The sequence below is a fragment of the Sciurus carolinensis genome, chromosome 3 (genome assembly GCF_902686445.1).
Source record: "Sciurus carolinensis chromosome 3, mSciCar1.2, whole genome shotgun sequence".
Classification (NCBI taxonomy): Eukaryota; Metazoa; Chordata; class Mammalia; order Rodentia; family Sciuridae; genus Sciurus; species Sciurus carolinensis.
The window spans coordinates 155,662,098-155,734,186 of record NC_062215.1 but is presented as its reverse complement, the minus strand read 5'-3'; positions in this window follow the sequence as shown (position 1 = coordinate 155,734,186).

Below are 72,089 nucleotides of genomic sequence, written 5' to 3'. Positions count from 1 at the left end.
ACTATTGCTTTGTAGTAGAGTTGAAGTTCTGGTATTGAGATACCCCCTGTTTTATTCTTCCTGCTAAGGATTGCTTTAGCTATTCTGGGTTTCTTATTCTTCCAGATGAATTTCACGATTGCTTGCTCTATTTCTGTAAGGTACATCATTGGGATTTCAATTGGAATTACATTGAATCTGTATAGCACTTGTGGTAGAATGGCCATTTTGACAATATTAATTTTGTGTATCCAAGAACATGGAAGATCTTTCCATCTTCCAAGGTTTTCTTTAATTTCTTTCTTTAGTGTTCTGTAGATCTCATTTTACAGGTGTTTCATTTCTTTTGTTAGATTGATTCTCAAGTATTTTATTTTTCTCAAGGCTATTGTGAATGGGGTAGTTTTCCTAACTTCTCTTTCTGAGGATTCATCACTTAGGTATAATGCATTAGATTTATGAGCATTGATCTTATATCCTGCTACTTTTCTGAATTCACTTACGAGATCTAAAAGTTTTCTGGTGGAATGTCCTGGTTCCTCTAAATATATAATCATGTCATCAGCAAGTAGGGATAGTTTGAGTTCTTCTTTTCCTATTCATATCCCTTTAATTTCTGGTCTGTCTAATTGCTCTGACTAGAGTTTCAAGGACAGTGTTGAATAGAAGTGGTGAAAGAGGCATCCCTGCCTTGTTCCAGTTTTTAGGGGGAATGCTTTCAGTTTTTCACCATTTAGAATGATATTGGCCATGGGCTTAGCGTAGATGGCCTTTACAACGTTAAGGAATGTTCCCACTATCCCTATTTTTTCTAGTGTTTTGAGCATGAAGGGTGCTGTATTTTATCAAATGCTTTTTCTGCATCAATCAAAATAATCTTGTGATTCTTGACTTTAAGTTTGTTGGTATGGTGAATTACATTTATTGATTTCTGGATGTTGAACCAACCTTGCATCCCTGGGACAAAACCCACTTGATCGTGGTGTGCTATCTTTTTAATATATTTTTGTATGCGATTTGCTAAAATTTTGTTGAGAATTTTTGCGTCAATGTTCATTAAGTATATTGGTCTGAAATTTTCTTTCCTCCATGTGTCTCTGTCTGGTTTAGGTATCAGGGTGATATTGACTTCATAGAATGAGTTTGGAAGGGTTCCCTCCTCTTCTATTTCACGGAATAGTTTGAGGAGTATTGGAATGAGCTCTTCTTTAAAGGTTTTGTAGAACTCGGCTGAGAACCCATCTGGTCCCGGACTTTTCTTTGTTGGTAGGATTTGATGACTCCCTCTATTTCATTACTTGAAATTGATCTAATTAAATTGTGTATGTCCTCTTGGTTCAGTTTAGGTAATTCATGTGTCTCTATAAACCTGTTGATTTGACATGACTTTTCTAATGTTTCACCACTTACTTGTGTGACAGAACTGGGACTGCGTATGGGCACTGGTCTCCTCTCTTGGTGTAGTTTTCCATACATTGCAGAAACTCCAGCATGGATCCTGACATTTTGGGTATTGCTAGTGGAGTAAAGAAAACCCAGAGGGGCCACTCGAGAGAGAGGTTAGTGCATGTAGTGCCATGTTCTATACAATTTTTTTTTTTATTAATCTCTGCAGTGGATTATTGTCAGGAAATTTTTCCTCTTTCACTCACTCCAGAAGAGCATCAGATACAGACTACTACCATAGAGTAACATAAGTGATGTCATTCTGAAAAATGCATTTTAAATACCAAATGTGTACATTCCATAAAGATCCTGTGGCTATCATGAGAATGTGCTCTACAGACTACCAACTACTGGTGGTGTCTTCCATCAAAGGCCCAGCTGCTGCAGTCTGAAAAGTAGCACTGTCAGGTAGGAGGGTTACCACCTACCTAACACTCTATCTGAAGCCCCTCCTGTGAAGGAAAAGTGAACCATCTTCTGGTTAAAGGGAGGAAGCTAGACTATCATGAGGGAAATTCAAGGTGCTCAAGAGAACGTCCTTGATCCTGACGTGTGCAATAACCTGATGGACTGACCTGAAACTGACCTGAAGTTAACTTTTTGGTAGTTAGCATCATTAGTGTTGTGGTTTGCTCCCCTTCTATGTATTTTTCCAGGGAAAAAAAGAAACTTACCATGAGCAGCAGAAAAGAAATTATGTCAGGTTCAGCTGTCAATCAAGGTGTCCATCAACCCCAAATTCACCCATGGGAGAAGAGGGAGAACCAGCACAGCCCAATAAAAGTGAGCTCCACTGTGTAGACAGAGCCTTGAGCAACTCTGCAAATGGGCCCCCTCTGCTCTTGCAGCGTGTACGTTCCCTTGTAATAAGCCTTTTCTTTGCTTACCAACCTCTCACAACTTGCTCAATTCTTTGTTCAGGACTCCAAGAACCTGGACCTCAGATACCCTGGGAACCCCTGAAAATGTGCTGGTAACATCATTATGTTCTGTGAAAACAATTTCCAGTGGATGGCCAAGGAAGTGGGGAGACTGAGCCGAACCCCTTTGTGGAGACACAGGACTCCTGTGGTGTCTGGATTTGGCACAAGAACTCCCAAATGGTCTTGCTGACCCTTCTTTACGTGGCAGTGTAGGGGGCTCCGTGCTAATGTGGAGTGCTTCCGCCCATCCTTGCCTCCCCATTTCCTTCACTTGGAGTCAGACTTTCTTTGGTGTGTTGGTTTTCCTAGTCTTTTGGTTTTGATGTTTATTTTTATGTTTTGTTTTACTGTCTTCTCATCTATCCCCCAGAAATTTTTTTTGAATAAAATATTTGCATGTTTAACTCTCCAGGCCAGAGAACTTTAAGAATCCTCTCTGGGGTTGCAAGAAAAAGACCATTTAATTCCTTTGCTCTACTCCACCATCTTTGTTCTTCCTCTTCTTTTTAATTTTTGCTTATTTTGACAAGATAGTACATTCTACTCCACTGGTCATTCCAATAGCCATTCTGTCCACACCTAACATCTTTCTGAGGCATACATCACTAGAGGTCAAGTTTACTGCAACACAGATATATTTTCCTTTTGGGGCTTTGGTCAGCTTCACAGCTTTGGCCTCTAAAATGGTATTAGAAGACTGTTCATTGAAGGTAAAGAAAATATTTTTAGGGTATTCCAAACCAGTAGCTGTCTTCAGTCATCATTTAGAGGAAGAAACTACATTTGTTAAAAAAAAAAAAAAAAAGATCTGCCTTGTTTCCTAGAGGTTTTGGATTTGAAATTATAATAAAAATTCTGGATGTCATACAACATGAGCAGGGTACAGTTCAAGGAACCATAAAACATTAACATGCACTGTTTAAGGAGCCATAAAACAGTAACATCATTCATGTACATGAATACAAAGTTCTATTATTCACCAAATCATCAGAATCTGAGAATAGGAAGGAAGTGAGTTACAATTAGTGTCAGCTCAGTGATGTCCTGGAGATGGCAGCTGGAGTGGTCATCAGGGAAAGAAAAGCACTGGAGTCCAATGAAAATTAGAGGAAAGGTCACGGCAGGTTGTACATCAGAACACAGCAGGAACATGATGATATTCACATCTAATACCTGAAGTTATTACCTAGAAAAAGAAAATAAAAGGCTTGCCTCTGAGATTGAGGGAGGTGCGTAATGTTCATAGCTTACTAACAAAACCTGGAGAAATAACATTGCGTAATTTCAATGTTCCACTATGTACTGAAAGCATTAATGGCATAGGTTCCTGTGTATTTCCATTCATCTCAGATGCTCTATAACTTAAAAATCATTATGCTTACAAGATAATATTTGAATCTGATTTAAAGGAAGAAATTTATCAGGAAGGACATACTTCTCTTCAGTCCTCAATTCCAAATTCTATCCAAGTTTTCAGCGAAGAGGACAGTCTCACCTTTTCTTAGGCCCCTGCATTCTCCACGTGCTAGGCTTGACTTCTCATTCATGTAAAGGTTAATTGGGGTCCAGCTATAAGGGTTAAGGGGAGAACAATAACAAGGCAAGCACATAGGATGGCAAAGAGCAAGAAGCGGCTCCCATGGGAAAGCCAGTCCAGTTTATTATCTATTCCAAGGTCATATCAAGTTATACTAGGTTACGTAGTACAGTTAGCTTTGTGCATGTGCAGCTCACATAACTTGCTTGCATCTCAGGTTCCACTAGTACCAAAGGTTATTATGATAAGATAATGTCTCCAGGTCTCAAGGACAGAGGAGTTACAGAGCATTTCTAAGCCATTCAAACAGAGTGCTGATTGTGTCCTGAGGAGTTTGCTCCACTCGAAGGACTTTTGCTCCCCTGTACAATGACTGACCTGAAATTCCCACATATTCACTCAGTGATCAGGTTCAATTTATGGGAGGTCTAGCTACCCCAGTTTTCTCTGCATAACATTCCTCTTAGAAATAGTAGCATGTGTGTGTGTGTGTGTGTGTGTGTGTGTGTGTGTGTGTTATTTAAATGTAAAAGCTAGTTGGAGGAAAGACATAAATAGTAAACAAAATATAATACATTAATAAAACCTATTTTGAAATAATTTCTGTCAACAGGATATTATTTTTTCATTTATTTAAAAATTTTTCATTTATAGATGGACACAATGCCTTTATGTGGTGCTGAGGATCAAACCTAGTACCTCCCACATTTTAGGCAAGTGCTCTGCCACTGAGCCACAACTGCAGTGCAGCTGGATATTATTTAAATTCTTGACTTGTATTTATTTAGTTATTTTCCATGCTAATCCTATAAGGTATCATGGTTATTTCCATTTTAAAGAAATGAAAATTCCTATAAACATTGATGTGGCTGTGTCATTGTATTATGCTGATTTTAAGACCTTTGGGTATAGGCCAAGGAGTGGGATAGCTGGGTCAAAGGGTGGTTCCAGTTCAAGTTTCCTAAGGAATCTCTAAGGAATCTCTAATCTGCTTTCCATGTTTGTGCCATTTTGCATTCCCACCAGCAATGTATAAACGTACCTTTTTCCCACATCCTTGCCAATGTCCTGTCCTTCAAGCATAAAATTCCATGAAAACATTTTTTTTTCACCTTTTGCTTCCTCTCTTTATCCCCCCCCCCCCATCTCTTTCTTAATAGATCCTGCCCGTTACCTCTGTGACACTCTGGACCATCACTCTGTCTACAATCACCTGTGATCCAGAGAGTGTGCCCTTGTGCTGTTCCTCTTGCTCCCCAGCAGCGTCTGACACCATGCCATCCTCTCCGCTCTTGACCCTGCATCTGGAGTTTGCATCCTAAACTGTCTTGTCCTGGGCTTTTTTCTTTTCTTCTGATGTCAGTTTTTTTTCTGTTTGCCTAGCCATCCTCTCACTGCTGATGTTTTTGATAGTTTCCCCTTTGCTCTGGGCATTTCTCTCCATAATTTTATTTTTTCTGTCCCTGCGCAAATCTACAAATCAACAACCTCCCCAAATCTACATCTACATACGATGTGACTAAATTGGTTACAAAGCAACTAAATGAGAATCTTTGAGTCAGACTTGAGCATCATACAGCTTAAAAATTACTCAAATGATTGCCAGGTATTGACATGACTGAGTAAACTGGCAAAGTTTATATTTTGAAATTTTAAGACAATTTTACTATTAAGAGAAAAAGTCAATATACAACTTATCCTGTAACTATCTATCATAATTGGCATTAAAGTTTATGGAGAAAATCCTTGTGTGGGAGGGGATGGCTCCTGTTTTTAATAGTCCTTCCCAGTTACAAGTCATAACATGCATCGTTTTAATTCACTAAGTGATTTATCTCACCATTCAGTGAAGTGTCCCTTTTGTATACTGTGATCCCAGAATGGGAGAAATTGTCTCTATGCTTGATTTCCACAGACAGCGTATTGGAACTACATAGGAATGCCACTTGAAGATAAGGAGTGTTGGGTGGGTATGGTTTGCAATGCCCAATAGATATAAAGAGAATTTTAGGTATAAATCTCATAAAATATCCTTCAACTCACACCATCATCATGTTTTATTCTTTTCTAAAGGTTTGACCCTATTTCTTTTGGGGGCTTCACTCAAGGAACATTCTTTCCATTTTATTTGACTGGACCATTTAGCTCTGAGATGTCTTCTTGTCTACAAGCCTAACCTTGCATATGGAAAGTCCTGCCATCCAGGCTTCCACCTTTAATAGAACAATAACAAAACCAAAAGAGACCTGGAGATTTTTGTACTCTCTACTAGTGTCTTAGGAATCATATTTTCCTCATCCATCAACACAGATGGCGAGATGTGCTTTAGATTAAGGACTCACAATCAAGCTTGGTTTATGATTCCAATTTTTCTCTGATTTACATGTCTTATGTATGAATGTAGAACACATTAACATTGTTTATGTAAGGTGAAGGAGCATGGATTCTTATGTGTTAATATATTTTTTATGCATTTTCTGAATCTTATCATAAATAGTTGTTAATTATATAACCAGGAAAAAACATAAGGGTGAAAAACTTTCCAGCCCTACTCTGTCACCTGATTTTTAGCTCTATTTCTAAATTTTTGTGAGATACTTCCATTGGTCTAACCATAATTGGTAAATATTCTTGACTTCTCAGATCAGCTCCCATTCCCTGTACTTCATTATTGTCTCCTTTCAGTTTTAACTTCTCGCTTCTATCTTTCGTCCACCCATATATCCATTTTCCTGTTCATTTCCACTTACTGAACTTTGTTATAATAGACACTGGGCTTGGTGTTGTGCAGTCTATAAAATCCTAATATATTCCTTTCTGAAAGTATCTATGTACATCAAGAAACAGAAAGGAATGGTAACATAATAAAACGGAACTTTGGGTTAACAAATATGATTAAAACCATAACATTTTAACTGTAACAATACTGGAAAGCAACTTTGAGTTCTTATTTGTTAGAGTTTTGAAAGGTTCAGAAGTTTTCTGAAATATTTCACAAATAACATTGTTAATGGAAGTTGGTTATTTTTTTAAAGTATGTGTTCTATGAAAGATAAATGAAATAAAATTAATACAAGATTAAATATGTTTATAGTTCTAGAAGCATACAATGATATTTAGTCAGTCTATATTTTGCATTTGGTGTTTAACATTTTATTTCCATATTACTCTACATCAATATGCTCCAATGTAACTTAAACTTACAGAAAATGTATAAATGTCATCACAATAACATCCCGTAAGTTCCATATTGACTAAACACTTAAGCTCTGTAACTAGTCCTGTTCAAATCCCAACTTCTCTACTTCCTAGATGTAGAAACTTGGCAAAGTTCCTTAATTTTTCTCTAAGATAGGAATAATAATTCTTAGCTCACAAGTTGATTGATTGAAAGGATTAAATGAGTTTAAAATACTACAGTGCTTGGAAAACAAACTAATGCATAATAAAAGCTAAGTGAGTTTTACCCATTAATAGTGATGATACTACTTTTACTGTTCTGCTATCTTTGGGTCTCTCATTGCATCTGGTTGCACCCTATTTTCCTGTCACCTGATTGCATACTCTCAAGCCACCTGCTTTCCTCAATCTGAGACTTTCCCATTGCTATATTTCTTCTGCCTTTGCTATTGGAAATCCCTAGAGTAGTCTTTTAAGATCAGTTGATTTCTTGAATGGAAGCAAAATGGAAAGTGTATGAGTTAAAAGAGATATGGCTTCCAATTCTGGTTCTGCTGATTACCAGTTTTGTGTCCTTGCAAAAGTCAGGTATCTTGTCTTGTGACTTAGTTTCCTCACATATGAAATAGTGTGGTAGTTTGGATTGTTGTGTGTGGCGTGTAGATATTCAACACACGAGAGCTATGAACTATTTTTGATCAGACCTTTAGATGCCATGTTTAGTCTTGTAGAACAGACTTTTTCCTTGTGCCATTCTGCATTTAGGTTCATCCTACTTGGTATTCACATATTTAGCTTCTATAATGTGCTTGTCTGCTTGAAATAAAATCTAAATTATAGTTGAAAACTCCCTGACTTCCATCTGTTCCAAATCCAAAAGACCTGTGTGTCAAATGTGTAAGATGGTCTTTCTATTCACAATAGTTAGATTGTGGAACCATCCTAGATGCTCTTCAATAGATGAATGGATAAAGAAACTGTCATATATATACACAATGGAATATTACTCATCCTTAAAGAAGAATAAAATTATGGCATTTGTAGGTAAATGGATGGCATTGGAGTATATCATACTGAATGAAATAAACCAATCCCAAAAAAACAAAAGTCAAATGATTTCTCTGATAAGTGAATGATTATACATAATGGGTGGGGCAAGAATGGAGGAAGGATGGATTGTATAGAGGAAAATGAGGAGTGGGGAGGGGGTGGGGGAAAGGAAAAATGATAGAATGAGACAAACATCATTACCCTATGTACATGTATGATTATGCAAATGGTGTGACTCTACTTCATGTACAACCAGAGACATGAAAGTTGTACCCCATTTATACACAATGAATCAAAATTAAAAAATAAAATAAAAAAGGGGGAAAACCTGTGAAGTCACAATAAAATTCTACAAACAAGTAGGGTCCGTTTTCTCTTTATCAAGTCTCATGAACACTTCTTTCAAAATAAATATTTTCACCAAAGGTCTTAACATCAAAGATTTTGATTCAGCTCATCAAGGATGGCAGCTAAATCTGAGCTTTTGAACAAAGTCAGACATTTGGATAAGATTTAATTACAAGCTCTTTGAAATGAACAAGCCTGCTGCTACCTGGGAACGCATTCCTGGTAGGGATCTATATTTGAAAGAATCAGTTGCTCTGCCTCAGATTTAGTTCGAACATGTGAGACTAAAATTATTCTGGTATTTATTAAAATAATAAAAATTCCTAAAGATATATACATTTTAGAATGGAATTTAAAAATACCGTCCAGAGACATTTTTTTAAAGAAACATAACAAAAGAGAAAAAAAGAATCTATAATGTCATGTGAAAAAACACAAAACAAAAGACTGAATAAGGAACCAGTGGGAAAGCTGTGGTGTAAATTGTGTGGGACTTTCCATATTCCCTAAAGGGTAGAAAAAATTTCAGTTACTGGAAAGTTTTCCTGCTGGTGATAGTAAGAAGAGCCAGCATCAGTTCTCAAGTAGACGTCAATAGAGCCTGGTAATCAGTCTTCACAACATATCTATATGTAGTTTACCCCAATTATTTTTTGATAGTTTATATATATTTTTGTTGTTGATGATGATGCTATTTTTTCCCCAATTTATATTCCCTTCCTAGATAAAACAACAACAACAAACAAACAAACAAACAAAAAACATAGGATTAAGGAAATTTATACATATTTTTTCTAAAAATTCAGATCCAGCAAACAAATCTAGTAAGTAGAATGACTAATAGACTGAACCATTTTCCCATGCCTGTAGGGACCTGTGCTCTCTTCTCCACTAAAGACAAGGTGGGATGCCTGTTCTCTGGGGTTGGGGAGGTTCAGATTTCCAAAAACTATCAACCTGCACTTCCATAATCCAGCCCAGAGAAAAATGCAGCCCTTTCAGTATCCAGATGCTGAGGGGTTTCTATTGTAGACCCTTCTGAAAGTCTACTGACAGATGGGGCTTGTTCAATCCAATTAGCAAATTGGTTAGCTGTTAGATGGAGTGCTTCAACATAAATAAGGATATAATGCTTTTTTGTGCAAATAAAATATAATTTATTTTTCATTCTTTCACTTTTAAAATTCTATTCAAATAATTTTCTTACTGGATATTTTTATTCAACACTAACCATAAGTGAAACAAAACATGTGCCAATAATTATTTGTTAAAGTAATTTGATTTTTTTACCCCAAATGGAAGGAAGACCTCCTCCTAATGGGTTTTGTTCTGGCTGGTTCTCATATAAGGTATTTTTTTGTCTTAGTGGTCTCTGTTGATTCATGGTTCAGCAACTAATGGAAATTATTTATCTCACTCATAGATAGAACCAATCATAACACACTTGCCTTCCCCTGTAGAAGACACTTTAAAATATTTAATTAAACATTAACATCTAAATGTTAATTTAGAAAAAAAATTTCTTGTTTGATCAACTTATATACAAAAATAGAAGCATAAAGATACAAAAGGGAAAAGAGGAAATATTCCATCATACAAAATTGTGGAACACATTTCCATCACCTCACCCACCAAAATTTCTCTCTCTCTCTGTCTCTATGTCTCTCTCTCTCTGTCTTTCCTGTTCCTTGTTCCTTTCCTTCCCTTCCTACTTCCCATTTCCCTTCACTCTTTGTTCATTTACAGTCAGTCTCTAAGTACAATATCTTAAAGACACAATCAGAGTAAAACCAGTCTTGTACGAGCCTTACTTAGTTTTCTCAAATGGAAAAACCCAATAAAAACAAATTTTCAATCTTGAAAGACCAGAACACTCCAAAGTTACTTTGCATACTCTTAGACCTGAATGCTTTATATGTGAATATAGTAAAGAGAAAATTAAACTCACTTTGCCTTGACCATATCTCTTATTCAGAAATCTTCTTAGAAGTTCTTAAAACCCATTGATAAGGAAAGAATTCACAAAAGAATGCTTTCTTCTCTTTTTTTTTTTTTTTTTTTGTTTGTTGTTTTGGGGGGTCAGGGGCATTGACCACTGAGCCACATCCCCAGCCCTATTTTGTATTTTATTTAGAGACAGGGTCTCACTGGGTTGCTTAGCACCTTACCATTGCTGAGGCTGGCTTTGAACTCTTGATCCTCCTGCCTCAGCCTCCTGAGCTGCTGGGATTACAGGTTGTTTTCTTCTGTTCTTATCAAATCTCTCCCCACCTTATCACTGAGGGGTAAGGATGAAGATGAGGCCAAGGTCATGAGGTCATCCGTTGCTATGCCTGTGTGCCTATTGCAGGTGGGGCAGATTGGGCTGAGGTTCTCTAAGGCCTACCTGCTCTTCTGGATCATCATTATGATTTTGAAATGTGTGCCTTGCTACCAGGTCCTGAAGAAACTTTAAAACCCTGATTGGAAATGACATGATTTCTGATATTCATTTATTGCCTGAAAAGAAATATTTTATTGATTCTATTTTGTTTCTAAGTCAAGTATAAAAATTAGAACATAAAATGGTGCAGAGAGGAAGCCATTGGTCATTTTTCGTTTCCAGGGTTGCTTCATGCGCAATAACTGCAAAAGCTCTGACCTGCTAATCATGTTGTTTCCAGGCCTCTTCTCCAGCTTTAGGTCTGCCCTCCTCTTTCTCTAACTAACTGACCTCTCAGGTCAATAACAGCTGCCTTTGCCTGTGGCCCATTGATTTTCTAGAAGTGGGTGCTCGCCTGTCCTTTTAACCTCTTAGTGATTTTCTGCAAGTTCTTAAACTAGTGGTCCACTCATTTAAGAGACAGTTTATTTTTACTTTCACAGTTATAATATCTGTCTTCCTGATTAGTGGAAAAAGAAGCCTTCTTGGAAATAAAAAGGATTCCATGCAGCAAATACTGCATTAACCAGTGTGAGTATTTTGCCCCGGTGCAAAAGATCACTTGTCAGGCAGAAGACTTTCCTTAGGAAGTTTCCAGCAATATCTCAAAAGGATAATGGAAGTAACAGGTTAATATCATACAGTTCATTAAATTATTAGCATAAGCATACAGTCAAAAATCTCAGAGAAACTAGAAAAAAAGATAAACCTCCTCCTACTTTGTTCTTCCTCATACATAATATAAATTTCAAAATTTTACACTTTCTCTTCCCATCAAAACTGACAATCCACAGTAGGCTGTGGCTTTCGACTCTTTGTCTTGAGGATCCAGAGCCTCATTTCATTTGGAGGTGTTAGTCAATCAAGCATTATGTTAAATTAGTAGAACATGAAGCTGAGGTTTGTTGCAGAAGCATCTGGACTTTGAGAGCAACGGTGTGCCAGGCCCATCTTTGTGTGCTTGCATCCAACTGTAATGAGCCTATGTATGTCAAGTTGGTGGAGACCCTTTGTGCTGAGCACCAAATCAGCCTACTCAAGGACGATGACAACAAGAAACTAGGAGAATGGGTGGGCCTTTGTAAAATTGACCAAGAGGGCAAACCCCATAAAGTCATTGGTTGTTGTGTAGTGGTTAAGGACTATGGCAAAGAATCTCAGGCTGAGGATGTCATCGAAGAGTACTTCAAATGCAAGAAATGAGCAAATAAAGTTTCCATTCCCATTCAAAAAAAAAAAAAAAAAAAAGCTGACAATCCTTTTTAGATTATCTAGTCTAGAAATGTCTTATTCCATTTGGGCTGCTATAACGTAACACCACAGATGAGGTGGCTTGTAAGCAACAGACATTTATTTCTCACAGTTATGGAGGCTGGGAAGTCCAAGATAGAAGTGCCAGCAGATTTGGTGTCTGGTGAGGACCTGCTTTCTGATTCATAGACAGTCATTTCTTTCTTGTGGCCTCACATAACAGAGAAGAAGGGGTTCTCTGTGGTTCTTCTACGAGGGCACTAATCATATTTGTGAGGGCTCCACTCTCATGACCTCTCAAAGGCTCCACATCTGAATATCATCATTTCACATATGAGTTTTAGAGGGACACAAGTCTATAGCCAGAGATTATAAATTCTGCATTGAAAGACCTCAGAAGACAAAGAATTGACCATTGACAAAGAATTCTTTTGTGTCATAGGAGATGGAAATGGGGAGAAGGTTCTTGGCAGAAGTCTATGGCACACGTGTGACAACTGTGCCACGGGTGAGGAGCATTTTCTCACAGCTTTTGCTACCTGGAGGCCACTCAGACACCCCCTTACTAGTCTCCATGCTCAGAGGCTCCTCTCTCCCCTCCCCATCTCCAGACCGTCCCCAGGGTTAGTTATCCTCATTGAATCCTTCTTACTGATATCTGTCTATACCTGCTACACATCATCAGAAGGTTTTACTCCATCTCTGCCTGCAGGCTTCTGTCTTTCCTTTGATCTTGGACTTGTTGGTTGACCTACAAGCTAAGTTTTTGGATGGGTTTAAGACAAACCACAGACTTGCAGGTCACTTGGAATTTTGTTTTTGCTTTTGGAAGGTGAGGAACAATGTTCTTTGTTGCTCCCTATATTCCTAAATGGAAACTGGAAGTCAGGAACTGACTTTTTTATTGTAAAACAAAACTGTTTCTTGGAAAATCACTACATGCTCAGGCTACATTTTCCCTTTTTATATAGTGCTGGGCTTGACTTGCTTACACTTTATTGAGGATTTGTTGTCAGTATTCATGAAGGATATTGGCTTACATTTTGCTTTCCTAATAACATCCTTTGTAGGTTAGGTCACAAATTTATGTTTTTCTTACAAAATGAATACAAGATATCCTTCCTCTTCTAAATTCTGATGGTGTTGTATCTTGGTTATTATTTATATATTAAAAATTTTATAGAGCACATCAGCAAAATAATCTCCTGAAATTTTCTTTGTGGGAAATATGTTTCTTTCTAGATAGAAGACTTGTTCTGTCAATTTTGGTAAGCTCTCTCATAACTCTGGTTTTCCATATATTTAAATCTTACATTTATTTCAGATATTTTTTGTATTTTTTTCACTAAATTGTTCCTGCTGTCTGAAAAATTAATCTTAAACAAGACTGTTCAGTATTGAAAGAATGTTGAAAATAGAAAAAAATCATATGCCAATCATCACTGTTATGATGTGATATTGTTCGATTTCCTTATATGTGTGGGTTTGTGTGAATGTATATTTGCTTTATAACCTTCCATTGGCTTGTCAGGCAATCAAGGCTCTCAGATGAAGTAGAGAGATCTGGAATCTCCAGATTCTTCTTTCCTTCATCAAAGTTGTATGTTTAGCCCAAGATAAGAGATGAAGTGTCTTATTGAAGTCTGTGGTGTTATCCCACAGGATGAGAAGGAATATTTAAGTTATAGAAAATTTCCGCTGTTACCCCAGCTAGTGATGTGATTTATGTGACATTCTCTAGGGGGCCATGGCTGGAGATTCGAAGATTACTTCATAGAAGCAACCACTTAGCCATTTACTATGCACATTCTATACATAAGGACTCTTCCTCCTAACAATAACATCAGTTTATTCACCCTACGTTCAATTAACAAAGATGTTAAGTCAAATCCTATGCCCTTAAAATATTTTTCTTCTGGGGAGTTTCTACCAGGATAGAGAATGAATGCATTGTAGGCTAGCTGCTTTACCACCTTAACAGAGCATTACAAATATACTGATTTAATCATGAAAAATGTATTACTTATATCCCTGTACACCCAGAGTACAAGCAAGAGGAATCAGAATTTGATACCACTCAACTGGTTACAACTTTTGTGATCTTTGCTTTTAAACTTTCCAGACAAAAGCTAAGAAGATGTTACATTTATGTAATTACTTGCAACTTAGGACTGCCCATCCTGGTGGATCGTGAGTGGAAAGTACAGTAATGCCCTTCCAACATGGCAGGCCCAGTTTTCTGATTTATCTTCTCTTTAAAGTTTTAAACCAACAGTAAGATGAAGATTGACTTGGTGACTCAGAAGCAGCATGCATTCACACTGAGTAAAATGTTCAATGATACTAAAAAGGTATTCTCTAAATGAAACCATTCAAGAGGTTGAAAGTTAGATTAGGATTTTTTAAAAGATCTTGAGCACAATATTGAATATTCCAATTTGCTTCCATCTTAATTTGTGCTTTAACACAATAGATACTAATAAGGAATCCATCAGTACCTATTTGAAGAAGCAAATGATCTGAAACAGCATCAGTTACCATTGAAATGGAAATTTGAAGATTTACACAGTATGAAAATTGTGAATATGTGCAGAAAAGAGTAACTAACCAGAATACATCAACGTTACATGGCAGTGTATAGGGGAACTCTCTGTACTTTTATCACAACTTGTCAGAAACCTAAAGAATTGTACAAAGAGAAATTATTCAGAGGGGAAAAAAAGGAAAAAAAAAAATAAGCAAAACAGATGGCTGAATCAATTTAGCACCTATTAGGACTGGCTCAGGCTGTTACTTTCCATTTACTCATTATTAAAATCTTATGTTAGTATAGTTCATATATTATGTTTAACAAAGTGATATTGATACATTTTTATTAACTAAAGCCCGTATGTTATTCATATTTCCTTAGTTTAAACTTGTCCTTTTCACCTTACAGGATTCCATATTTCAGTTAGCCTTTGTGTCTCATTGGCCTCCTCTGGGCCATGACAATTTCTCAAACTGTTTCTGTTTTTGATGACCTTGATAGTTTTGAAGAGTACTTGTCAGGTTTTCTGTAGAAAGTCTCTCAACTGGGGATTGTCTGATGATTTTTTCCCAATTAGACTGGTCTTAAGGTTTTTGGAAGGATCACAGAGATAAAGTGCCACTGTCATCTTATCTTATCAAAGGAATGTACCGTCAACATGACCTAACGGTTCATGTTCGTCTTGAGGTGCGTTCGTGGCTGAGGTTCACAGGCACAGGACTCTCACAGCAATGTCGCTCTTTCTTGCCTACTCCATTCTTCACTGTCCCTTATCAGGGAGGAAACTCCTACCTGCAGCTCAGGTTTTAGTATTTACCTGAATTATCTGGCAGCATTCTGTATTGGTGTATCTCTGTTTTTCATTTTTGTTTGTTTACTTATTCAATCTCTTGTTTATATCATTATGGACTCGAGGGTATTCATATTATACTTTTAATTATAATCAAATACTATTTATTTATTTTGTTGCTTGAGTTGTTCCTGCCTTGGCCATTAGAAACTCTTTCAGTTGGCTAAGTGTCTTTGGCATATCACCAGTAGTGTGTGTGTGTGTACGCACGTGTGCGTGTATGTACGTGCATCTGGCTAAGAGATGCTTCAGGTTAATCTTGTATATTCCTTACCCTACCCCACAGTCATCTATTTCTACAAGGAGGACTAGTTAATTTGATTAGAGCATACTATTACAAACCAAGATCTGGATGATAGGTGTGTGCTCATTTTTATTGGTTTGCTGTTACAGTCCTCTTCAACTGAAAGAAAAAGTAAATGTGTCTTTATACATTCTCTAGAGATTCTGAGATTACTTCATATAAGTTATCACTTAGCCAGGGCACAGAGGACCATAGAGATAAACACACAGCTACATGTAGACACAAATGTGTATGGGTTCATACTGCCTCCAGCTCTAATCCTTTGCAACGTGATCATTCTAGGTTTCTCCCCTGTATGTCTGTGTCTTCCCACTCCAATAATGAGAAATCTGGCTCCAACCAATCAACATTCTTTTACCTAACTGTTAAGTTGTACAGTGGGGAGCATTATCAGAATTATTAACTTGCACCCAATCCACTAGAGTATGGTGATTATGCATACTACCTTTTGCTTTTGAAGTAGAACTATATTAACTTGAGTAACTTTGAAAATGAATGGAATCTATGAGCTAAAGGTAGTATACACGAACTGTTATCCTAGTGGATAACAGCAAAAGGGAGAAGACCCTCTCTGCCTGGCCTGCACAGATGGGGACAGAAATGTTCTTGTCTTCTGTGCGCCAACTACTCCCTCTTCCCCTTTACCACATTGGGTGGAAACCACTGTCCTCATTCATCTTTGTGGGCTGATGAGATGGAGAGCATGTCTTTGTCTAAGGCCTTTGATAAATATGATGTTTGTATTTCATTAACTATTAAAGATAGTCAAAGGACTGTCTTTGGGATGGAAGAATGAACTGGATTGAAAACTATCAAAGGGATGCAGGGAAACTTTGAGAATCTTTAACTTAGAGAAGTAAATTTAAACTCAGTTTAAATTCTTTTCACTGTCATATTAATTTTCAAAGAGTTACACATTTTAATGTGAAGCTTATTTGACATTGAGAGGTAAATATTTGGCTTTGTTGTTGAGATAGTCATATTTCTGAAATAGACTTAAACTTTAAAAATGACTTGGAGAACTGAAAATGTTTGCCCACTCCTTTCATTTCTTTAGCTATAAAACTGAACTAAGAGTACCATTTTTTGAATATGTGGGTCTTTTAAATTCATAGTAGCCCATAATCTTTACATGTTCATCTTTCTATGATTTGCTTTACTTGAAATGTCTCTTCTTCATCTGGTCAGACACAATATCCTCAAATCACATCATTTTTTTTTCCTCTTTGAAGGTTGCATTTTTTTAAAAGAACAAATATTTTCAGTTCTTTAAAAATATGTAAAATTCTATGTGACATGGTGTTTTAGTTAGCTTTTTGTCACAGTGACCAAAATACTGACAAGAATAATTTAGAGGAGGAAAAGTTTATTTTTGTTCATGGTTTCAGAGGTTTAGTCCATGGTTGGCTGACTATATAGTTCTAGTCCCAACATGAGGCAGAGCATCATGGTGGAAGGGCATGGTAGAGGAAACCAGCTTGGGACTTGGCAACCAGGAAGGGGAGAGGGGGAGAGGGGGAGAGGGGAGAGGGGGAGAGAGAGAGAGAGAGAGAGAGAGAGAGAAAGAAGAAGAAGAAGAAGAAGAAGAAGAAGAAGAAGAAGAAGAAGAAGAAGAAGAAGAGGAGGAGGAAGAGGAGGAGGAGGAGGAAGAGGAGGAGGAGAAAGGAAAGAGAAGAGAAGAGAAAAGGAGAGGAGAAGAGAAGAGAGAGTGGTTCACCAGAGACAAAATATAAACCCCAAAGTCATGTTCCGAGTGACCTACTTCCTCCAGCCACACCCCATGTGTTTACATTTATGACCTAGTTAATCCATATCAGTGGATTAATCCACTGATTAGGAGACCACTCTCATAATCTAATCTTTTCACTTCTGAACATTTTTACAGTCTCTCACAGGAACTTTTGGGAAATACCTCATATGTAAACCATAACACATAGGATCCAAATAAAGTGGCAAAAGGAATTAGATTTTCCATAATACTCTATTGTACCATAGACATTGGATGGATTCCATACTAACTATAGGGGTAACTATTGAGAGAAGGAGGGGTAAAGGTACTACATTGAACCTGTATCCCAGCATGTGGTAACTAGAGACAGGTTATCATGGATATTGATCTAATAGAAGTAAACCTTAGGAAAAGTGACTCAGGAGAGAAAGACATATGTGTTTTGTATTTTATTACTGGTAAATGTAAGATGAAGACCAGTTGGTTTCCGAATCAAAAGTCTTTGAGAAAAAAATGTTTGTGAACTTATTTATTAGCAAACATTGATCATCTCTTTTTATATTCAGAAATTACTTATAAATCCGACTAGGGAATGACAGTCTTGCTAAAAATTGTGTTGCTCCTAATATGGTGGTAGCTGATGTGTCTAGGGTGAGAATAATTTCTGTACTTTGCAGTCATTACTATCAGTTAGCAACAATGACAAGAGGAAAAGTGTGAGGGATGATATTTGGAGAGTGAAGGTGAATAAGACAAATGTTGAGAAGTCATGTGGAGGAATAAAAATGTTTACACATTTTTTAGACAGTGATATGCTCTCCAGAAATACAAGAACCAATTAACCAGTAAGACTAGAATGTAAAGAGCTTAATACCAAGACTAACGCTTTCACAGTATTCTGAATCATGAATTTCTTGTAACCCTGTATAGATTTTTATCATTTGTTACTGAACTGCCAAATGCTATAAGCAAGTGAATTATAAAAATGAATCACACCAAAACACCTGTGAACATTTCTTTGAAAAACATGTTAATGCATCCTTTGTGAATTGGATTTCTAAATGTGTAAGCAAAAGATAAGGTCTCAATGCCTAGTCTTTTCAGAGAAAACAGTAAAAATAAATTGACTGGGGCTATCTCAGAGAAAATAATCAGATTTAAAAAAAAGAATTTAGGTGATTTACTTTTTAAATGTATTTTAATGGACAATTAATAATTATATACATTAATGGGGTGCAAATGTGTTGTTTTGATATATGCTTACAATGTGGAATGATTAAACCAGGTTAATTAACAAATCTATCACCTCAGATGCCTATCATTTTATAATTACTCCTTGTTTCTTTCCTTCCTTCTTTATTTCTCTTCATCTCTCCCCCACTCCACCTCCATCTCTTTCAGCTGTGCTGGGACCAAACCCAGGGCCTTGTACCTGCTAGGCAAATGCTCTACCTCTACTCCTACCATGAAGTTACACACCAGCCTTTATAATTACTTGTTTTTTCAATTTTCTATTGGTTCATAATAGTTATACATAACATTAGGATTCATTTTGACATAATTATAAATGCATGGCATATAACTTGCTTCAATTCAGTCCCCGATACTTATCCTAATCTCTTCTGACCCTGTCCCCTTTCCTCTACTCTATGGATCTTTCTATTTATTTGTATTTTTATAGATCAGAGACTCATGGATATACATAATGGTTGAGATTCACCACAGTATATTCATATGTGTACACTGGAAAGTTAGTTCAGATTCATTCCACTGTTTTTTTTCTTATCTCATCCCTCTTCCCTCCCCTATAATCTCCTTCTTCTACTCCCCTTATGTTTTATTTATTTTGATGGAATTCCTGTTTCCCTTCCATCCCAGTTTCTTTTATCTGCTCCCCCTTCCACATGCTTATTTTAGACTAGCTTATGCATATCAGAGAAAATATTCAACCTTTGACTTTCTGAGTCTGACTTACTTCACTTGTCATGACTGTCTCCAGGTACATCCATTTAGCAGCAAATGCCATAATTTCATTCTTTTTCATGACTGGGTAATACGCCATTGTGTATATATACCATATTTTCTTTATCCATCCACCTGATTATGAGCACCTAGGTTGGTTCCATTGTTTGCTATGTGAATTGTGCTGCTATAAACACTGTGGCTGTGTCCCAACTATAGTACGCTGATTTTAGAATTTTTGGAAATATACCAAGGAGTGGGATAGCTGTGTCAAATAGTGGTTCCATTCCTAGTGTTTTGCGGAATCTCCATCCTGCCTTCCAGAGTGGTTGCACTCATTTACAATAGTGTATGAGTGCACCTTTTCCCCACATCCTCACCAAAACTTACTAATATTATATTCTTCATAATTGCCATCCTGAGTGGAGGGAGATGAAATCTCAATGTGGTTTTGATTTCCATTTCTCTAACTGCTAGAGATATTGAACATTTTTTCATATATTTGTTGACAATTTGTATTTCTTCTTTTGAGAAGTGTCTGTTTAGTTCCTTTGCCCATTTATTGATTTGTGTGTGTGTGTGTGTGTGTGTGTGTGTGTATGTGTGTGTGTGTTAAGTTTTTTGAGCTCTTCATATATACCAGATATTAATGCCCTATCTGTGGAGTTGGTAATAAAGAATTTCTATAATTCTATAGACTCTTTCTTCACACTTTTGTTTTCTTTGCTGTGACAAAGTTTTTTTTAGTTTGATACCATCCTGTTTATTGAGATTTAATTTTACTTTTTGCACTTTTTCCAGTTTTCTCAGTACCATTTGTTAAACAGGCTATCTTTTTCCTAACATGTTTTGGCACTTTTGTCTAGTATGAGATAACTGCATTTTTGTGGGTTTGTCTCTGTGTCTTCTATTCTATTCCATTGGTCTTCATGCCTGTTTTGGTGCCAATACTAGGCTGTTTTTGTTACTATAGCTCTGCAGTATAATTTGAAGTCCAGTATTATAATGCCTCTTGCTTTGCTTTTCTCACCAAGGATTGCTTTGATTCTTCTGTAGACCTGTTTTTGAGACATTAATTCACTAGTATATTAATACATTTATGAGGAGATTTTTCATGACCCAGTCACCTCTTAAAGGAATCATATAATCCCATGTCTTAGTAGTTCACAATGGGATTAAATTTCAGCATGGGTTTTGAAGGGGACATTTAAATTTTAACAGATATAAATACATACATACACTGAGACAGATATATGAATATATGTACCCTTTTGGAAAGTTATCTTTCACATTCGTATGTGTATGTATGTATTTTGTATGTGTATGTGGTATATAAACATATATATAAATATATATATATACACACACATTAATGTTCATGATTTATCTCCTCATTTTTTAAAAAAAAACTTGATAGGACTTTTGTACTATTAGAAGAAAAGAAAAGGAGAGGGGGAAAAAAGGAAAGGGTAAAGAAAAAGACAAAGTAGGATATAATAAGAAGTTGGAGAAGGAAAAAGAAGATTAACAGAAAAAAAAAAAAACGTGTGAATCACGGTGCTTAATCATCATATGCGTTTTATTTGGTCTACCTCATGATCCTGAGAGAGGTAACAAGCACAAAAGGGGGCTGAGTGGGATTTCTAAAGCATCAAAACACCAGTTCTAGACACGCCTGCGTGTGGCCTTGTATCACAGTGAAAAGACGCTGGGAAGGGTAATCGTCCCTGTCAGTCAGGCACAGGGTTTCACAGGGGCATCCAGCTTGACTCTAGTAAGCCGCCACCATCAATCTCTCCTGCGTGGTAGCACAAGTGGCTTGCTTCACGCAAAGCCCTGGTCACCTGCTCTTACCATGAGTGATTCACTGCTTGGTTCAATGAGGTTTCTTTGAGTTTTCCTCTTCCCGTCCAGACACTCTTTGAAGCACTTGGCACAGATCAGTGAGAAGCACCACCAAAATAAAAGCTCTCCCTCAGGGAGCTTGCATTCCACTCGGGGATGGAGGTGAATTAAAGGGAAAAAATTGAAAATAACTAGCATGACTATGTCAACTATATGATATCTTTCTGATGCTAAAGATAAAGAAGTCCTGAATTTGATAACTAATGTAATTTATTTTTTTCATGATTTCACTCTGATTAGGGCAGGAAGAACTACTTTTTATAAACAAATAATGAGCAAAGTACCCAATGCAGAGGAAGTGATCAAAAATTTAATGTTAGATTAGATCAGGGTACTCATGTGTAGGATGTATTCTCCGATATCATTATGTTTGCAACCATAACAATTTTGATAAATAACTTCCTGATTATTAATGTGTTTGTATTTAAATATTAACATGTCTTCAAATGCTAAAGTATATTGCTATACAGATGTTGATAGCTTTATATACTTATCAAATATTGTGATTCTGCATGTCTTATTTTAAATTATTATGTCAATATTTTAAACTATTAAATTAGTATTTAATTGATTTTCATTCCTGAAGAATATTTCCTTGGCTTCTACAATTCCATGCTTTTTATAGGGTAGGGCAAGGAAGAGAAAATGCATTGCTCCTTTTCAAGGAATGTCATAACCAAACTTTTCTTCTCATTTTTATCTGGTAAGGAAATCTTTAAAAACTTCCTTAATTTGACAAGAGAGGACTGTGCTTTGAGCAGTTATACACACCCAGTAAGGGACTTGGGTAAATGGAACCAGCATCCACAAAAGCAGAGCTGCTAAGGGATCAGATACTATATTGAAAACTAGGAAGTCTGGCTTTGCTCTGGCTAACCACTAACTGCAATGTCCATGTTTAGCCACTTGGATGTCCCACCATTCGTTTATAACAAGATCTTCTTAGCCCCACAATTAAATGACCACATTTAAGAACCAAGTGGAGAACAAGGAATAACATAATGTGACCAGATGGAATAAGGTTATGTTTAATATCTATAATAAGCCAAATTCTATACTTCTTAGTAATAAAAACAACTTTCAGAGCCGAACGTGGTGGTACACGCCTGTCATTTCAACTAGTTGGAGGCTGAGGCAGGAGGATTGTATGTTTGAGGCCAGTCTGGGCGATTTAATGACCTTCTGTCTCTAAATAAAAAATGAAAGGGCTGAGAATGTAGCTCACGTGGTAGAGCGCCCAGGTTCAGTATCCAGTACTGCAAACCAGGACAAACTGAAAAAAACAAAAACAAAAACAGACAGAACACATGGATGTGCTGCTTTGTGTTTGAATTCAGTTTCCACCTTAGTACCTTGAGTCACTGAGTTTTATTTACTTGCCTGGCTCCCTATTTTATGCTCACCAGTGTATTCATACATTGTTCAATATTCTTCCTTTGTAAGCAAAGGCCTTGTTTTAAATTCCTGCATGAGATGCAGTCTAAGAAAATGTCTCTAGGCATGAATGTGTGTGCTGTTTTTGACTAAAAGTCAAAGCTGTACAGCCCATTATGTTTCTCTTATTTGTAGTAACTATCAGAAAGCTAGGATTTAATCTCACCACTAGATACTTTAACTCTCCTCAGCCCACCTGCATTTGATTCATTTATTTCATCTCTGGTCTACTGTGGCCTTAAATATCTTTTTTTTTTTTTTTTTTTTCACATTGTACTACTGTATTTACTTCACTTTCTAAGTCATCTCTAGTCCTTTCCTATGAGATATCATATAAATCCCTTGCGGGAAAATGCTGGAAAGAGTTGGAAAAACTTCTCACAGAAAATTCACTTTTTTCTTTTCCCTACATGATATAAAAAAAAATGCAGCTTTCTGAGGAGGGAAAAATTGAAAGAGCCTCTAACGTTGTATATTATGAGGTGTCACTCTTGCCAAAATAGAGAAATTTCAATGGGAAATTCTGAAGTCCTTTTGATTACTAAGGTTGGAGAGGGTTTACCGATTACCAATAAGATTGAATTAAACAATTTTCACATAATTGGTACCTCCCCTGTAACCCCCAGGCATTTGCCAGAACACTTCATTTAAGTCGAGGCTCACTGTGTCCAAGTCCTTCCTGTACCACAGAGAGTTCAAAAGAACATGAGAGCAGACACAGTGCGTGTGACATGTCTTCCCTTCTTCCTTTCAACAGTCTTCCTTAACCATACCCTCCAACAATCTCTTCTTTATCGTGCAGACTTTTATTACATTCAAGACTGCTTAATTTCAATTTAAGAGAAAACATGAGATGGAATGTTTTATACCCAATCTATGAAATATATGGCTATCTTTTCGTCAGTATTTCATTGAAATAAGTTTTCAAAATGAGACATTTGGAAATCAAATTAGCTCTTAAAACAGAGTTGCTTGCCTTTATCTCATTTTATAATTGTTCTTGTCAAAATTTACAGTTAATTGACCCTATGTACACTGTTAGGAAGACCTGTTGTTTATTTATTTTTTGTTTTGTTAAACAAATCCAAACCAATTTCTTTCCATGCTTATTATAAGATATACAATTGAAAAAAATGCTGCTTATTCTTCAAGAGTTTAAAAGTCTTTCTCCAGGGCTGAAGATGCAGTTCAGTGTCAACACTTGCCTAGCAAGTGTGAGGCCCTCTGTTCAATTCCCAGTACTGAGAGGGAAAAAAAAAGTCTTTCTGAAACTGAACTTCCTACAACTGTAATGTCATGTCCTCTTAGGATATTCTACTATCAGTGCAACAAAAGAATCCTGAATGACTAATCTGCTTTGTGCTAGCATATATCTTCCTTTAAGTTTGTTTAGTTTTTATATTTTCCCAATTATCAATCTAATAATATATTTCATTTTTCTTGGGTTTGTTTTTCAGCTTTTAATAGGTCTTCCATTTATCCTGATTTGATTTGTTTACCATGTTGTCTTGAAATCAGAACGTGCTAATGTTTTGTCTGTGTGGGTGCTCATAAGGATCTGGTAAATATTCCAGACATTCTGGTCGTTCCAAAATTCTCATGACTTTTTGAGGAATACACACAAGCATTTGCATATCACTTAGGTGGTTCAACCTCAGTAGAGGGTTCTATAGATACCAGCTTAACATTCTAACTCTCTCACTATATAATTTGTATTTTATCAGAAGTATGTCCACTACATATATAACATTTCAGAAGCAATTTGGAAAGATAGTTTTGAAATGTCCTATATAATAGTTGGTTCATTTTGCTAAGTTTCCATTTAATAGAAAGAACTGTGGAATATAGATTTACTAAGAACACGTTACTTCAGTCATATTTGTTTGAATGACATTATGATTCTTTTCACTTCTATGTTTTGTTAGTCAACTTATTTCACTTAATTGCCTATCAATTAAGGTACCAGATTTTCTTACTAATACTTAATTGCTACCTGGGAGATAAACAATTTCCTAATTGCATTGACATACTGTGAAAGCTCTATACATTCATGAATATTTTAAAACTTACATTTTTCCCTGACTTGGTGAGTATTCAAAACTTCCATTTTTATATTCAATAAGTAACAAATTTCTCAGTTCCTGAGAAATTTACTTGACATTTTATTGCTTTGCTCATTATAGTCAATTACTAAGTTATTTATTTCACCTTATTTGTATTATTCCAGTTAAAATGAATCTAGTTTTGTCTCACTAATTTAATTTCAGCAATGCATATGTAGTGCATAACTAAAATTATTTTGTTATTAATATGTTGTTAGCATGTGAAAATGGTTAAAGCATCATGTCTATATTATAGTGCTCTGCTATGCACAGTATGTGAGCTTATTTCCTTAACTTTATAATGAAAACAAAAACAAACACAGAGCAGACTGAATGTGTAATCGTGTGTGTAACCTTGACCTCAGGTCACTATTGCTTTAGGGATTCCATAAAGCAAGTGCAAATGTTATTATTTATAGTTCTTTAGGTGAAACACTAAAAGAACATGAGGTATATATGCATTGGGACACATTTTTGTCCCCCAAATATTCCATTGCTTGGAATATTTTTGACTCCTTGTTGTGATTTGCCTCTATACCTAGTTTGTAAGTGATACAGAGATTTGGGCACTTTATTTTGAATTCACATATCATCCTTTACTTAATAATATAATTCCAGTGAGATCACTTACACTGTCCATAGAGTCTACTCCAACAAAATATTTTTTTCAAAATCAGATCCACCCTCACACACTTCATTATGAAGTTACTTATGATGGTTTGAAAAATACTTTAGGAATGTGAGAGGTTATAGCTTTTGATTAGAAAGGAAGCTAAACATAGAAGTTAAGAATATGGGAGTTAGGTAAGACTTACGTCTAGACTGAGCTCCACTACAGACAAGTCCACAACTTCTTTGAGACTCAGTTTCTTCATCTGAGGTATGGAGATAGTTCCCAAGTTAAATTTCTTAATTAGAAATGCCACCACATCTCTGCAAATATGTTCCATTGGGCTTGGGATACAGTAAGCACTGACTGAACCCAAGATCTCTCTTTCTCTACCTAAGTTTGGTGGTTTGAGAACCCTGGCACAGACGTTACTTGAATGTCTTCCCTTCTCAGACACCAGATAAAGTCTGCCCCTGATAGATGTATTCTGTGCTTTTGTGATAGAGAATCCTGGGACAAGAAGGCGGGAAGCATACAGAGGAACAGATGCAGGAAAAGGGCTGGGGAGATTCAGGGGTAAGGATGGTATTGGGAAGATGCTCAACACAAGCTTCTACAAAGCCCAGCAGGTTGGAGGTGGAAAAGCCGAGAGTGCAATGCTACTCATGAGAACAGGTGTGTCGTTTATGGAGTTCAGGAGATGGTTATTTATTAATTTATTTTTTACTTTGAAAACACTTCTCTTGTGTCTTTTGACAGACATCTCACAACCACCCTCCCTCCCAGCTCTGGGCAATCATGGATCTGCTCCACTTCTAGGAATTCAACGTATTTTTAGGCTCATGCAGTTTTGTCCTTCTGTGCCTGGCTTATTTCACTTAGAAAATAACATCCTTCAGGTTCATCCATGTTGCTACAAAGGACAGGATTTCTCCCTTTATGAAGGTGGAATAGTATCCACGGTGTATACACACCACCTCTTCTTGATCCATTCATCTGTTGATGGACAGTTAGGATCCATACCTTGGCTGTTGTGAATGATGCTGCAGTGAATATGGATGCAGACACGGAGATGGTATTTTAGAAAAGCAGTATTATGAAGCTCAATGTTATGAAGCTGGAGCATGAAACTAGGAGAACTTTGAAGAAATGAGGCTTTTTTTTTCTAAATATTTTTATTCTGAAATGTGTAAGACACAAAAATGGAACAAGCCCATACATTTATTTTTGGAATAGGTCTCACTGGCACATAAGGTGTAAACTAGGATGTAGAAAGATATAAAGAAAACAAAATGATTAAAATAGTTGAAGAAATGCTTCACTTGTATCATGGGTTGAAGGAAACAGCCCTAGTCTTATGAAATGTAGGGTGTCTTCTTTAAGAAAATGAATTAAAATTAGGTTTAAAACTGTGTATTTAGTTTGAGAAAACAAATCAACAAATTAAAAGGTGAGGAACCTTAAAATTTAAAATATATTTTAAAATATAATATTATTTTGTGATGCAAATTTTCCTACATATTTTAGTTGATCAATGCTTTAAATAAGAAAAATTTTGTATTATACTTTTCTAAAGAGGGAAAGGAAAGGTTCTGGCACGATAGATTGAATGTGTTTAATTGGCACCTGTGATTGATAAAGCTTATGACTTCAACACTTAGGTATTATTATTTGTACAATTTCTGCAAGCTTGTGCTCTACAGAATAATGCTAATAAGTTTTGGTTTGCAAAATTCCCATCCGACAATGGAAAGATGGCAGATTTTATAGTTACTTATATACTATTCACAATTATATAGGCTTCACTATCAAGTATATTACTGACAGAAGAGAGATCCATTATGCATGAGGCCCCATAGAATCCTTGTCTCTGCCACTTTATATCACAAAACAGGGTGAATCAGCACAGTGAGGAGTCAGATTATTCCTGGAAATCTCTGCCCACCAGAGAAGCTGAAATAAAGCAATTGAGAACCACAAAAATAAAGTCCACCAAATTCAAAGTGTTATCCAGATCAACTAACTTCACAGCTATTTCGTCAAAATGACTTTGAAAACTACCCAACTACAAAGGGACTTGAGATGATGGGAAAGTGAAAGTCTTAACAACTAATTCTTAATACACCTTGAGTTTGCTCTTCCCTGAATAGGGCCAAGGAGAAGACACCTACACAGGAGAGGCCTTGAAACCTGGAGCTTTGTTTCCTTACCTTAAGGGCCAACCTACTCCGACTGGTGAACATCGAACTTTATAAAGCAATGATAAACAACTATTATTGGACAAACATGGTTCCTAAAGTGGTTTTTAGGCATCCAGATGAACCACAGTAAACTCACACCATGCTACTGAATATTTTAAAACTTCATTTTAAATTAACTTAATTATTTTAAAACTAAATATTTAACATTAAATATGCTGAATTCCTTTTGGTAGTATAATGCTGAATTTCTTTTGGTAGCATAATACTTTTGTGAAACTGGGTTTTGTGTGTTTGCTGAAATAAAAAGCAAGTATCTTGTAGAAATAGGAATATCAGTGTCCAATCTTTTTCCAAAGTTTAAAGTCATATACAGGCATAAAAAAATGCCATTATTCAGTAATTGTGGCTGTTCAAAATAAATTAAAAGTATTGATTTTTTTTAAAGTTTCAAACCATGTCTTTTTCAATCACCAATTAAGTTATTAGGACAGATAATTAATTATTTGGACCAAACCATTTCATACTTGTAACTGTTGCTATTTCTTTGGGACCTTAGAAGTGTCACAGAAAAGTTATTGAGAGGTTAAGGTCAAGAGGAACTGGGAATGTTTGGGAAATTTTCTTTTTTCAAACAGTTCAGGGGGGCCTAATTTGTAAATGAAGACCCTGGTGTTGGTTCACATACTTTGGATGAACTTTGCAGTTTGCTGATGTCATTTTGGAGTATCATGCTTGTAAATATTTTGCATTTCAATGGATGTTGTATACTAGTGGATTAAAGTATGTTAAAGATAATATTATTTCATATGAGCCTTTTTCAGATGCCCCGGCTATTCTCTACTGGATGACTGAGAAGATTAGGAAGTTCTTAATGAAGATGCTAAACACCTGTCCTAGAGTTTGCAAAGAATGTTCATGCCAGTAATACTTATGGATTTAATGGCCAGTCTGGATTTTTGTCTGCATAGTGCTCAATAGATGATCTCTTGGAATACTTTAATTATTATGTCAATTCTTACTATAAAAAACTTAATGGTTTACTTATCAATTGATATTGACCTTATTTCCTTGATCCTATCTCATTTATGGATACTGGGTATGAAGGATAACATTTTAAACACTGTTCACCTCAATGTGATATTGATTGTTCCATTACAAGGAACCTTATAAATAGCAGTGAAGCCAAACCCAAAAAACCAAAGGCCAAATGTTTTCTATGATATGCGGATGCTAATTCACCATAAGGGGGGTCGCTAGGGAAGAACAGAGTTACTTTATATTAAGTAGAGGGGAGTGATAAAGGGTATGAGGTTAGGAATGATAGTAGAGTGAAAAAGACATTATTACCTCATATACATATATGACTACATGTCTGATGTGATCCTACAATATGTACAATCAGAAAAATGAGAAATTACACTCCATTTATGTATGATCTATCAAAATGTATAAATGAATTCTACTGTTATGTACGACTACTTAGAACAAATTTTAAAAATTCATAAAAATAAAAAAGAAACCATTAAAAATAGGTATGTTCAGAATGGAGAAACAGTGTCGCATTAGCATTCTACATTTTGAAAACTAGTTTATTGTAGAAAAATGAATTTGTTCTTGAATGGCCAAGAAAGGTATTATTATGAGGAAATTTAATAATACAACAAAACCATGCCCCTTTTACTTTGTGCGCTGCTTTAAAAAAATGAATGGTAAAAGGAAACTTGACTTTATTATCTTTCTTCTCAGAATGGAGCAAAAATCAGAACCTAAAACATAGGTGTAGGAGATTAATATGAGTCAGGTTTAGCAAGTTTTAGGTGTCATTTAAAGAAGTCAGTGTGTCAGTACTGAGGATTGAAATGGAGAAAATTATATTCTGTACAGGTACAATATTTACTTGTAAATATTTGTGCCCCAAACAATGGAGCATTTACATACATCAAACAAACCCTTTTCAATTTCAAGAATCAAATAGACCCCAACACAATAATACTGGGTAACTGCAAGACACCTCTCTTACCACTGGATAGGTAGATCTTCCAAACAAAAACTAAACAAAGAAACCATAGAATTAAATAAGATAATCAATGATTTAGACTTAACAGACATATATAGAGTATTTCGCCCATCAACAAATGAATACACTTTCTTCTCAGCAGCATATGGATGCTTCTCTAAAACAGACCATATGTTATACGACAAAGCAACTCTTAGCAAATACAAAAAAATTAGAGATACTACCCTGCATTCTCTCAGATCATAACGGAATGAAACTGGAAATCAACAATCAAATAAAAAATAGAAGTTATTTCAACACCTGGAGACTAAATAACATGCTATTGAATGATGAATGGATAGCAGAAGAAATCAGAGAGGAAATTAAAAAAAATACTTAGAGGTAAATGAGGACACTGATAAAACATTTCAAAATACCTGGGACACTATGAAGGCAGAACTAAGATGTAAGTTCATAACACTGAACTCATTCATTAAGAGAATTAAAATGTCAACAAATAAACGTCCTAACATTACATCTTAAAGTCCTAAAAAAAAGAAGAATAAATCAACACCAAATGCAGAAGACAGAAAATGATTAGAATCAGAACTGAAATCAATGAAATTGAAACAAAAGAAACAATTGAAAAAATTGACAAAACAAAAAGTTGAATCTTAGAAAAAAATAAATAAAATTGATAAACCCTTAGCTATGCTCTAAGAAAGAGAAAGAGACAAATTCAAATTATGAAAATACATGATGAAAAAGGAAATATCACAATGGATAATACTGAAATATAGAAAATAATTAGAAACTAGTTTGAAAATTATTACACTCAAATAAGATAGACAATCTCAAAGACATTGACAAATTTCTAGAGACATATAATCTACCCAAACTGAATCAGGAGGACATTGAAAATGTAAACAGATCAGTTTCAAGCAATGAAATTAAAGACACCATCAGAAGCCTACCAACTAAGAAAAACCCAGCACCACATGGATTCTCAACTGAGTTCTACAAGATCTTCAAAGAAGAATTAACAAAGAAAAATTACTACTCAACTGATCCTATGAAATAGAAAAGGAGGGTATCCTTCCAATCTCATTCTAGGAGACTAGTATCACCCTGATACCAAAGCCAGACAAAGGAAAGAAAACTTCAGACAAATATCCCTGATGAACACAGATGCAAAAATTCTCAATAAAATTCTGGCAAATTACATATAAAAACATGTTAAGAAGATAGTATACCACGATCAAGTGGATTGATCCCAGGGATGCAAGGTTGTTTCAACACACAGAAATAAATAAACTTAATTCATCACATCAATAAACTTAAAGACAAGAATCATATGATCATCTCAATAGATGCAGAAATAGCATTTGACAAAATACAGCACCTTTTTATGTTCAAAACACTATAAATCTAGGAATAGTAGAAACATACCTCATCATCGTAAAAGTTATCTACGCTAAGCCCAAGACCAACATCATTCTAAATGGAAAAAAATTAAAAGCACTGCTTCTCAATACTGGAGCAAGGCAGGGAGGCCCTCTTCCACCACTTCTATTCAACATAGTCCTGGAAACTTTAGCCAGAGCAATTAGACAGATGAAAGAAATGAAAGGAATATAAATAGGAAAAGAAGAACCCAAACTATCACTATTTGCCAATGACATGATTCTATATTTAGAAGATCCCAAAAATTCCACCAGAAAACTTCCAGAACTAATTCATGAATCCAGCAAAGTAGCAGGATGTAAAATCAATACCCATAAATCAAATGCATTTCTATACATCAGTGATGAATCCACTGCAAGAGAGATTAGGAAAACTACTCCATTCACAATAGCCTTGAAAAAAAAAAATACTGGGGAACTAATCTAACAAAAGAGATGAAAGACCTCTACAGTGAAAACTACAGAACAATAAATTTAAAAAATGAAGAAGATCTTAGAAGATGGAAAGATCTCCCATGCTCTTGGATAGGCAGAATTAATATTGTCAAAATTCCCGTACTATCAAAAGTGTTATACAGATTTAATGCAATTCCTATTGAAATCCCAATGACATTCTTCATAGAACTAGAAAAGCAATCATGAAATTCACCTGGAAAAATAAGAGGCCCAGAATAGCCATAGCAATCCTTAGCAAGAAGAGTGAAGCAGAGGCATCACAATACCAGACCTTAAATTATAGTACAGAGCAATAGTAACAAAAATAGCACAGTACTGACACCAAAATAGACATGTAGACTGATGGTACAGAATAGAATACACAGAGACAAACCCACATAAATATGGTTATCTCATATTAGACAAGGCGCCGTACAAACATACATACAAAAACTCAACTCAAAGTGGACCAAAGACTAAGGCACTAGGACAGAGTTCCTGCACCTACTAGAAGAAAAAGTAGGACCAACTCTCCACCATGTCAACTTAGGAACTGACTTCCTTAACCAGACTCCTAAAGTTCAAGAAGTAAAATCAATAAATGAGATGAAACCAAATTAAAGCTTCTTCTTAGCAAAGAAAACAATCAATAATGTGAAAAGCCAGTCTACAGAGTAGGAGAAAATCTTTACCTCACGCACTTCAGAGCACTAATCTCCAGAATTTATAAAGAGCTCAAAAAACTTAATACCAAAAAACAAACAAATAAAAAAAAAAGAAAAAACCCAATCAATAATGGGCTATGAAACTGAGCAGACACTTCTCAGAAGATGAAATACAATCAATCAATAAACATATGAAAAAATGTTCATCATCTCTAACAATTAGAGAAAGGCAAATCAAAACTACTCTAAGATTTCATCTCACTCCAGTCAGAATGGCAGTTATCAACAACACAAGCAAATGTAAGTGCTGGTGAGGATGTGGGGAAAGAGCTACATTCATACATTGCTGGTGAGACTGCAAATTGGTACCACTAAGGAAAGCAATATGGAGATTCCTCAGAAAACTTGGAATGGAATCCCCATTTGACCCAGCTATCCTGCTCCTCAGTTTATACCCACAGGACTTAAAATCAGCATACTACTCTGATGCAGCTCAATTCACAATAGCTAAACTATGGAACCAGCCTAGTGTCCTTCAACAGTTGAATGGATAAAGAAAATGTGGTATATATACATATGGAATATTACTCAGCCTTAAAGAAGAACAAAAACCATATCCCAAAACCAAAGGTGGAGTGTTTTCCCTGATAAGCAGCTGCTGATCTGTAACTGGGGATGGGTAGAGAGGTGTTGGAGTGGGAAGGATGGTGGAATGAGACAGACGTTATTGCCCTCTATACATGTATAACTACACCACTGGTGTGACTCTGCACCATGTACAGCCAAAGGAATGAGGAGTTGTGTGCCATTTGTGTACAGTGTGTCAAAATGCATTCTACTGTCATTTATAACTAATTAGAAGAAATTAAAAAATGAAAGAGGACAATTTGGTGATTTTATCTATGAAGTTGAAGGCAGAGAGAATGCTAACTCTTAGAGGAGGAGGATAATGTCAGAAAACAAAATACATGAAAATTAAGAAATGCTATTTTGCTAGTACTTTAATCAGTATTTGCATCGCTGATCAAAATACCTGACAAGAGCAACTTAGAGGAGGAAAAATTATTCAGGGCTTACATTTTCAGAGGTCTCATTCCATAGATGACAGACTACTTTGCTCTGGGGCTCAAGATGAGGTGTAACATTATGGTGGAAGGACCCTGCAGGGGAGCGCTGTGCCCTCATGGCAGCAGGGAAGGTGAGGGAGGGACTCCAGGAAGCGCAACCCTTCTAGGGCACCCCCCCAGTGGCTCACCTCCTCCAGCCATTCCCACCTCCCTACAGTTACCCCATGTCAGTCCGTTCAAACTAGGATGGACTGAATAGGTGATGGCTCTCATAATCTAATAATTTGATTTTTAATTATTTCTGCATTGTTTGGGGTGGGGGGGACATCTCATATCCAAACCATAAGAGTGTTTGATGACTCTTCTATGATTAATTGTATTTGCCTTAATAAGAATTTAGGTCATGATTGCAAAGAAGTTTTGGTGCTTGTATAGTCTAGATTCCTTCCAGGGATATTATGCAAAATTTGCTCCACCAGGGCATGAGGTCTAATTGATTTTTAGTGCGACTCTAACAAGAAGGACCAGAACAAGACAGACATAGACAAATGCTGCATAATCTCACTCACATGTCTAAAATGTCTAAAAATGTTGAGTTCTTAAAAGCAGAGAGTAGAACAGGGCTACCAGAGGCTGGGGAGGTGAGTTAATGGGTACGAAGTTACAGAAAACTCTATCTCTCACCCCTGCACAAAGCTCAACTTGAAATGGATGGAGGACTTAGGAATTAGACCAGAGACCCAGCACCAAATAGAAGACAAAGTAGGCCTGAATCTTCATCATGTTGGCTTAGGATCAGACTTCCCTAACAATACTCCCAAAGCACAAGAAACCAAAGTAAGAATCAATAAATGGAATGGATTCAAATTGAAAAAACTTTTTCACAGGAAAGAATACAATCAATAATGTGAAAAGAGAGCGTACAGAGTGGGAGAAAATCTTCTCCACATGCACTTCAGATAGAGCGCTAATCTCCAAACTTTATAAAGAATTTATAAAACTTTACACCAAAAACACAAAGAACCTAATCAATAAATGGGCCAAGGAACTGAAACTTTACAGAATAAGATATACAGGCAATTAATAACTATATGAAAAAATGTTCAACATCTCTAGGAATTAGAGCAATGCAAATTTAAACTCTGAGATTTCATCTTACTCCAATTAGAATGACTATTATCAATAACATAAACAATAATAGATGTTGGCATGGATGTGGGGAAAAAGGCACACTTTTACATTGCTGGTGGAGTTGCAAATTGGTGCCCACACTCTGGAAAGCAATATGGAGAATCCTCAGAAAACTTGGAGTGGACCTACCTTTTGACCCAGTTATCCCACTCCTCGGTTTATACCCAAAGGACTTAAAATCAGCAAACTACAGTAACACAGTCACATCAACGTTTATAGCAGCTCAATTCACAATAGCTAGATTTCAGAACCAACCTAGATGCCCTTCAACAGATGAATGGATAAAGAAACTGTGGTATATATATATGTAATGGAATATTATTCAGCCATAAAGAAGAATAATATTATGGCATTTGCAAATAAATGGATGGAATTGGAGAATATCATGCTAAGTGAAATAAGCCAATCCCAAAAAACCAAAGGCCAAATGTTTTACCTGGTAAGTGGAGAATGATATATAATGGGAGTTGGGGGGTGGGGAGTGAGAAAAGAATGGTGGAACTTTAGAGTGTGTAGAAGGAAATGAGAGGGATGGGGGTCTGAAAAAGGGTGGAATGAGACAGACATCATACATGTATGATTACACGAATGGTATGAATCTACATTGTGTACAACCATAGAAACAAAAATATGTACCACATTTGTGCACAATGAATCAAAATGCCATCTGTAAAAAATAAAAAAAAAAAGAATTAAAAAAAAAGGAATCAGTCCTGGGGTTCTATTGGATGATAGGGTGACTACAGTTAATAATGGATATGTGTATAAAATACATCAGGGGGTACATAGTACCCCAGAATTGGTACAATTTTTATGTTGATTAAAAGAAAAATAAAACCTTTTATTTCTTTCTTTATTTACGTATTTATTTATTTATTTTGCAGTGCTGGGGATCAAACCAAGGGCCTCATGCACATTAGGCAAGCGCTCTACCAATGAGTCACATCCCCTGCCCTAAAATAAAACTTTAAAAAACTTTTTTTTTAAGGACTGGAGATTGTAGGAAGGTTCTGCCTCATATGAAGGAAAAGAAGAAAATAGGAGAAATCGGGGTGTCCTTCAGAGAGAAAAGGGCTAAGTAATCAACTTGACCACAGTGATGCTCCTTAATTTGATTTCTGGATGTGAACAAACCTATGATGAAAGATAGTCCATGGGGTAAAACAACAGCCATCTAACAAATAATGAACTTATATAATATGAAAAATGAACACACTTTCATTTGTATAAATAGAATGTAAATTTAATCTTGTCTTTTAAACGAATCCTCTTCATTTAACATTTAATTCATGTGGGCATGATAATTTTGCTCAAGGTTTGTATATGAAAACTTTTTTTTATTCTTTTATTTATTTATTTATTTATTTATTTTATTATTTTATTCTAAACAAATGGGATACATGTTGTTTCTCTGTACATGGTGTAAAGGCATACCATTTGTGTAATCATAAATTTACATAGGGTAATGCTGTTTGATTCATTTTGTTATTTTTTTCCCTTCCCCCCAACCCTCCCACACCTCTTTTCCCTCTATACAGTCCTTCCTTCCTCCGTTCTTGCCCCCCTCCCTAACCCTAACTCTAACCCTAACACTAACCCCTCCCACCCCCCATGATGTGTCATCATCCACTTATTAGCGATATCATTCATCCTTTGTTTTTTTGAGATTGGCTTATCTCACTTAGCATGATATTCTCCAATTTCATCCATTTGCCTGCAAATGCCATAATTTTATCATTCTTTATGGCTGAGTAATATTCCATTGTATATATATACCACAGTTTCTTTATCCATTCATCAATTGAAGGACATCTAGGTTGGTTCCACAATCTGGCTATTGTGAACTGAGCAGTTATGAACATTGATGTGGCTGTATCTCTGTAATATGCTGATTTTAAGTCCTTTGGGTATAGGCCAAGGAGTGGGATAGCTGGGTCAAATGGTGGTTCCATTCCAAGTTTTGTAAGGAGTCTCCACACTGTTCCAGAGTGGCTGCACTAATTTGCGGCCCCACCAGCAATGTATGAGTGTACCTTTCTCCCCACATCCTCACCAACACCTGTTGTTGCTTGTATTCTTGATAATTGCCATTCTAATTGGGGTGAGATGGAATCTTAGGGTGGTTTTGATTTGCATTTCTCTTATTACTAGAGATGTTGAATATTTTTCCATATGTTTGTTGATTGCTTGTAGATCTTCTTCTGTGAAGTGTCTATTCATTTCCTTAGCCCATTTGTCGATTGGATTATTTGCATTCTTGGTGTAGAGTTTGTATATGAAAACTTTATTCCTATTTAAACTGAAAATTATAGTTTTCAAAAGTGACTCCTTAAAATATACACCATATGCACTAGAATTAGGAGAAGTTCCACCCTAATATTAATAAATATCCCATAAAAAATTAGGAGTTTTTGAAGAACAAAACTCAAGACCAAAAGATGGAAACAGTCATACTTTTGTAAATTCTTAGATTACATTGGTGATTTTAGTTTTTATTAGATGTTTTAACAACTAGAAAAGTAGGTTAAATCAGGGTTTACAACATGACTTCCTTATTTGGTGAAACCACTAAGTATCAAGAAAAATTTTAAAAGGAAATATAGAAAAGGGTAAAAAGAACTGGGCAGAAAGAAAGGGCAACTGTGGAACTTGAGGGATTATGCTGTTTTAACCTCTGGAAAAGAGTGATTATACAGAAAAGTATCCTAGAACATCCATCTGTAGGCTTCAAACATACATCCTCAGAGAAGAAAAGAATACTTAGCTGTCAATAATGTGCTTTATGGATGGGTGTGAAAAATTGTGTACTTTCTCCAAACATTACAACGATCAATTTTTACTAAATAAAATATAAAAAACTCACTTTTTGTTTTTGTATTTATTGGAATAGATGGAGGGTTGTCTGGACATCTTATGTATTTGGAATATTTTTTTCTGTAAAGGAAGTTCGTCTAACACATAGACTTAAAAGGTTTTCTGCAGTAGATCCTCTGGGGCCACCTAGACTCTAAATATTAATTGTCGGGTAAGAAGGCTATGATATGTACTGATCTCTGGGCACAACTTGTCTTCATCCTCCCCAGAGAAATTGTTGTTTTCTTTCTTTTCAACTTCAACACCCTTTGATTGACCAAAACATACAGCTGAAGCCCAAGAAAAAACATGAAAAACAACGGCGAATTTTCCCCCATTTATCTTTAATAGATGCTATATTTCCCCACCTAATCTTTACTAAAGAGACTTTAGAAATTTACTAATATCAAGGAGGAATGGCATACATAAAACTGCTCTATTTTTGTTTGACATGTGGCTCTAATATCTAGCTTTGTGATTTCAAATCCAGGCTAAGGAGGGGACAAATGCAAGCCTCAGATTTCATATTTATTTTTCATGTTTAACCTTCATATATTGTTATTTAAAATCTTAAAATTTATAAAGGTACTTCTTGAAGAACACTGAGTGAGTTTCTGAATTTCCAGTGTCCATTTAGAAAAACTAAAGCAATCTGCCTGCTTCACACTATCATCTACTAAAACAGGTTTTGCAAATAGACTCCCTGCTTCTGGTGAAGCAGGACATAAATTCTTGTCAACAGGAAAACTGGGTGGCAGTCAGGAGTCAGATGGAAAACTTAAAAGTTAGAAGTGCTCAGCCCGCCAAGAAATAAAATTATTCAGACAGTATACTGGTTGCTCTTGAAATAGAAAGACTGGAATAAAGAGATCAGTAAGAAGTAGCAGTTGCGTTTCAATGGTGAGAATCTGGGTCATTGGTGAGCTTTCCTTCATTTCTTATTTTGTTTCTTCAAATTACTAAGTATTTTGTAATACTTTGTTACTTTTGTTGTTGTTCAAATTACTAAGTATTTTGTAAATTACTGTAGTATTTTGTAAGCGATCCAGAAAAAAAAAATAGGAAAAATTTGCCTGAATTTTTCTGCTGGCAAATTATTTTTCTGGTCCCCAGGTGAAATTTGGAGAAACAGACAAGTTAAAGAGGTCAGACATAAGCAAGACAGCAAGAATGAAAACAGGAAAGAATAAAAGAGGTGTAGGTGAGATGCCTTCCCAAACTGACCATTAATTTAAAACCCCTAACGTCTGTTTGGCCTATGATAAAGTCTCTGTTCATTTAGAAATTGTCTGTAGCAGATGGGCCTGTGTTGAACTTGGAATGTGGATGTATGAATTTTGCAGAGGGAGAAAATTATGGTAAGAGATTTAGCGGAGATTTTCGCTAAAGTGAATTAGGCTACAGATTTGAGCTCTAAAATGTGAATTACAAATGGCAAAGACAAGTAAAATACAGGAATAAACACAGAGAGAGGGTCTCCTCTGGGAAATTGAACACAAAAATTTACAGGGGACTGTGATGTCATTTTGAGATACCAAAGAGATTTTTAACTTGAAGTCACAGACTTTGATTGTGTAAATGACATTTGAGACTTGAGTCCTTCCAAATCTACCTTCAATAATCATTTAAAAAATATTCTTGCAGTCAGTTCTGTATCTTCCTTTTACATGACAGATATTCTCTTTTGTTTTAGTGTATTTTAATTCAAACCCTTCCTATAACTCTGTCCAAGTCTTTCTCCCCTGTCCCCATGTTGAACTAGAATTCCTGACCAGCATTTCTGCTCCTTATATCAGGAGTCCTGCCTTTTTAGCTGAGTCTTTCCAAGGTCTGTCTCTAAATGCATTTCTGTGACTGGACCATGACCACTTTCCAGCAGATGTCTCTGAACCCTTCCTGAAGACTGTCTTGCCTCCTGCTACAGACCACTTACTGACCACCTGTTTACCTAGCCTACCATGCTTACGGTCCGGGCCTTTCTCAGTCATCCATCATTCTCTGCAGGGACTTTCATTCTGACTATTGTCAAACTGTCCCAAATCAAGTCCTGTTATATCAGTTAGGATCTGTGGGCTGCAAGGAACTGTGTTGCAGATCCCACAAAAGCACAGAATCTGTAAAATTCACCAGGCTGCATGAGCTAGTACGTCAGGTACAACAGCGAGCTACTTCTTTTCAGACCCATCTGCATGGAGTTAGGAGCCTCACCTATGTATTCTCATGCTTGTTAGTACCGATTTTGATTCTGGTCCCTGATCATGTTCATTGTGTCATTTCCCCCCCAATATCACCTAAAATCTTCCATGGAAGAAATTGTATTTTATTTCTAGTGTCTAGCAACATGCCCAACACAGAGTACATAAAATACACCTAATTTCTCTTGTTTTTGTGGCACACTAATTATAAGACTCAGCAGAAATAGCTCGATCTCTCTGAGCCTCATCTTGGTTATAAGATCTGCTTCATGGTATTTTTGCGATTATTAAATAAGAAAAATAAAATGTTGACATACCTACATAAGTGGTGTCACAGCGGACATTTAATAAGTAATCATTCAATTACATCATGAAAAACAGTGAAAACTCCATTGGAAGGAAGGACAATGACATCATGTGATTCACGATACATGATTTCACTGATGCCTGAAGATACTTTGAAGTGAGCACTGTCATAATTTCATTGTATAAATAAAGAAATCAAGGCTCTTAGTGTTGAGCAAAACCTTCGGCTCAGAGTTAGTGCCCCAGGCCTCACATGCAGGAAACCACTCCACGTCCGTTGTACAACCTCACCTCCCACCGGCTTCATCCTCTCTTCGGCTGCAACTTTTCTACTGTTTCAACCTCAGTGCTCAAGTACTGCCACATCCTGACTGAAATCCTATCACAATAACTGTTAAGAGGCTAATGATAGAAAATCTTCCAGCATCAGAGTTCCGTCTTCAGGATTGGTGATGTCATTGCTAATTGTCCCATTTTCTCTGCTTCTCATCTTTGCCAGGCTCCACTTGCAAAAATCTACTGAAAAACTGAGAAAGGAATGTGATATATACCTCTGCATTAACCTGAAATTGAAAAAAAAGTCTAAAATTTTAGAATTTTTATTTTTAAATCTTTATGTAGCCAGCTTGATATGGGAAAGTTCTATTTGGTCATTGTCTTAACAATCTTCAATAAGAACAAATAATTATGTTCTGAGAGATCAATGCCATTAGTTTCAAAGAATCACTTGTAATGGTGAAAACTACTTATTTCATCCCTTCATAATCATTTTTTAATATTATGTGAAAAGCTTTTAGTTCTTCATGCAAATACTTTGATGGCTTTCTGTGATGATTTGTATATATTACTTACTTTTCCACAAGATAATTTTGAGACTTGCAGATCTTATTCCCGTATAAGAATAAAACACTATCCTATGTAAATTATATATAAACACATATCTATAATAATATCAATATAAGTAGATTGAAACAAAAACTCAGTTTCCTTGCTCAGTTTTAGAGGAGTAGACATAAATTTCCCTATTCTCTCTGCTAATTACAACTAAATACCTGATGTTATACCTAAAACAAATAGACTCTGAAAGCAAAGAGAAGATAGCCACTCTAGGGGTCTTGCATATGATGATGAATTCCTGGGGTTTTCTTTTTGCTTTGTGTATCCCAGTCCAAGTAATGGAAAAGCTGGTGACAAGGAACTTCCAAGAGGCTCAGACAAAAATAAGCCTGAAGAAAAGTCTGCTCTTAAACTAGTGAAAGAATCAGGGAAAAGGAAGGCTAGCAGGAATAACTGCTGTTCTCTGCAGAACACAGCAGTGTGAACTGAATCCCACCTGCCTCTATCAACAAAGGCTAGGGGGAGAAACTGAACTTCCCCTCTTGTCAGGCTACAATGAGGTCTTCAGTCCCACCTACCCCAAGGCAGTGTTAGAGAAGGTTAAGTGAGAAACCAGGTCCCTTGCTCTCCACAGGTAGTCAGCAAGGTCTCCCCTCCTTCTAGGATTTCAGTGAATTTCTGCCTGGTAGAGAGTATGGACTTTTTTGACAATCAACTTGGAATTGTTTTTTTTTTTTTTTTTTAAATCATCATAAAGAGACCCAGGAAAAATCCATGTTTGATTGTTCATAGCAGCTTTATTTGTAATAAACCCCAAACTGGAAATGACCAAAACTTTCCTTGTAGGTAAATAGTTAAATAAAATGTGATTCAAACATATCATGAAACACTACTCAGCAATAAAGGGAATGAACATGTTCACAACACACTGGATGTATCTCATATTCATCTGTTAAGGCTACCATAGCACAATACCACAGACTGTGTAGGTTAAACCACAGAAGTTTATTTTCTCACAGTCTGAAAGCTAAAATTCCAAGACAGATTTGGGCAGGTTTGGTTTCTTTCAAGGCCTCTTTGGCTTGCAGATAGCCCCCGTCTCCCTGTGTCCTCATATGGCCATTTCCTGTGAGTATACATCCCAGGTGACCATGTGTCCAAATTACCTTTTTTAAGAACTCTGGTCATATAGGATAAAGACATTTATGGAGATTCTCATTAAGGGGCGAAGAAAACTTCCATTATTGTGCATATGTCCACCATCCAGGTATAAATCTTTACTGAGAGTCAAGTCACATCTGCTTTTCTTATCAGGGTCAAATTTTCTTTTGTGAAAATGAGAGTGAGTTCCACTTTCTGGATTGTGTTGTTAAATGCAGTGGGGATCAAAATAGCTTCAGCTGGGACAGCTGAAAAATTAAAGAAAAGCAAGTTCAACAGCATTTTCTTAAAAACTCAAAATCTTAGTGTTACAAGAAAAAATTGAAACTTTGACATGTAACACCAAAAAAGATCCATTTTTACATGTTGTAAGCCATAGGTGCTTTTACCGCTCTTCCATGAATAATTGTTTTGCAGTGCTAAAATTGTATAATTGAATTCGGATAGTGTTAAACATACTATGAATTTATTGAAATATTTATAAATCTCCTGTATTTTTACTAAAGAACTTAAGTAAGATGTTATATAAATGTCAAAAACTGAGAAGGAAAGATATGAAAGCCAAGAACTTTATAACTAGGGAATCAGTGTTCAGTTATAGTTATACAATATAAGTCACTTTCCTTAGAATAGAAAATCCTTTCATGGAACGGATTCTGCATAGCTGTCATAACACTGTCACTTATCTTGCTTGAACAGCTTTAAATATTGCAAAAAAGTGCCTTTATATAACTTTAGGAAATGTACAATAATAAGTAAATCTCTGATTTCCATGAGCTTTTGCTTTTTATGTTCATAGAATTGATAGTCAAAACCATTCACTTAAAAAGTGAATTATATTTTGATTTGATAAGAATTATACTTAAGTATGGGGAACTGTTTAGTATAACTGTTTATGCAACTATATGCTAGGTTTATATATGTATGTATATATATATCTTTTTTAGAAATCAAGAATATATTATTAAATGAGAAAAGCAAGTTGCAAAATAAACATGTCTAGGAAAGGGATGATTATTTTTATTTGCTTATAAAAAGCATGAAGAAAAAGCAGAGGCTATATAAGGAACTATTAAATGAAGTGAGATAGAGGATGAAATATATCTAAGGTGACAGAAGCAAGAAGGAAGTGAGACTTCTGAAAAGATGTCTTTGTATAATTTTAATTGTTTTAAAATTTATTTATTTGTTCCGTCCAGCGGAACCAGCACGGAGAAAGGAGACACCACCAATCTTTAGTTGACCAGATTTATTTCATCCTTCTTATTTTCCTGCCTCCTTTGTTCTGCCACTATCTCCCTTCTTCTACCCTCTCCCTCTCTCCTCCCCGAGGCTCCTAGCTTATCAGCCAATCATAGAAAAGCTTTCTCTCACGCAGGAGAGCATGCAGAGGAAAGTCAGCATAGCACTATATGGATCACGAGCTGTCCACGCGCGGGATGATATTAGATAGCCAATCCTAGAACCTGGCGTCAAAACATCATAAGTCTCCAAGGAACTAGTAGGCAAGCAACCTTTTTGGGTACTTCCTTATTTTGGTATCCAGTGCCCTTTGGCTCACTGCCAGGCGCCATCTTGTCCAAGACGACCTTCAACATTTATTTATTTATTTTTGTGGTGTTAGGGATTGAATCCAGGGCCTTAGTGCTTGAGAGACAAGCACTCTACCAACTGAGCTATAGCCCCAGCCCTTACTTTTTTTTTTTTTATTATTATTGTATACAAATGGGATACATGTTTCTCTATTTGTACGTGGAGTCAAGGCATACCATTTGTGTAATCATACGTTTACATAGGGCAATGATGTTTGATTCATTATTTTTTTTCCCTTCCCCCCACCCCTCCCACCCCTCTTTTCCCTCTATACAGTCCTTCTTTCCTTCATTCTTACCACATTCCTTATCCCTAACCCTAAACCTAACCCTAAACCTAATGCTAACCCCTCCCACCCCCCATTATATGTCCTCATCCGCTTATCAGCGAGATCATTCGTCCTTTAGTTTTTTGAGATTGGCTTATCTCACTTAGCATGATATTCTCCAATTTCATCCATTTTTATTTTTATTTTTTATCTTTGATTTTTTGGTACTGGGGATTGAACCTAGGGGCTCTTAACCACTGAGTTACATCCTCAGCCCTTTATCAAATTTATTTAGAGACAGGGTCTTGCTAAGTTGCTTAGGACTTCACTCAATTGCTGAAGCTGACTTTGAACTTGCCATCCTCCTACCTCCTGAGCCATAATTTTGATTCTTTTTTCAAAAAATTTTAAAGTTGTCAATGGACCATTATTTTATTTATTTATATGTGGTGCTGAGAATCAAACCCCTTGCCTCACACATGCTAGGCAAACACTCTAGCACTGAACTACAACCCCAGCCCTAATTTTGTTTATCAAAGCATGTAAAAGCATTAATGATTTTAAAATAGCAGTATGTCTAAAAATAGGTACCAGATAATTATTTAAAAATAAAAAGATGAAATACCCTTTCATCATAATATCCAATACCACAATATTCATAATATTCAGGTCCCTTCATGGATACATTGAGGTAAAAATATAAAAAATTGTTTCTTTATAATTTGTTTCTTTATAATTGTTTCTTTATAATTTGTCTTATAAGTTCTTTACTTTTGCCACTAACAATGGATAGATTTGCCTAAATAGAAACTAAATACATATATATTAAGATATATTCTTTCCTTAGGATATGTGTTTGTGTATGCGTTTGTGTGTCTTTATGAGCGCCTGTGTCAGGGTGAACAATTAGCCCTAATTGTGCTAATTATGGTTGCAACATTTTCAGTTAGAGCCCAGATTAAGATTGATCAAGCATACTTTGAATTTAATTCAACTACACAAACACTTTTTGGGTCCCCTACTATGTGCCAGTGAATAAAACCCACAGATATCCTGCCCTTGTGGATACAACATTCGAAGTGGCTGGAAAAAATAGGAAGACCAATAACAATAAGACTGTTAATATTATTAAGTCTTATGAGAAAAATGAGAAAGAAGAGCCACATAAAAGGGATTCAGAGTACCAGAGAAGTTCAGGGGTTTAATTTTAAATATAACCACCAGGGTGTTTCTAATTGAGATGGTAGCATTTTAACATGGACTTGAACACTGTATAAGTGCTGGCCATGTACATATCTCAGGAAGGAGTATTCTAGGGAATTGGAATAACTGAGACAAAGGACCAAAGGCAGGAGCTTGCTTTAGTTACGTAAGGAATAGCAAAAAGGCCATTGCAAAATGAATACCAGGGAGAACAGGAGAGGTTAAGTAGGACAAGATGCACTAGAGAACATGTTAGGTAGATTTGTTTTTTATTTTTGGTGAAGCTGGAGATTTCTGTAGATTTCTGAGCACAAGAATGATGTGATGTGACTTAAGTTTAGAAGAACAGATTTTGTGGAGCAAAGGCAGAAGCAGAAAAATCATTTATGAGATTATTGCAGTAATCCAGGCAAGAGAGGTATTGGCTTGGGGCAAGTGGTAGGCAGAGGTGTGGAAATTCCTGTTCAGATTTCAGATATATATTTTAGGTACAGCCAAAGTTATTTGATTGTGTGCAGGCTATGAGAGCAAGTGGTCATGCATCACTTTATATTTTTGGCCTCTGTAACACAAAGAAAAATGAAGTTGTCTTTAACAAAGACTGAAAATTATTGTACAAAAAGTCACAGGCACACATGGATAGGACCATAGGAAATGAAAAAAAAAAAAAAAAAAAAAAAAGCAACCCATAGATTTGACAAGGAAAACCTTCCCAGAAGAGAAGTAGTAGATGTAGATCAGAGTAATTAATTCCCCAGCTGATATGGTTTGGATCTGGAAAGTTCTCCCCAAAGCTCATGTGTAAAAAGCACAATTCCCAGTGTAGTAAGGTTCAGAGATGGAGTATGATTGCGGAATCAGGTCACTGGGAGCATATCCTTACAGAACATATCTTGACCCCAGTCCCCTCCCCCATCTCTCTAGCTCTATCTCTCTTTGCTTCCCAGCTACCAGAAACTGAGCAGCTTTCCTTCACCGTGCCCTTCTGCCATGATGTCCTACCACACCTTGAACCAAATGCAAAGGGGTTGTCCAACCACTGACTGCGGCCTCTGAAATGAACTTTCCCTCCTTTAAGGTGTTCTTATCAGGTATTGTGGTCATAGTGACAAAAAACTGACTAATATACCAGCTATATTCTGCAATATTATGATCAGTCATATGTGAAATGCTCACTTTTCCATCCCATTCACCAAAACTCTTAGGATAAGATGATTGCTGCCACGTGCTTTGGAAACTGAAGTCTTAAGCACAGCTTTGTTCCAACCAAGAGTCCAGACTGCAACACTATTCTTCCAAACTAAAGGTGATGACTATTTAAATTAATAAACTCTAAGTGTCCCTGACTATAATGTAAGCTTATAGTGAAGTTAACTCTCTGATGTTGACACTAAAGATGATAATAAAAGATAATAATCCAAAAGTCTCAAAAGTCTTACTATTGACCTGATAGTACCATGTATAATTTTGCAAAGTAGACTTTATTTTCTATTTGATATTTTCTAATTTCTCTAATTTTATTGATTTTATCATTGTTAATGCATATTAATTGTACAGAACAATGGGTTTCATTGTGACATTTCCATACATGCATATACTGGGTTTTGACCAAGTCCACTCTTCTATCTTCTCTTAACCTTTCCTCTCTCTCCTTTACCCATGGAACTCTTGTCCCTAGTACTCTCTCTTCTACTTCCAGGTTGTCTTTTTTGTTTGTTTGTTTGTTTCTACATACAAGAGAAAACATGTGATACTTGTCTGTGTTTAGTTTATTTACCTTAACATGATGTTCCCCACTCCCATCCAGTTTCCTGAAAATGACATGATTTCCTTCTTTATGACTAGTACCCCATTGTGTATATAAACTTTATTTTGTTTATCCATTAATCAATTAATAGTCACCTAGACTGATTTCATATCTTGGCTATTGTAAATAGTGTTACTATAAACACACATGAGTAGGTATCTCTTTTCTATGCTGACTTCATTTCCTTTGAATAAATATCCAAGAGTGGCATAACTGGGTCATATAGTAGTTCTGTTTTCAGGTTTGTGAGGAACTTCCATACTGTTTTCCTTAGTTAGCAATACTAATTTACATTCCTACCAACAATATACAATCCTTTTTCTCCACATTCTCAACAGTGTTTGTTATATTTTGGTTTTTGGTAATAGTCATTCTGACTGGGGTGAGGAAGAATATCTGTGTAGTTTTGGTTTGCTTTTCCCTTATGGTTAAAGATGTTGAGAGCTTTTGCAAGTATTTATTGGCCATATGTACTTCTTTTGAGAGGTGTCTGTTTAGATCATTTGCCTATTTTTGATTGGATTCCTTGTCCTTTTGCCAAATAGTTTTTAATAAAACAACAAAATAGTTAAACAATTTGCAGTGTTGCTCCAATAAGTAAAGAAGGGATCATTTGGTAACTGGTCTCTGCTAGCTATTTAAATAAGCATGAATCACAAACAACAGAGGATGTGTATATTATTCAAAAAGATGATCTTCTACTTGAACAACAAAGATTGGCATAACTAACTTAATTAGAAAATAATGAAAGTAAAAGTAGTCAAATATGTAATGTTTTCAAACTTTAGGATGCTTATGAATAGATAGGTTTCTTAAGGCCCAACTTCAGATATTCTAATTCAGTAAGTCTCAGACTCTCATGTAACCATGATAGTACTTACAACCACAATTGTGCAGAACTAAATCAATAAAGTCGAATGATATAATCAATAATGTACTTTCAACATCTAAATAATGTACTAGAAAAATATGTATAAGGTCAGGGAGGCATGAAATTTTAATTCAAGAAAATAAATTAAAATGTATTCTCCGAGCCACCAGTTGTCCTGCTAATCTCTCACATACTCTTCAATAAGGGATGATGTTCAAGACCAGGTTTGTAACACATCCCTTCTCAGACACTGTCTCACATATAATAATTGACTAGGAGTGAGTCAGATTGTACTCTAAGCTTCATTAAAGAGAAGACTCAAACTTTACAGTGTATGGAAGGGATTTGAGGTTGAGCAGGGATATATAAGTATATAATTTAACTTTGGACTAGAGGCATTCAGTAGTCTCAGAAATGTCATACCTCAGTGTTACACCATTGAGACTTAGAATAAAAGATGCTGCAGAAACTAAATCGAACCATATCAATACCAACACCATATGTTTAATGTAATATCAAAAACATGAAGTAGCAAAATATATGCAAAGTCTACACACTGAAAACTATAAAACATTGCTAAGGAAATTTAAAAAATAAATAAATGGAAAATATATTTTGTGTCTGATTCAGAAGACTCACTGGTTTTAAGTGGCATATTTCCTTAGATAAACTGATAATTTAATAGACTCAAAATCAAAATCCAATAGGCTTTTTCATAGTACTGTGCAAGCAAATGCAAAAATCCTAGAAGGACCAAACTGGTTTGAAAAGAGAACAAATTTGGAAGACTGAAATTACTGATTTCAATATTACTATAATGTTATAGCTTACAAGAAAATGTGAGTATTGACTTTTGACATAGTAATCAGAGTGAAACAGAATAGAGTGTGGATATAGACCTACATAATATGATCAATTTACTTTTATTTTTTTCCTGTGCTGGGGATTGAACTCAGGGCCTTTGCTTGTGAGGCAAGCACTCTACCAACTGAGCTATATCCCTAGCCCCTGATCAATTTACTTTTTTATGACAAATATTCCTGTGCTAAGCTGAATAGTGGCACTAAAAGATATAATAATGTACTAAATATTTTAATCTCTGGAATTTGTAAATGTTATCATATAAAAAAGGGGGTGTTGCAGGTATGATTAATAAGGTTAAGGGTCTTGAGATGGGAGGATATTTTTGGATTATCTGGGTGGGCTGTAAATCTACTCACAAGTGTCTTTCATGAGAGAGTGAGGCTGGGTACGTAGCTCAGCAAAAGTGCACTTTTTTATCATGTGTGGGTCCCTGGTTTCAATCCCTAGCACAAGAGTTGGGGGCGGGGAAACCTTAAAATTGCCTGGCAGCTTTTTAAAAGAAATTAAGTTGAGGTTCCACCACCTAAGCATTCTGATTACTAGGTCTGAGGTGAGTTCCAGGAAACTGCATTGTTAAATCTCCCCAATCTTTTAGTTGATGAAAGGTACCAGTACTTTGATAAAGTCACTTTTCACTTTCTAAGTAGGAAGGCAGGCATTGGGGTTCAGAGGGTGGTCTTTGTCTCTTACATTTGTCAATCCTTGGAGATTTTTGTATAATGTTTCTCATCCATGGGCAGCTCATAAACATTGTTTTCCAGGTATTCTTCTATGAACATATTGAGAGTATTGTCCACAGGCTTATTATATTTTTCTATCAAATATATTTGTACACACACACATATGTATGCATTCATATATAATATATATCACATCTAATCTATATTATATATATGTATATTTCTTAAGACAGACATTTTGACTTTGGAAAGATTTTATTAAGAAAAATATCTGATAATTATTCTAGTCACATGTGTCATTTACTGATATTTGAGAATATGCCATTGATAAATGAAATAGTATTCACTATTCATAATTAGCATTTGGAGTTGGAATTCCATGAAAGGATTTTCTTCTTTTTGTAGAAAATATCAACTGCTTCCATGGAAGCAACACAATTTACCTCTCATTCTAAGGTATGCATGCTAAGTTAGAGAATTTCTGATCAGTGCCTTGTGCCACATTATTATAGATAAATAATTATAATTTCAATCAAAATCTTCCTAGAGCACATTGAAAATACAATCTGCTTCATAATTTATAAGTGTTTCCAAACTAAGGATTCTCAAATATCAGAAAATTATCTATATTAGAACTCCCTAAATATTTTCACATAGAATCCCAAGTCTAGTAATCTACCCTGAATTTAATTTAAAAGAATCTCTGAGGGTAAGTCTCAGAATAGTACAGCACAATTTTCATGGAATTCCAACTCCAAATTGTGCTGTCAAAAAACTGTTTCCTCTTGGGTGTGTGTGTGTGTGTGTGTGTGTGTTTTAAAATAATCTGAATTTAAAACTGGTCAGAGTTTAGAGTTACTCTTTTTTTTATTGTAAACAAAAGGGGTACGACTTTTTCTCTGGTTGTACATGAAGTAGAGGCGTACCATTTGTGTAATCATACATTTACATAGGGTAATGGTGTTTGAATGATTCTGTTATTTTTTTCCTCCCCCCACCCCTCTTTTCCCTCTATACAGTTCCTCCTTCCTCCATTCTTGCCCCCCTCCAACCTCCCATTATGTATTATCATCCAATTATCAGTGAGATCATTCGCCCCTTGTTTTTCTGAGATTGGCTTATCTCATTTAGCATGATAGTCTCCAGTTTCATCTATTTGCCTGCAAATGCCATAATTTTATCATTCTTTATGGCTGAGTAATATTCCATTTAGACAAAGGTGCCAAAAATATGCAATGGAGAAAAGACAGCCTGTTCAACAAATGGTGCTGGGAAAACTGGGAAACCATATGCAACAGAATGAAACTAATCCCCTGTCTCTCACCCTACACTAAACTCAACTCAAAATGGATCAAGGACCTCGGAAACACACCAGAGACCCTTCATCTTATAGAGAAAAAGTAGGTCCAAATCTTCAATATGTCGACCTAGGATCAGACTTCCTTAACAGGACTCCCATAGCACAAGAAAAAAAAGCAAGAATCAATAACTGGGATAGAGTCAAACTAAAAAGCTTTCTCTCAGCAAAGGAAACTATCAGCAATGCGAAGAAAGAGCCTACAGAGTGGGAGAAAATCTTTGCCACTCATACTTCAGATAGAGCACTAATTTCTAGAATATATAAAGAACTCAAAAAACTCTACACCAAGAATACGAATAATCCAATGAACCAATGGGCTAAGGAAATGAACAGGCACTTCACAGAAGAAGATCTACAAGCAATCAACAGATATATGAAAAAATGTTCAATATCATTAGTAATGAGAGAAATGCAAATCAAAACTACCCTAAGATTCCATCTCACCCCAATTAGAATGGCGATTATCAAGAATACAAGCAACAATAGGTGTTGGAGAGGATGTGGGGAGAAAGGTACACTCATACATTACTGGTGGGGTTGCAAATTAGTGCAACCACTTTGGAAAGCAGTGTGGAGATTCCTTAGAAAACTTGGAATGGAACCACCATTTGACCCAGCTATCTCACTCCTTGGCCTATACCCAAAGGACTTAAAATCAGCATACTACAGAGATACAGTCACATCAATGTTCATAGCTGCTCAATTCACAATAGCCAGACTGTGGAACCAACCTAGATGCCCTTCAACTGATGAATGGATAAAGAAACTGTGGTATATATAGTTACTCTTTTAAATGACAGAGAATTAGTATAAGATTTGGGGAGCGGGTAGTGCAGTAGTCAGAGAGGAACTGCAATTGCATAGCTGCTGTCATTAGTGAAGAACTACATTTTCCAAATAAGACCAAAGCATGAGCATAAAGAAGGACATAATTATCCTATAATAAATTATAATTTGTAGGCAGCAGTCAATACATTCAAATGCCACATGATAAGGATTTAATTCAAAATTGAAATGAAAACATGCCTCATTAAACATTAAACTATGTGATAATAGACCACAAATTACATTAATGACTTCTGTAAGAATTTTTTCATTATGCAACATTTTCTAAAGCACTTAATGGTATAAAGTTTGGTTTGCTGAAGAATGTTTACTGTTTTTAAACTAATTTGGTTTTAAACTGAAAAATAATATTGTATGAATTTATCATGTGTAATATGATGTTTTGACAAATATACACATTGTAAAATGGCTAAAGCTAGCTAACTGATAAATGCATTACCTCACAGAGTTGTAATTTTTGTGGTAGGGACACTTCATACTCACTTTCAGCATTTTTTCAAGAATATAAGATATTGACTGAGTACAGAGGTGTACACCTGTAAATACCAGCAACTCAGGAGGCTGAGGCAGGTAAGTTCAAGGCCAGCCTTACTAGCTTAGTGAGACCTGTCTCAAAATGAAAGTAAAAAAAGGACTATGGATATAGCTTAGAGGTAGAGTGCCTGTTGGTTAAATTGCCAATACCACAAAATAATAAAAAGAATATGGAGTACCATTAACCATAGTCATTGTATTGAACAACGGACCTCTTGAACTCAGTCCTCCTATCTAACTGAAATTTTTTGAAGTTGACCAACATTTCCCCAACTTTCCTGCCCCCAACCACAGCAGTCCCTGGAAACCAACTTTGTATCTCTATTTTTATGAAATCAACTCTTCCTGGTTCTACATATGAATTAGATCATATGATATTTCTCTCTCTGTGCCTGGCTTATTACACTCAATATAATGTCCAGCTCTATCCGTGTGGTAGCAAATAACAGACTTGCATCTTTTGGTGGTGGAAGAGTATTCTATTGTGCATATATGCCACATTTTTAAAACTTTCTTCCGTTTATTATTGATAAAAAGGGAAACTAACATAATTTGGAGGTGGGCTAATGTATATTTAACTTCACATAGCAATTTAAAGCCTATATAGCAAAGTATGTGTAGGCAAACATAGGATATTAACTTGGTTTCAATTCTAGATTTTAAAAATGTCTAGATATATCTAACAAAATATAGGAAAAGAAGAACAAAGTTGAAGGACTCACTATTTGATCAAGACTTGTTACAAATCTACACCAAAGAAGACTGCATAGTTTTTGGCAAAATAATAACCAGGTTGATCAATACTACAGAATGGACAGCTCAGATATAATCCCAAATAAAATATGATCAAAAGCACAAAAGCAATTCAATTAAGAAAAAAAAATTTGGCAACAACTATTGCTTGAAAAAATTTAACATGCTTATGCTCCAAAAATAAAAAAAGAAATTAGACGCAGACCTCACAACACATACCAACATCCTAATATTCATAGAAAACTACAAAAGACCCCAAATAGCCAAGGCAACTCTGAGCAAAAAGAACAAAGCTAGAGGCATCACACTTTTTGATTTCAAAATATATTACAAAGTTACAGTAAGCAAAACAGTACGGCAGTACTGTACTGGCACATAAACAGGCTGGCCTACCATCAGTTGTATATGCAGTCAACTGATCTTTAACAAGGACTCCAAGAACACATAACAGGGAAATGACAGTCTTTTGAACAAAAGGTATTGGCAAACTGTACAACCACTCACAAAACAATAAAATTGACACTCACACCTATAAGAATAAACTTAAAGCAGATTAAAGACTTAAAAACAAGACCTAAAACCATAAAACTTTCTTAGAAGAAAACATAGGGAAAAACCTTCATGATCTTCATGATTTTTGCCCCTTGATATGAATCCTTGGACATGATAAAAAAAGGCACAGGCAACAAAAACAAAAATAAATGAGCAGTATTACATCAAACTGAAACAGAAAAAAATTCAATAAGATGGAAAGAACATTATTGGAATGGGAGAAATATTTTCAAATCATGTATCTGAGAATGAATTAATATCTAAAATGTGTAAGGAACTCCTAAAACTCAATAGCAAAAACCATAGAAATAATACAATTAAAAATGGGCATAGAACCTGAATAGATGTTTCTCCAAACAAAATATACAAATGACCAATAGGATAGGCATATGAGAAAGAACTCAACATCACTAATCATCAGGGAAATGGAAATAAAACCACAATGATTTCTCCTCACACACTTAGGATAGCTGTTGTCAAAAAAGCAAAGATAGCAAGTGTTGGCAAGGGTGTGCAGAAAAGGGAACCCCTGTACATTGTTGACAGGAGTGCAAATTAACACAGCCTCTGTGGAAAACAATATGGAGGTCCTTAATAAGTTTAAAGGTAGAACCACCATATGACACAGAAATCATACTTCTGGATAAATATTTAAGAATTAACTCAAAATGGAGCATAGACTTAAATGTTAGACACAAAATGATAAAAAATGATAACATAGAACATGACCATCTAGGTGTGTATTTTCTTTTAAATGTCTTGATGTGTTTTTCTGTGCAAGATTTAACTCATGATATTTGAAAGAAAATAAAAGTCACAGTAGTATTTTATCACAATTTTCAAATTCTGGTCTGTGAAATAGACTGTAAGAAAAATGAAAAGACAAGCCATTGGGAGAAATTTTTGCAAAATACACATCTGATGAAGAACTTGTAACCAATATATACAAAGAACTCTTAAACTCAACAATAAGAAAATATATTCGTTAAAATATGGACAAAAGATCTAAAGTTCTTTTCACCACTGAAAGTACAGAGAAGGCAAGTTTTCATATTAAAAGAAGGTTAATATCATGCTATTAGGAAATTGCAAATTAAAATAATGATGAGTTACTACTACATAACTATTAGAATATACAAAATAAAAAAATATACCTGACAATAGCAATTTCTAGCAAAGATAGAAAGCAACATGAACTCTCATGCATTGTTAGTAGAAAAGTGAAATGTCACATATACTTTGTAAGACTGGCCACTTCTTTAAACATATTCTTACCATATGAACCAGCAATGCTCCAGTTGAACTGAAAATTTATGTCTACACAAAAATGTTTTTAAACACTGTAAATAAGTTTTTAGGATAAAAATTCCATAGTTGGATATTCTCCTTAGTCTATTTGTTGAAGACAACACTATATTCACATCTTTTCCCTGTTTTACCACTGATTTTTATCACAACATGTCATATCAGTATGTCAGAGTTTATTTTCCTTGAATTAAAATGCAATTATGCACTAGCATTAGCCACATGCATCCTGACAACATTGTAAAAATCCTCTTACTTTCTTTCATACTTTGTGTTGACTGAACTCAAATTTCTCATGTAGAACTGTGTAATAACAAGACTATCTGGTCATGTTTTTGGCAGTTTCTGAAACATAAGTGATAGAGATTTGCCTTTATTTTTCTGCTGTTGTTATTGCTATTAATTATTCTAATTTTGTGTGACTCCAAAACTCATAGAAGTGAAAAGATGCATTTTTGTTAGAAATATTAAAAAAGCAGCAGAGGAAAATCATTGCTCTCTGCCCCCACAATGTGATTTGAATAATATTAAAGCAAGGATCCTAAGCAGTGATCATCTAGCAATTGTTTTTTTCTAAAGGAATGAAGCAGGAAGTACATCTAAAGACCTTAAGGTCTATCCTGGACCTTGAGTACTTGATATACCCAAGGTTGAAGAATTGCAGTGAAAAAAATGTTATGTTCTTCAATGAATTATTTGATTGACAGTTGCAACTTTTGTTGTTGCTTCTTCTTGAGGAAAAAAAAAGAAAAAAGAATAGGAATTTAATTATTATATAATTGGAAAAGTTTCATATACTGTAATGTGGTGGACTCAAATTCAAAAGTTTTGGATTTTAGTTATTTTAATAAAAAGTAGTCCAACTCTTTTTATTTATTGTCTTAATATTTATGTCAATATAGAATCACAAATGTTATTATTTCTTTTAATGATATATGTCTTTTTAAAAAATTAGTGACTATAGTTAAAATTTTTTAACTTAGTATCCCAACCCCCTCTCATCAGATCTCTCTTCTTTCTACAACCCCATCTCCCATATTTTCCTCATCCCCTAGACACAAGTCAAATTGACTTCTGTATTTAATCATCCAGAGTAATAACTCAAAGCAGATGTCATCCCCATATTTCAGTTGAAAACTGAGAACCAGCAAGGTGAGGCACCTTGTCCAGAATCACAGAGTGAGTAATGGCAGAAAAGACCAGGAAATGGTCACCATATCCTTTCCAGAGTTCATGTGGCCTCCCCACTCTGCTGTCCAGAGGAGCAGTTACACTTCAGCTTTGGTCTTGGGTGGTGTTTTGGTCCAAGAAAGGAAATTATGAGGGATTTAGGATTTCCAAGTAGCAACATGAAGAGAACATTTGTGACATACAGAGATCTTTAGGCACCTTCAAATACTGGGATGGCATCCATTAACTTCTACCATAACCATTCCTAATTTTGCCTTAATCTGTCATATCTCTCTTTTTAGTTGGATTAGGAAATTACAAGTGAATGATTGTACTTCAATATTTTGTTTTCAACTAACTACAACAATCTGCAGCCTACCATTATTTCCCCAAGTATTCAAAGAAAAAATAAATCATGATGTACTAATATTCTTTATTTATCTATATACCATTCTACACCAAATGTTTTGGCACTTGGGTCAAAACACTTAAAGAATCTATGAACACATTCAAATAAACTCTCCTTTAGGTCCATTCTTAGTTTTCATGGAGAGACACTGCCACAGACCAAGTTTTCCCCTACTATAATAAATAATGTTCACAGAGGATAATGTAGGTCGAATTATTTTTTTTCTCCTTCCTCTTTAGAAAGAAGGTAAATAAATTCTCATTAATGCCATGTCAAAACTCTTTCTGCCAACTCTAACATGCATATGTTCTTTAGTGGAATATTGCTCTTTTGTCAAGTACCTGTACCTCTTTAGGGACATTTATAAGTTACCTATGAGAAAAAAATAGTTTCAAGTCCTAAATTGTAGAAATTTCTGTGTGTTATGTCTGCGAGCATTAAGGAAAAACCTATCAAAAGTGGCAGTGTTTTCTGTGTCAATCAGGGAACGCAAATGAGAAATATGGTCATCAGTATGGGTACCCAAAGTGGTCTTTCCTTCAGACCTTGTTGGTTGCATTATCAGAACTCCAAGCATTTTAACTTTCCTTCCTATTAAGGTTCAGAATCTATGGAAGAGACTCTTTGGGCTCCTGAATTATGTCTCTGTGTTAATCAGCATTTTATTGCTCTGACCATATTACCTAATAAGAACAACTTAGAGGAGGAAAGATTTATTTTGGCTCATAGTGTCAAAGAATTCTATCCATGGTTTGCTGGCTCCAAGGCAGAAATGTGGCAGAAGGGAATGGCAGAAGAAAATTGTTCAGTTCATGGCATCTGTGAAACGGAGAGAGAGAAAGAGAGAAGAGATGGGTGCGGGTAGGAGGGGGTCAGAGTCCCCAAGGTTATGCCCACAGTGATTTATTTTTTCTAGTCATTCCCACCTGCCTACAGTTACCATCCAGTAGTCCATTCAGCTATTAGTGCATTAATTCAGCAAATGGATTAATCCATGAATGAGGTTACAACCCTAATCTGTGCCTAAAAATCCCACCTCTGAACCTTATTACATTGGCGATCATGCTTTTAGCACATGAACTTGGCGGGGACACATTCCAGATCCAAACCTTAAATCTTCCTCCTGACCACCTGGGATCACCCCTGTATTTGATCACCCCCGAAAATTACTGAATGACTACAATGATCTACATTCTTTCTCTTCTTGACTCAACATCTCTGCCATTGCCTCAGAAACCATCATGTCCTTGCTATTGCTCTTCTGTTCTTCTCCATCATTAACTGCCTGAGAGTGGGCAAAATTATCCACTTCCATCATTTATATTACACTTATTGCATTAAAACTACAATCTGGATCTGGGCCCTCAATTTCTGTATTTTTAATGATGTAACAATTTAAATGTAACTGACTCATATAATTCACTATTACTTTCTCCTTTTTTATGCCACCTCCTCCTCTTTTTTTAGGAGCATATTACAGGCTTTCTAATGAATCTGAAATTAGAATGAGGATCTGATAAAAGTTGTATATCCTTAACTAATACTGAAAATGAGAATCTTTATTCATTCACTCAGTTTCAAAATCTAATACAAAGTTAAATTCATGTATGTGCAGTTTAGACTTACTCACTCTGACATCCCCTTACATAGCCTGGGATGAGGACAGTCTATGGCTCACTGACTGCTTGAACATGTCTAGGCCACTTTAAGGGCAAACATTTTCTGTCTTTCTCTCTTCCACAAGTTTACTGTGTCAAGTGCAAACAACCTCCATTTTTCTGAATTCTCCTTAGCTGAGACACCTCAAACTATAAATAAAGCACAACCTCATTTGACTTGTTTTAAGCCAACTTTAAAACTTATGGGACCCTTATATTCCCTCTCCTAACCATGTTGAATTCTGACTTTGTTGACCTTCTATGGTTCTATGTAAATTACACTGGTAACAACCCATTATTTCTGGTTTCTAGCGTCTCTCTCCTTGGTTTAGTATTATTTTTGAACTGCAAAATCAGCAACTATTTGCTAATCATGATAAAGTTCTTCCTTCTGTTGAAATGTCCCTATGGATACTTTTGACAAATGAGGTCAATATCTTGGATTTTGACCGAGTCCCTGAATACCTCTGCCTCTACAGAGCCCTAAGAGTTCATGGTCCCAAACTAGAAAAATACAGCAGGCATGGTCAAATACACAGTGTGGGCACCGTTCTAGTATGCTAGCTATCAGGGTAATAGGAAACACATATACTCTTTCTATGCCACAACACATAAAAATGAATTAAAGGTTTTAGGTGCTATATTACAGGTACATTAAACTGTTAGAGCCCCAAAATACAATAACTGAAACAAAATAGAAGCTTATTTCTCTCACACCTAATAGTCCACAACTGGTAAGTCACATCAGGTGACTCTGCTCCTGAAACTCAGTTCATTCTACTTTGTGGCAAAATCTCCTTAAGTGATATCCTTTCCTGTCTAGTCAGAGATTCTTTGCTGTGATATTTGCATTATAGTCCCAAGAAGAGGAGGAAAGAGAAAAATGGAGCGAGGAAATTTTCTTTTTAAGATATTTGACCTCAAAACTACATTCATCACCACTTCTCACATTTGACAGCCTGGAGCTTAGTCATCAGACTGGTGTAAACTATAAAAGGGGTGGCTATTCTAGTCTACGGCTAGAAAACCACACCCAACTAAAATTAGATGGGAAGGTTCTATAAGTTTTAGAAATAAGTTCTAAACTTACTGAGCTAGAAAGAAAGAAATAAAAATGTATACTGAGGGACATTAGCCATGTATATCACAGATGTATATCTGTACAATTTTAAAAAGGGTGGGGGAATAAATGATCTAACCATTGCACAATCTTGCATTATGGTGGTATTTACAATGTACAGAAGAACACCAAATACTTGATATCATGAAGAAACATGTTCTTAACTGAAAGTGAAGAGAATTTATGGTGTGTTACCATTTATTACAAGTTATTAGTTAACATATGATATGTCAATTTTGAGAAGATTGTTACAAGTAAACCATAAAATCTATTTTCTCTAATGCCTGTATGTATTATTTCTTAATTAAGTACTTCCAATAATATTTTAGCTACATAAAGTCAACTTTGGCAATACTATGAAATAAATAAGAGGAGAAGATATATTGAAGTCTGTATGGGGATAGACATATAAGAATGTTTTTAAAACAGCAATGAATATTGCCCCACTTACCTACCTATATCCACCCACACATACACAAGATAACAAAGATAGAAAATTTTACCCCGAGCTTCCTGGAAGCTAACATTTTAATTATCAGACCCACTGAATCATAAAATTTTTAAAAATTGATTGCTTTAAACTATACCAATAACCTTCTAGTTATACTGAATATTTTTCAAAAGGAAATAAGACCAAATATATTAAATTTTCATTTTTATCACCCTATATCACTATGTTTCTTACTAACTGATAGGTGCCTTGACCTCCTGAAACATACTGGTGCTCACAGGAAAATCAGGGTAAAAACATAATGGAACTTTATTTTCATTTGTCCAAAAAAAATGCATTGGAGGCAAAATACTTCTTAGTCTATTGCAAAGCAGTTGCACAGAAAGAAGAAGAAGAGAAGAAGAAGAAGAGGAGGAGGAGGAGGAGGTGGAGGAGGAGGAGGAGGGACAAATGGGAACCAAGCAATTGTAGAAGGTAAGTATTTATCTGATCTCTCTCCTTTCCTCTGCTGGAGAGCTGCACTGGAAAAACTTGCCTGAGCATTTTCACTACCAACTAATTGGTTGTGAAAATCCTGGGACACTGTACTCTCAATCAGTCCCAGTACTTAGGCTAGAAGGTGAATTTTGAAATTCTTTCTGACAAGAAGGTGCTAAGATCAGAGCCAAATCATCCTCCAAAGACCTGAATGACGGATCTCAGTACCTGGTCAATAACAACAGGTGTAGAACAAACAGAAGAGGGAGTGCGAGGACCCGAAAGGAGGGATCCCTCCTGGGAAGATCGCTTTTGATTATTTCTCCCATGTTTGTATGGCAAGCCCAGGACATTTAAAGGGGTCCGTACATGGGGAATAGTGTTTCCCATTAAATACTCTAAGAAAGCTCTAATCCCTCAGAATAAATTAAGAAAGGACTTGGTGGCTAAATAAGTTTGAAGACATTACTTCCTAAATCTTCTGTGGCAGAATTACAAAGGATTTGAGCATATTACAGACTGCAGTCAATAAGCTGCAGTAGTACTCTGGATGGCCAGAAGGTATAGAAGAATAGAGAGGTATGTTAATGGAGACATAATCTAATATGTTAAAATATAGTCCATATATTAAGATTGCATATGTAATATGTATCTGTGACAGTCTAGGTAGGATTTATATATGGAAGCATAAGTTGAAATTCTCTTGAGAGTCACCTAGATGAATCTCGAGACTAAAATAAGAATTTTCTTCCTATACATTTAATAAGCCCTGAGGAACTCATCACAAACACTTTGGTGAGACCAACTAGCAAAAAGATGGAGCTATTTTCTTGTAGTTAGTCTTGTAAAATAGAATAAGTACTGGCTTATCTTTATTAAGTGGAGTTCGAACTCCACTTAATTCAACATTAAAAGTTTTGTGACCTGGAAAAAGGAAAATACTTTCCTCTCTTCTGTTTTAATTAAGTTCTTTAATTTATTCAGATTTCTTGAGGTTAGGCTGGTGTCCTTTTCTATTACAAGATCCCATCCAGAATCCCTTATTACATTTCGTTCTCAATGTATCTTGGGCTCTCTTGACTGGGATGGTTTCTCAGGCCCTCCTTATGTGGCAGGACCTTGAGGGTTTTGAAGCCTCCTGGTCCCATATGTTGTGGAATATCTTGAAAAATGCTATTTACCTGATTTACTATCCTCTTTCCATCCTCTGCTCTTTGAAAAGAAGTCACTATACTCAGCTCACACTTGAAGTATTGAAAGGCCACTTTTTTTTTGAAGGGAGAATGTGGGAACTTAGTCTATTCTCTCATTTTATTTATTTATTTATTTACATATGTGATCATGGATTTGTGGAGATTCATTTTATCCTTGTGGTTATAATCTAACACATTTTGTTTATTTTGTTGCTCAAAGTTTTCTAGTTTGGGTCCTTGGGAGCTGTTGAGCACTTTCATTTGGTCCCTGTGTCCTTTTAACACACCCCCTTAAAGTTTCTGTGTGTGTGTGTGTGTGTGTGTGTGTGTGTGTGTGTGTGTGTTTAAGGACCTCCTTTCTGGCATTACAGAATGCTCCAGGTTCATCTTTGTATTCCTTCCCCGTCCTAGAATTAGCCACAGCCACTTCTCCAAGGATCCCTGGTTCTTTCTGTTGGATAATGACACTAGAAACTAAGATTTTGATGCTATATGTGTTCACTGCTACTAGGGAATTTTTGTTTCTTATCCCTTTCAGCTGTCAGAGAAGGGAAATAAACTATTTTTCCACAAGCCCCAGACAACTAGGGCTTGCATAATCATTCAGAAAAATAAATTTCTACATGGAGTAAGTGGGTTTTGCATTTCTTAATGCCAAATTATGAAGTATGTAAATTAGGACTCTTGCTTCCATGTTATTATATATCTGGTAACATTTGGCTTTGATGGTAATTCTTGAAATCACCTTTAAGATTTACTGGTGCTTAGATTCCTTCTGATTTAAAAAGTGAGGGCAGAAACTAGACTTTTCAAACTCCTTGGATAATTCTAGCTAAGAGCTACTGGATTAATGAGCCAAAGATGTTGGAATCTTACATTATAGTTATATTGTTTCTTCCACATTTAAATATTCAGTTTTTATTGTGTGAAAATACATTATTCATAGGCCCAGAAAATTGTAATGCTGTTGGTATTTTAGCATTTTGAACCATATTTCTAATTAAGTAAATTTTTATGAGAACTTGATGTTACCAGTAGCTGAAAGAATCATAATTCTTGAAGATTAAAGTATGCTAGAACTACTAGATCTTGTGACTCTCTTAGTTTTTAGATTTATAGATTTATCATCAGAACTATTTTTTTTTTTTTTTTTTGTGGTGCTGGGGATTGAACCCAGGGCCTTGTGATTGCAAGGCAAGCACTGCACCCACTGAGCTATATCCCCAGCCCATCAGAACTATTTTTAAAATTTCATTAATGAAAGAGAAAGGGTACCATAATCATTAATTTTAAGTATGGCAGCATGATACTGTAGTATCAATTGTACCCACACAGTCTCTGTAAGCCAATATTGCTGAAATGCTATCTGGAAGTAAGCCCCAAAAAGCTGTGATTTGCCTTAAAGAGAAAACACACGTTAGAGACACAAGTGATCGTGCTGTTGGCAGTGAGTTCAATATTAATGAATCAATAATATATGTTAAGTGAAGATCTTTAAAGAGAAAAATAAATAAACAAGGTTACTTATTGATAGCATTTGACAAAAATGTGACCGACCGGAGTCTCACAGGAACCTCACCTTGTACATTTCCTAGGAACAACAGTTTAGTATTTGCTAATTCAGTGTTTACTGTAACTCTATAGAATGTAACTTGCAAATTGAATCATTTGTCAAAATCCTTTCCTTCAGTTCACTTACCTAGTGGTCAAAATATTAACATACACAAAGGTTTTTCATTCTAACCCCCAAACTACTCCCTCACTTTTGGGAGGCATTTTGATGCCAGTAGAAATAAGAAATACCATGTTCACTACTATTACTACTACTGTTATTATTAGGCTATATACAGAGTACCCAGACTGGCTAGGCCACTGAGGTTTGAGATTCTTTGTTATACAACATTATTGTGACAGCAGATAACATTTAAGTCTGAACTAATTAAGTGTTTAATGATTTTTGTTCTTCATATATACTAAACATTGTTCTGAGTTATTTACATTTATTAGACATGCAAACATCAAAACAAGTGATCCTCTCATTTTTCAGAGAATGGAGAAATGTACATCAGGAGTGCCTGATTTCCACCAGTTGGAGAGAACATCTCTGAGGATGGAGACCACTCAGAGGAAGGCAGATCTGAGGTGTTCAGAGTGACAGATTCTGTCATCATGCAGATACTTGGATTTGGTCAGCCTGAAGCCATGTCTTCTCTGGATTGGTCAGTGAAATTGAAAATCCATTCTCTTTTCTTTCCCTTTCCCTCTCCTTATTTGTCATTTTTATTCTTTTTGTTGTTGTTGTTGCTTTTTTTTTATTTTTTACATACTGCATTTTGATTCATGGTACACAAATGGGGTACATCCTTTCATTTCTATGGTTGTACGCGATGGTGATGTAGACTCATACTCTTCATAGGTAGGGTAATGATGTCTGTCTCATTCTACCATCTTTCATATCCCCATCCCCTCTGCCCTCTCCTTTCGCTCTACGTGATCTAAAGTGCTTCCATTCTTCTCTCACTCCCCACCCTCTCCCACCACCATTATATATCATCATCCACTTATCAGGAAAAACATTCAGCCTTTGTTTTTTTGGGATTGGCTTATATCACTTAGCATAATATTCTCCAATTCCATCCATTTATTTGCAAATACCAAAATGTTAATCTTCTTCAACAAATGGTGTTGGGAAAACTGGAAATTCATATGCAGTAAAATGAAATTAAACCTCTACCTCTAACCCTGCCCAAAACTCAACTCAAAATGGATCAAGGACTTAGGAATTAGAACAGAGACCCTGCACCTAATAGAAGACAAAGTAGGCCTGAATCTTCATCATGTTGGCTTAGAGTCAGACTTCCTTAACAAGACTCGCAAAGCACAGGAAATCAAAGCAAGAATCAATAAATGGGATGGATTCAAACTAAAAAACTTTTTCTCAGCAAAGGATACAATCAATAATGTGAAAAGAGAGACTACGGAATGGGAGAAAATCTTTTCCACATGCACTTCAGATAGGGCACTTATGTCCAAAAATTTTTATTCTTAAGTCAGTTGGAATTGAAATTTTGGACTTCTATCATTACTGGTAACCAAAGAATCTGATACCCTAGCTCCATTCTCATTGATTCCAATTTAATTTAGTCTGATGCAGGACCTGTATGTTGGTGTGTTAACATTATGTTCTTCTGGTTATTCTAATATGAAGTCAAGAAGGCTGAAAAATAAGTACCAGAGTAAAATCACTCCCTTGTACTCTATCCCTAGTTTTAAACATTCTCATATAGATGTGATATAGATGATGTATGAAGGGGAACACAAACATTAAAAGACAGACTGCAGTCAATAAAGACAAGTGGGAAAACAAGAATTGGCTGTCTTCTATGTGCCAGTTGTGGGGACTGAGTTGACTGTAGTGTAAACTAAATATGTAACAATCTTATCCTCATGGAACGGAGTGCCCAGGATAAGAAACACAGAGCAAATAGAGAAACAGACAAAAATAGCTGCAATTAATATTTCAAATAGTACAAATACGCAAAAGGCTATCAAGGAAAAGTATAGGCTGTCCTAAGAGCAAACAGTAGAGGAACTTGCATGTCAAAATAACCTATAACGAGGAGGAAGAGAGTCATTGGTAAAGATGAATAGACGGACATTTTAAAAGTTGAAAGTTAGAACAGGACTACTTTATTACTAGCCTTTTAGATTTTTGTATATCTTTTCTCCTTAATCCACCTGACTTGAATTGATGAGGCATCATTTTTTTCTTAAAAGTGTAAGCACCTGTGAGTGATGGACAATTGACAACAAATGCCATTAAGCTGCAGAGTAGGACTCTGGGCAGCCTGTGCATGTGAGCATCTTTACCAATTCTAATATGGTCTGGAGCTCCAGAGATCCAAAGTGATAATATAATATAATGTCCACCATGTGGACTTGTCAGGGTGTACAGATAATTTCATCAACAGAAGGTCAGGGAAAAGTTACAACTTTTGAACAGAAAAAAAAAAGTCCAATTTATATGTTCTGGCAAACCTGCCATTTGGATTGTTATTTCTCCAGTCAAGAATCTTAATATAAATTGATCCAAAGAAAATCATGAAAATAAGTGGATTTATAGTCCTGCAATAACCTATTTCTCCTACCTGTTTTACAGAGATTGTAAAAACATATTGGGTTACTCTCTGTATCCAATAAAAAATCTATAAAGATTTTCAGCCTTTAGAATGAACCCAATTTCTACCTGCTTTTTAAAAATTTTTGGCCCTTTATTATAGAAATTGTTTTACAACTTGTATATGAAATGTGACATTTACTAATTTAATATTTTATGTTTTCTTCCATAAATATGATTTTTATTAAGGTACCATAAATTAAGGAAGACAAATGGCAATATTTTAAATTATATCTAGTCAATGGTTAGAAAGCATATCTGATGTTCTTCTCATTAGTCTATTGAAAGTATAAATGAATTTTCGTGATAAAAATATGCTCTCCTGAAGCTAGAATTTTTAATCAATTGTAGGCGGTTGCACTTACAGTTTGAAGTTTTAAACTACATGCAGAATTAAAGACTAATATAATTTTAAAATGCTTTTTAGTTTGGTCTTTTACTGAGAAAAAAAAAGACAAATCACATTAACATATGCTTAATTATAACAAGCTATTTTACTCCACATTTCAAACACACACCTTAAACCACATTTTAATTCCACTTCATCCTAGAGGTAAAATATTGAAGATTTTAAAAAGCAGCATAATCAAATTATGAGTTTATTACAGGGTAATGTTAAATCAAGTCACTAGTAAATTAACTGAAATAGTCAATTTCACTTCACCCAAAATGCCTCTGCAGTCAAATAATTTCCCTTCTCAATTCAGTTTGACAGACTTGCCCCCCACCTTACAAAAAAAATTTTACTTTTAACAGACTGTAGAACACAGCCAAGGTAGAGTGGTCATGTTTTATTCTAGGGATAGGTTTACAGTTTAGTTTTTGCTTATAATCTCAGAATGCATTTATACTAGGTAACTTCTAAAATTTGCATTTCTTTTAAATATAGAATAAATGCATGCTTGTTTCAATATCTAAAATATATAAACACATAAGCATATACAAATAAATATGTGCATGTATAACAGTTATATTGAAATAATAGAAAGTACTGAAATATCCCACAAATAAACATTCATCATTCAATTCATGTTAACTGTTAAATACACATTACATATCTTTTGAAGGTACTTGAGGACATGAAACCTGTTTCAAATTATTCTAAAAGAGAAAAAACAGAAGAGATGTAAAAACACATCCGTAGTAGCTACACAGTAACTGTTTAATTAAAATACCTAATAAATTTAATTAGGAAGATAAGACCACTCTGAGTAATTATGACATCTTCACCTTTTCTCCCCATACTGTGACTCCACAGCCACAAAATCAAAAGCAAGAAGAAAATTACAAGGTGAGACGGTAATATTAGTGTTTTTGGAAATGGTCCATACAATTTCCCCTAAGAAAAATATTTATTCTGTAAAACTCATAAGTTCTCCTCTACTCAGGGATCTGGTTATCCAGTCCAGGTTATCTAAGAAAACAGTGGCTCTGTTATTTAGATGATTTACGGAAGACATATTGAAAGAGTTGGTTGAATTTTAATATAATTTTTAAAAACAACATGAAAATTGTGTAAGAATAATTCTTTCCATGTGGACATGATTTTTTAAAAACCTGATACCATGAAGAAAATTTAGAATGGATGCAATTTTCTCTAAATTGTTTTTAATCTATTTATCACCAATATTTGTGCAAGAAAAAAGGCTGCATGTGGGAAGGAGCGATGAAGTCTGAGAAACCCCGAAGTGTCATGCTTAAAGCAGTGGAACTCAGAACAAGTCCATGAAACTCCAGACGCTTTTGAGAAATCAAGTGTTTTTGTTGTTTTCCACTGAGGTTTTGGTTGTGTGTTACCTGTATTGATTAAGTGGTAAGCAGTCCGATACTTGGTAATATGATGCAACGATTAATTTTTTCTTCTTGCTCCCATTTTATCTGGCATCAAGTCTTCCTTATTAATTTTGAAGATATCAGAAGTTCCTTAGGGACTAAAGGACAAGACATGATCCTTTGATTATAAAAATTTGCTCAAACATAAAGAAATTAAAAGCGTATTTCATGATCTCGAAAAGCCTGACTTTTCCAAGTCCATGGAATTAGAAATATTATTGACCTTTCAGATAGTGGGGGTACATTAAACACACCCTTCTCAATTTTAAGAATCAAATAGACCAAAACACATTAATGGTGGGGGACTTTAACATACCACTCTCAGCACTGGATAGATCCTCCAAACAAAAACTAAACAAAGAAACTATAGAACTAAATAATACAATCAATGATATGGACTTAATGAATATTTTCAAAGTATTTCATCCATCATTGAGCGAATATACTTTCTTCTCAGCAGCTCATGGATCCTTCTCCAAAATAAACCATATGCTATGCCACAAAGAAGCAATTAGTAAATACAAAAAAGTAGAGATCCTACTGTGTATCCTATCAGACCATAATGGAATGTAATTAGAAATCAATGATAAAATAACAAACAAAAACTACTCATACACTTGGAGACTAAATATTATGATATTGAATGATGCAATGATAACAGAAGACACCAGGGAAGAAATAAAAAAATTCTTAGAAGTAAATGAGAACAATGACACAACATATCAAAATCTCTGGGACACTATGAAAGCAGTATTAAGAGGAAAGTTCATTGCACTGAGCTCATACATTCAAAAAATAAAAAGTCAACAACTAAATGACCTAACATTATACCTCAAAGCCCTAGAAAAAGAACAGATAAACACCAAAAATAGTAGAAGACACAAAATAATTAAAATCAGAGCTGAAATCAATGAAATTGAAACAAGAGGAACAACTAAAAAAATTGACAAAACAAAAAGTTGGTTCTTTGAAAAAGTAAACAAAATTGATAAACCCCTAGCCACACTATTAAAGAGGAGAGAGAAAACTCAAATTACTAGAATTCCTGATGAAAAAAGAAAGATCAGCACAGACACCATTGAAATACATAACATAATTAGAAGCTACTTTGAAAATCTATTCTACAACAAAATAGAAAATATCGAAGACATTGACAAATTTTTAGAGACACATGATCCTCCCAAACTGAATCAAAAAGACGTACAATCTAAACAGATCAATTTCAAGCACCAAAATAGAAGAAGCCATCAAAAGCCTACCAACCAAGTAAAGCCCAGGACCAGATGGATTAAAGGCAAATTCTACAAGACCTTTAAAGAAGAACTGATACCAATACTCCTTAAAGTATTCCAGGAAATAGAAAAGGAGGGAACCCTTCCAAATTCATTCTATGAGGCTAGTATCACTCTGATAAGAAAACCAGACAAAGACACATGAAAGAAAGAAAACTTTAGACCAATATCCCTGATGAACACAGATGTAAAAATCCTTAATGAAATACTGGCAAATTGCATACAAAAATATATTAAAAAGATAGTGCACCATGATCAAGTGGGGTTTATCCCAGGAATGCAAGGTTGGTTTAACATCCAGAAATCAACAAATGTAATTCACCACATCAATAGACTTAAAGTTAAGAATCATATGATTATTTCAATTGATGCTGAGAAAGCGTTTGATAAAATATGGCACCCACTTCATGCTTAAAACACTAGAAAAAATAGGAAAAGTAGGAATATACCTCAACATTGTAAAGGCTATCTATGCTAAGTCCATGGTCAACATTATTCTTAATGGAGAAAAACTGAAATAATTCCCTCTAAAAACTGAACAAGACAGGGATGCCCTCTTTCATCACTTCTATTCAACATCGTCCTTGAAACACTTGCCAGAGCAATTAGACAGAACAAAGAAATTAAAATGATACAAATAGGAAAAGAAGAACTAACACTGTCACTATTTGCTGATGACGTGATCCTATATTTAGAAGATCCAAAAAACTCCACTACAAAACTTCTAGAACTAATAAATGAATTCAGCAAAGTAGCAGGATATAAAATCAATACAGTAAATCTAATGCATTTCTATTCATAAGTGATGAATCCTCTGAAAGAGAAGTTAGAAAAACCACTCCATTCACAGTAGCCTCAAAAAAATATATAAAATACTTGGGAATTAATCTAACAAAAGAGGTGAAAGACCTCTACAATGAAAACTACAGAACATTAAAGAAAGAAATTGAAGAAAACTTTTGAAGATGGAAAGATCTCCCATGTTCTTGGATAGGCAGAATTAACATTGTCAAAATGGTCATTCTACCAAAGACACTATACAGATTCAATACAATTTCAATTAAAATCCCAATGACATTCCTCATAGAAATAGAGAAAGCAATCATGAACTTATCTGGAAGAAGAAGAGACCTCGAATAGCCAAAACAATCATGAATAGAAAAAGTGAAACAGGAGGTATCACAATACATTAAACCATACTACAGAGCAATAGTAACAAACACAGCATGATATTGGCACCAAAACAGACAGGCAGACGAACAATACAGAATAGAAGATACAGAGACGAAACCATATAAATACAGTCACCTCATACAAGACAAAGGAGCCAAAAACATACAATGGGGAAAAGAAAGCCTGTTCAAGAAATGGTGCTGGGAAAAAGTGGAAATCCATATGCAGTAAAATGAAATTAAACCTCTACCTCTCACCCTGCATAAAACTCAACTCAAAATGGATCGAGGACAAAGGAATTAGACCAGAGACCTTGCATAGAAGACAGAGTAGGTCCAAATCTTCATCATGTTGGCTTAGGATCAGACTTCCTGAACAAGACTCCCAAAGCACAAGAAATCAAAGCAAGACTCAATAAATGGGATGGACTCAAACTAAAAAGCTTTTTCTCAGCAAAGGATACAATCAAGAATGTGAAGAGAGAGCCTACAGAGTGGGAGAAAATCTTTTCACACACACTTCAGATAGAGCACTTATGTCCAAAATTTATAAAAAACTTACAAAATTTTACACCAAAACTACAAAGATCCCTATCAATAAATGGGCCAAGGAACTGAACAGACACTTTACAGAAGAAGACATACAGGCAATGAATAAATATATGAAAAAGTGTTCAACAACTCTAGTAATTAGAGAAATGCAAATTAAAACAACTCTAAGATTTCATCTTACTCCAATTAGAATGGCTATTATCAAGAACATAAACAATAATAGGTGTTGGCGTGGATGGGGGGGAAAAGGCACACTTTTACATTGCTGGTGGAGTTGCAAATTGGAGCAGCCACTCTGGAAAGCAATATGGAGAATTCTAAGAAAACTTGGAATGGACCCACCTTTTGACCCAGTTATTCCACTCCTCAGTTTATACCCAAAGGACCTAAATCAGCAAACTACAGTAACACAGCCACATCAATGTTTATAGAAGCTCAGTTCACAATAGCTAGATTGTGGAACCAAATTAGATGCCCTTTAACAGATGAATGGATAAAGAAACTATGGTATATATACACAATGGAATTCTATTCAGCCATAAAGAAGAATAATATTATGACATTTGCAAATATATAGATGGAATTGGAGAATATCATGCTAAGTGAAATAAGCCAATTCCAAAAACCGAAGGCAGAATGTCTTCCCTGATAAGTGGAGAATGATATATAATGAGGGGGAGGGGTGGGGAATGAGAGAATAATGGGGTAACTTTAGAATATGTAGAAGGAAATGAGAGGGAGGGGGTGTGAAAATGGTGGAATGAGACAGACATCATTACCCTATGTACATGTATGATCACACGAATGGTATGAATCTACATTGTGTACAACCATAGAAACGAAATGATGTATACCATTTGTGTACAATGAATCAAAATGCTGTCTTTAAAAAATTAAAAACTAAATAAAAATTAAAAGGATAGATAACATTCCAGTAAGTTAAGGAAAATCTAAACATCAGTATGGTTTTATTAGTCTCATTTCAGATAGAGTCAACTCTCTGGCCAAGATCCATTTGTGGTGAAAAACAATAGTACATACAGTGCTAACACAAGTCAAATGAACAATTTCTATGTTCCAAAAAGGACCACTTTTTCAAGTTTCTACATATGTTGTACATTTTAAACCCTAGTGCTGTTTATTATTAGGCAGTTTTTGCAAAGGCCCATTTTAGGCTCTCTCATAGCGCAATTGCATAAATGGCATTGCTCCGCGGCAGCTGGTAGCCAACACAGAACAGCTGCTGCAAACAACTTAATGTCAAGATCCTATAGCTGATCCTAAGTCACCAGCTTTTCAGATTCTTAAATACCCATGAAGAGATGGAAAGTGGCTGCACTGCCTGAGGTAGCAGGATGGGCATGGTTGAGAAGAAACGTGACTGTGTCCTGTACAAGGAAGGCATCAGAGTACGCACCTCAGCTGAGAGTCCAGGTACTTTTTCATGGTGCACACTTTTCTCTTTTCAACATTGATACCTATCCCCCCACCCAGTTTGCACCCTGTGACACCTGTCATTTTCCTACTATATTATTTTATCCCTGAGTATTCAGTTAACATTGAGGAAAACATTCTTCATTGGCCTACAGAATATATGACCGTGTCAGTAAAATTTGATTATTAGTAATATAGTACAAAAAAACCCCAAAGTATGAAAATGTACCTTCTCTTTCTTTGGTGTTTGGATTCCTGTGTTAATCTTCTGAAAAAGAGTTACCAAGTGTCCGTGTTTATTTGTGCTGCTACAGTAGAATACCTGACCAGATAGTTTGTAAAGAACAGAGATTTATTTCTCAGTGTTCTGGAGACTGGGAAGTCTAGGATCATGGTAATGTATCTGGGGAGGATTTTCTTGCTGCATCCTCACATGGTGGAAGGCAGAAAGGCAAGGGAGAACCAAGCCCTAATGAAGCTCCTTGATTAGGGCACTTAATTTCACCCATAAGGGAGGAGCTTTTGGGTCCTGATCATCTCTTAAATGCTCTATCTTTTAGGACTTTCCCTTGGCAAACCCTGA